Consider the following 67,670-nt stretch of genomic DNA (forward strand, 5'->3'; position numbering starts at 1 on the left):
CCAGCACGGTGCTTACTGCCTGGTTGGCCACTCTCCATAAGGACCGGTTCATAGAGCGACAACCTGGGACAACAGCGCTACCACAAGACTGGAATGGGACGGTCTTGGTGTAATAATTCGGTCTTTTTGGTTTGGAGTAACTTACCGACGGGGCAAGGGTGGTAAGCTTCTATGTCCCTCGTACTGAGTGGCCTCGTCGATGACACCCACTAGACCTGCTCCATAGTCACCGATCCAACCCTCGCGGTTACTCCTTACCAACGAGATTCTTTGTAAAGGCCTCGTAGTGAGTTTGCTAGTCATCTCACCTAAGAAAGTGTGATGAACAACTAGCGTATCTCACGACTTGTGGGTAAAGATGTGCAACCTCTGCAGAGTGTAAAACTGGTATACTAGCCGTGCTCACGGTCATGAGCGGCCCAGATCCTCCTTTTGAGTGGTGTTAGCTCCTTCCGACGAGGGGGTGCCTCTCGGGGTTTTGGTATGGTTGTGGTTTGGTTCTCAGTAGCAACATGATTAATTCTGATTAATTCTATGTAACTGGATTAATGGTAATTCATCAACTCGTAGTAAATAGCTTTAATAAAATTTTGTCAACACTTAAAAGCTAATGCAGTTGAGTCAGCCAACCTTAGAGCCTCATAGTTTGTGTTATACTTGTTGAGTACAAGTTGTGTACTCACTCTTGCCTCTTCTCTACTTTTTCCTTTTGGATACTCTACTGCTGCTCAGTTCCTGTCGACACGAGGGAGTTCGTTCAGCGCTTCCAGGACTACGAGGACTTCTAGGCGTTCGTCTCCCAGTCGACGTCCCTGTGGCGCCCAGCTTCCGAGAGGCTTCGTATTTGTACTTCGCTTCCGCTGTATCAGACATTTTGTCATTAATGTAATAAATAAGATTCGTATTCGCTTTATTATGTCTTATTCGTGATATGTGCTGTGATATAATGTTCATTCTGTTGTATATACGTGTGACTTGATCCTGGCACGTATATGATTGCTCGGTTTATGTTCTTTTATATACTGGGTGTTACAGAGTGGTATCAGAGCTATATCGACTGTAGGACGAAGCCTAGATAGAACTGGTCGAGTTTTAGGACTTCTTCTCTCCAATCCTTGTCTGCTGAAACTATTTTACTATTATACCCCTTGAATTCTATGCTTTTTTCTCGTCTTGCCTTGATTTCTCTCTCTAAAGAATAGTTTTCGTAGATTTTGGCCTGAATCAGTCATCTGACCACCATGAGTATCAGCTAGGTAACCCTTTATAATAATACGATAGTACGTTCTGCGACGCGCTGTGTTAGTCGAGTCGTATGTTAAACTCGGCTAAGTTGTGTAAATTGTCTGCTTGTTATTATGCTACATGTTTGATTTGGATTTTTGAATGATTGCATAGTTTAGTAGTTAAAATTTGTTTAATGAAAATCAGTTTTAAGTTAAAGTTAATTAATTAATAAAACGAGTTAGATCGTTGGGGGTAAAACCGTCCACTTTGTTCCCTCTACCTTATCAAGCCTTAGGTTTCTGTCTTGTGGAGAAGAAGGATGGCGCGAAGAGAAGGTGATATTTGGCTTTCTGTCTTGTGGAGAAGAAGGATGGCGCGAAGAGAAGGTGATATCTAGAGATTCACCGACGAGGACGTCGGTTTCTGTAAGGGGGTAGGGATGTGACACCCCGGCCTACAAATAGTACTGGAGAATTTGAGAATCTCTCAGATGAGACAGAAGAGTTATGCTATAGTTCCTTTTTCCCGGATTTATGTAACACCTATCTGGAGTTTTTCTCTCTTCCTTGACCTTACCTGTGTTTCCTCTTTACCCAGCTCAGATGGCGGCAGAACAAAAAGACCTTGGAGACCATGCAATGGGTGATGGTGTTCATGCAACAGTTTCCGTGAAGCAGCCGATGATGATACAAGATCAGTCTTCGCAAACAACACACCACCCGAAGAATGGTGAGGAAGCTTGCCCGTGTTGCCAGTTCTACGGCGTCCCTTGTCGTCAAGTTCGTGCAACTAAAGATGAAGCCACAGCTAGGAGGAACCAGAGGTTGTTCTCTGGTACAAAGAAAAGATGTCTCATCAAGAGTAGCTAGCAGAGGATTCCCTTTTCCTTGACTCCCCGTCGGTCGATGAGCTACAGACCATCCAGAAGAGAAAGGATTCTAAGTGCTCTAAAGATACACAGGTCGAGAATCAAGCTCTCCATGATTATGTTGATGGGTTGACTATCACTATGAAGGTGATTCAGCCACGCAGTCGCAAGGAGTCCAAAGAGCAGGCAGCAGAAATAATGCAAGATGTGATGTTAAGTTCACAGGGAAGTCAACCAAGTAGCACCATTCACCACCACCGCAAGTGCTACAAGTGCGGACAAAAAGGTCACTATGCCAAAGGTTGTCCACAGAAGCGCCTTTCACCAGCTCCACGGCAGGCGGGACAGCAGGGGCGCCCAGCTCAGCCCAGGACGCCAGCACAGGGCAGAGTGAACCACGTGACGGCCGAGTCAGCGGCCGAGGCTCCTAACGTGGTTATTGGTACGTTCATGGTCAACTCCCATCCAGCTACAGTGCTTTTCGATACTGGTGCTACTCATTCATTCATCACCAAGTCATATGTTGAGCAGCATAGTTTCTTTACCACCCCATTAAAGAAGTATCTGCTAGTCTCTTCACCGGGAGGGGAATTGAGATCCCATATTGTTAGCCCTCGAGTCAGTATAGCCATAAGGGGGGTAATGTTCAGTACTGCTCTGAGGGTGCTAGACACCAAGGGTATCGATGTGATTCTGGGAATGGATACTCTTGCCAAGTGGGGAGTCAGAGTTGATTGTGCTCAGCGGTCAGTTCACTTGTTAGCATCTAATGGCCAAGAAGTGACAGTCAGTGCTACAGAGCCTTCTGGTTTTCTTCATCAGATGGAGGCTAGAACCACGGATGGTATTCATGTGGTGTCTGAATTCCCGGACGTCTTTCCGGAAGACTTGCCAGAAGAAGGAAGAGGAGATGATGAAGACATATCCTAGTCTCTTTGCTAGCTAGCCTAGAATCTCGGGACGAGATTCCTGTAAGGGGATAGGATTTGTAACACCCTAATTCAAATTTTAGTATTTAATAATAAATTTAATTGTCTTTATTCAAATTTCTAAGGATTTTTGTGCTAGTCTTGCATTTAATCCAATTTTTGTTCCTCAAGTAATTAAAATTCTCCTTAGGTTAAAATGTTTGTTGCATCATGCTGGAGCATTGTTTTAATTGTTTGAGTGCTAGAGTGAATTCAAATTCAAATTTGAATTCATTTGGTTTAGTTTGGTTTGAATTAGAAATAGAAAAGGGAAAGGAAAACCTCAGCCCAAACCCAGCACCCAAACCAGCCCAAACCCAGAGATCGGCCTGACCCGCTCCCTCCTTCCCTCAAGCCCGCGGCCCAGCTCCCGAACAGCCCAGCCCGCTCACCCCTCTTTTTCCTTCTCACCCGGCCGGCCCACTTCTCCCTCTACCCAGCCAGCCCAGGCAGTCCAGCACTCGGCCCAGCTCCACCCCGCCTCCCTCCGCGACGGCCCAGTCTCGCGCACGCCGGCCCATGCTCGCGCGTCCCGAGTCGCGCACGGCCCGCTCACCCCGCTCGGCTTGCAGCCCGCGCTCGCCCGCGTCCCCGCCACTGCGTCCCGCTGACAGCCCGGCCCCATTGTCAGACTCGTCTTCTCCCTCGTAACGAACCCCGCGATCCCCGCCGTGACGCTCGCCGGCCTTCCAAACTCAGGCACGCACGCCCAGGTCATCCCGCCGCCCTACAAATAGCACCCCACGGACCCCCCGCATCCTATCCCGCTAGCGCCGCTACCCCTAAACCCTAGCCCAGCGACTCAACCGGCCCACCCTCTCACCCCGCACGGGTGCGCCACCGGCCCAACCCGCTCTCCTCGCTCAGCTCCGCGCGCCCGCAGTCGGCCTGCCCCGAGCACCCCGCGCGCTCCCTGCCACCTGGGCCCAAGGCGTCAGCGCCCGCGCTGCTCGCCCTCGCCCCGTTCCTCGCTCGCTGCCACGCCGGCCCCACCTGGCAGTTCCGTCCCCTTCCCCGCGCCGCGCTCCCCTGTTCTGCGCTCGCCGCGGTTCCTCGCTGCCCGTGGCCCCGCTCCGCCTGTGCGCTCGCCCGAGGCCCACTGGCCGGCCTCCCAGAGCCCCTCCTCCTTCTAGAAGCTCCACTTCGAGCCGGAATCCCGCAGAACCGCGCCGAGATCCGTTTTCCCCGCGCGCGCTAATCCGGCCGCAATTACCGCGGTGATCACGATGCGCACGCGTTCCCAAGATCCCCGGACTCTCCTTAAGTGGCCGTGACCCTCTCCTGCGCCCCACCCCATCCAACAACCACCACCGAGCCCGAGAACATCGCATCCACCCTCGCCACCGCCGCCCAGGGCTCTGCGCCGCCGGGAGTACGTGGCCACGCCACTTCGCCGCACCAGAGCCCCGTCCACGCAGCGCTTCGATTCCGCCGTGACCGTTAGGAGCTTCCCCGATTCGCTGCCCTCGGCTACGACCCCTGCAGCATCCTCCTCCACAAGCTTCGCCCCACCTCCGCCGCCGGTCTCCGTCGCCGAGCACTCTGCACCGGCCTTCTCTTCAATCCAAAGCTCGGTGAGGACCTACTCCGCCCGCTCGTCCTTTTTGGCACGATAGAGTAGGCCGCGGTGCACCCTTTTGGCCCAGACCCCGCGCGCCGGCGACCTAGCGCCGCCGCGCCACGGCGGGCCCCTCTGCGCTGCGCGTTAGGCCCCGCAGGGCATGTCGCGTCTTGCGCGTGTGCGCAGACCCTTTTTCCCACTGAACCCAGCGCCGGCATGGCCCGAACACCTCCCGCCGGCGATGCCGCCGCGCCGAGCCGCCTCCATGCCATGCACCCTGCTCCGTCCCCTGCAGCACTGCGCTTTCCACTCCAGTGGATTACGCATGCCTCTCTCATGCCCCACGACCAAACCAGGGCCCAAACCGAGTCCGGCAGCCCCCAGTTCCCCTTCTCCGGCCGCCCGCCGCCGCGGAGCAGAGCTCCGGCGAGCCGCGCCGCCGCCCCCACGCGCCCGAACCACCCTGGCCACCCGATCTCAGATGGACGGCCACGATTAGATCCATAACCCATTGATTCCTAACCCTCAGATCCAAATCCTACGGCCGAGATCTAAACGTACCCCTTCGCCCGGCCTTTTTGTTAAAGAGTCCCTGGAATATTTGCTATTCAACCCGCGGTCCACAGCCATTCAAAAATAATTATAGTTAGGCCCTCGGTTTTTGCAGAAAACCCCAGGAACTTAGTTTTTCTCGCAGATAAGCCCCTAGAACTTGTTTTTGTTCTAGATTATGCGTTTTAACTCCGTTTTAAGCATTCTTTATATCCACGCGATCGTTGTAACGCGTAGAATAGTTCTAGAGTAGTTTTGTGCGCTGTTTTCATGTATTGTTGTACTATTTCTTAGTTTTTGCTAGTGTTTGCATGTATGTTTACTGTCGTGCCTTGTTTTGGCCATGTGTTCGTGAGTAGACGTTGAGCTATCGGAGGAGCATCAGTACCAGTACCAGGAGCCATCTTCTGAGTAGTTTGAGTAGCAGAAGAACTTTTGAGGAAGGCAAGTATAACATGAACAACACCTATCACTTTAAATACACTTTCATACTGCATTTTAATACTGTATGCCTATAAGGATTTCCTAGCCACTTTATACCCTTTATATATATATATATATATATATATATCCTTTGGGTTGCATTTTGGTTAGTTGTGCTAGGTGCCGCGCTATAACACATAACGGTCCTTTTTAATTAATTTGATTAATGTTATATGTAACTTAATTCTGAGAGTGGCCCTCTGTGTGGCTTGAGTGGCTCACTTCTCATTAAAAGTGGTTTTGTTAGAAACATGGTTTAGGGGGCCAGCACGGTGCTTACTGCCTGGTTGGCCACTCTCCATAAGGACCGGTTCATAGAGCGACAACCTGGGACAACAGCGCTACCACAAGACTGGAATGGGACGGTCTTGGTGTAATAATTAGGTCTTTTTGGTTTGGAGTAACTTACCGACGGGGCAAGGGTGGTAAGCTTCTATGTCCCTCGTACTGAGTGGCCTCATCGATGACGCCCACTAGACCTACTCCATAGTAGCCGATCCAACCCTCGCGGTTACTCCTTACCAATGAGATTCTTTGTAAAGGCCTCGTAGTGAGTTTGCTAGTCATCTCACCTAAGGAAGTGTGATGAACAACTAGCGTATCTCACGACTTGTGGGTAAAGATGTGCAACCTCTGCAGAGTGTAAAACTGGTATACTAGCCGTGCTCACGGTCATGAGCGGCCCAGATCCTCCTTTTGAGTGGTGTTAGCTTCTTCCGACGAGGGGGTGCCTCTCGGGGTTTTGGTATGGTTGTGGTTTGGTTCTCAGTAGCAACATGATTAATTCTGATTAATTCTATGTAACTGGGTTAATGGTAATTCATCAACTCATAGTAAATAGCTTTAATAAAATTTTGTCAACACTTAAAAGCTAATGCAGTTGAGTCAGCCAACCTTAGAGCCTCATAGTTTGTGTTATACTTGTTGAGTACAAGTTGTGTACTCACTCTTGCCTCTTCTCTACTTTTTCCTTTTGGATACTCTACTGCTGCTCAGTTCCTGCCGACACGAGGGAGTTCGTTCAGCGCTTCCAGGACTACGAGGACTTCTAGGCGTCCGTCTCCCAGTCGACATCCCTGTGGCGCCCAGCTTCCGAGAGGCTTCGTATTTGTACTTCGCTTCCGCTGTATCAGACATTTTGTCATTAATGTAATAAATAACATTCGTATTCGCTTTATTATGTCTTATTCGTGATATGTGCTGTGATATACTGTTCATTCTGATGTATATACGTGTGACTTGATCCTGGCACGTATGATTGCTCGGTTTATGTTCTTTTATATACCGGGTGTTACAGCTTCACCCCTCCTCCCTGCGGAAGGGCGACGAGGGTCGTAATCAAAGCCGAGGGTTCCCCTGAACGCCTTCACACGGGCCTAGGCTCGGGGGCTCCTCGCACACCACGGTTCAAACCGCACCCTCGAATAAGTCGACGACCATCAATTGTGAAGCTCCACGTGTCTAACCAAACCCTCCGCTGTTAACGTGCGCTCTCCTCATGGTTAAGCTGAACGCCGGGCCGCTGTACCAGCACTGAGAATGCCGAGGCCGGCTGAAAGAGTGCCGATGCCGGCTGAAAAAGACATTGGACGGCCACCCCAGTAAAGCTACCTAGTGGGACAACGTTTATAGCCCTTGGACGAGCACAAACTCTCCTCCAAGGCCCCGGGGGCTAAACCCGCGGGTGCGCTGACGCGCCCCCGCGAAGGAAACTTGACACATACTCGAGGGTCGTAACTCTCTGTACATCCCTATACCCTCGGTCATCCTCCCCGTGGAGGGGAAAGGGGACTTTATTGCTCAATGCAAATAAAGATTACAAAGGGTTACCGGCGCGAAGCCGTCGAAAGATACAAACACATTGCCACCTACGTGGCAATTTTCCCTATCTTGGGGAGGAGCGAGCGACGAAGAAACGCACCGAGCCCCTGGCTGACGCAACGGCCAGGCTGCTAGGGATGCGAGGAACAGCCCCCAGACCGCACGGGTCCAGCGGGATGCTTTCCTCGCAAGCTTTCTTCTAGCGTCTCCTCCACCAAAGACTATGCAGGGGGTCGAGCTGGCGGACAGCGCCCTCCACACCGTCTCTCCGAGAGCAACCTTGTCGCCGAGGGGGGGGGACGATGCGAAAACAGCCGCCAGACCTGGCGCCAGCGCCATGGTCAGGCGCCTCCATCCCCCTTCTGGCTAGGGGACATCGCAGGAGCAGGACCCCACGGCCCAATGCTCTTCTGCAGATCCCACTTAAGCTGAGGGATGGTGCGCACGCCCACTCCGGTCTTCCCCCACCGCTCGCAAGCATTCTTCTAGCGCCAAAGCCTAAAAAAACCAGCCCACCCCATCTGGGGGCCGGTCACGAAAGGCAAAGGAAAACATTACAAGATTTAGGCAATGCTAGAAGACAGAGCTGGGAGGTTGGAGAGGAAAGGGAACCCCACGACCCCTATTTATTGCTGCGCCGGGCACAAAGCTTCAAGCTTGTCGAAGAGCGGAGGCTGGTATCGCCCGTGACGACACGGCACTCCACGAGTAAAGGATGTCCTCGGTCACCGCGCCGAGACACTACCGAACGAAATAAAGCGGAGCTGAGCCCCTGGACGCTAAGCGGTGCTGCATCGGCTCTGGCCGACTGCCTTCGAACGACGCGCCGCAAAGCAGCCAGGAACGCCGGGGCCAAGGCCCTACGTGCGGGACAGCGCGATGAAAGCACCAGCTGCCAAGCAGCGGGCGCCATCGTCCTTGAAGCAAACAAACAAAGAGGCGTGCGCCTCGAAGTACTCCCCCCGCGCGCGCACTACCCCAACTGGCGTGTTGTCACAGCCGCCGGGCTGGCGCTCAGGCGCGTCTGGCGGGTGTGCGGCATTGTCTGATCACGTCAAGGGGGAAATCGCCGAATCCCCTGACTCGACCAAAGCCTCGGGGGCTACTGTCGGGTACCACGATTAGGGACACCCTAATCGGGGTACTAAGATCGCTTTAAAACGCAAACACATGTTAAGGCAACTGGGCCCACAAAGGCCCACGGCCTCCTTCCAATCTGAAAGAAAGGAAAGGACTCAAAGAAGCCCAGCGTGCGGCCCATTCGCATCACCCTCGAACCCGCGGGACGATCTCCGCCTCGCTCGAGGGTCCCCATCGAGACTTGGCAACCTTCCTCTCTCTCTCGCCTCGCTTGAACCTCGTACTACAAGCACTCCGGGTGCAAGATAATACAGTGCTCTCGCACACCCCCTTTGCTGGACGTACGGCCCCGTGGCCGGAACTAGGATAAACCGTGCGTTATTGTGTTGCCTCTTGCATCATCATCTGGGACGAGGGAACACGCAGCATTTACTAGTTGGGATTCAGGCCCCCGGGTAGGGACACCGACACTAGGCTGAAATGAAAGATTTCCTGCCAAGCAATGATTACACTACAATTTGCAAATAAACCCTCCACAAAAGCTATAATCACACACCTATTCAAATAAAACTATAAAGTTGACCTTGGAACAATTCATAATTACACAAAGGTCCTTAAAGTTTTAAAATAAGCCCTTGCTCAAACAATTTCACACATGAAGCACAGGAAATAAATGTAGTTTTATTATGCAGACACCTAGGGTGTCACACGTGGGCGACCTCCACTCCGTCCCCGCGAGGGGCGGGTCCGCCAACAGCCCCGGTGCGGGCCTCGCCTCACGTGGCGTCGCTGGCGCGTCCTCGTCGCCAGCCTCTTCATATATCGGCGGGGAATCCGCACCTGTTGCCGCCTCGTCCTCACCTGGGAGGTTGACCTCGGCATCCGAGGTGTCCTCCTCCTCATCCTTGGACTCGGGCGTAGCGGGCCACGGCTTCCCCTCCGCGCGTGCGATTTTGCACGCCTTGTCGTGTTTCTCATTCTTTATCCTCTTCCAGTCGGCAGCTGCCTATGCCGCTTCTTTCCGTTTCTTCTCTTCCAGGCGGTTTACCTCGCGCTCCTCCGGGGTCTGAGGCCTCGAGGGGTGGCACCTGCGACCCACCCCCTGCAAAACACGGTCAAATCAGACTCAGTGATAGGGGAAAGGAATAACACAAATCGACAACGGATTGAAATCGAGACTCACCACTGAAATGTACCCCGGCTCGGGGCGCATCTTGATCTCCCAGAGATCGTTTGTGTCGTCAGGGAACTCCGCCACCGCGTTCCTTGCCCTCCGAGTAGCGATGCCTCGAGGGAGCAGCACCATCGACGTCCTTGACCCCGAGGCCGGGACCCCGGGGGTGAGGCTAAAGATCGGCAGGCTCCTCTCCGTGAGAGGAATCACCCTCTGCCGGTGGAAATTCGCGATGACGGCAGCCGCCGTCAACCCCTTCCTCGCCAGGTGCACCAGCGCCTCGGTGAGGACCTCGAGCCTGGCTTGGTGCACAGGGGGCGACACCCCCCAATCCCACTTCGCGGGCCTCTCCCGAAGCACCTTGTTGGTGAACGCCGGGAGCTTGTTGCCGAAGTTGCGCAGGTAGAACCACCCACGAGTCCACCCGGCGTTGTTTGTGGTCATCTTGTTGGGGATGTAGAGATTCTTCCGGCTCGGGCGCAGATGGAGCATCAGGCCTCCGGCGCGCGCGAACCTCTTCGGCTGGCCCCGCACGTTCTCGATGAAGAGCTCGCCGTGGAACAGGTGGATCCACAAATCCCAGTGTGCTTCGATCCCCAGGTATCCCTCACAGACGGCGACGAACACCGCCACCTGCGAGATGGAGTTGGGGCCGAAGTTGTGCAGCTCGGCTCCGTAGTGCTCGCACAACGCCCGCATGAACCTACTGACGGGGACACCGAATCCCCGCTCGTGGAGACGCACGAGGCTCACGACGTAGCCCTCGAGGGGTTTCGGCTCGGTCGCTCTGAGCTGATGTTCATCGGAAGCAGCCGGTCGGCGACCAGCTGACTCAGTGGCGATGGATTTCCCCCACGGCAGCGGCTCCCGGACATCCGACATTTCTTCGAGCTATGGCAAGATGTGGAGAAGCAAGCACTGTGGTGCCTAAGGCGCATTCTCACTCTCTCCTTCTTTCTCCTCTCGCTCTCAGCTGTGGGCTCAGGATGCAGGGGAGGCGGAGAAGGCAAGGGAGATGAACACAAATGGCCAGGTGAGCCCAAACAGTCTCCCCTCTCTCGCTTTTATTTCACCATGATGCGCGGATACTCTTCCATGGCCCGAATCCGCCGCATTCAAAGCGGTAGATTTTGCCGTCGCTGACGGATGGGTCCCATGACCGCGGAGTCTCCCACGTGCGCATTCGGCAATAACTACGGCATGGTAACCGATGAGCGCGGCGCGACTATTGCGCTATTCCATCCGTCAGCTGCCGCCCACGCCGCTTCGTCTACCCGAGGTAGCCGCCTGAAAAGGCGCGCCCGCACTGCACCGCATGAACCGGGCCACGTCACCCACAACCAGTAGAAGACCCGCGCAAACGACTAGCAACTCTGTGCTGTTTGCGAACCGTGATGGAATATTCCTTTCGGGGGCTCTTCACCCTCGAGGGAACCTTATTCCGAGGCCTTACTGATCAGGGGTTCGAAGCCTGGCCCGTCGAGGGTTCGACAGGCGCCACAGATCACCAGAGTCAGGGACTGCATGGACGTGCCGTACAAGCTACCCTCGAACGTGGAGTTCGAGATGTCCTACGCAGTGTTCAAGGCCATTCGAGGGTGCCTAGCAGGGGGGTCCCATCGAGGGAGAGCATCGAGCCCTCGGACCTTATCGAATGGGCCCGAGCCCCGCCTAGCGAACCTTTGCGAGAGCTTTATGTGACGAGCCCACATTCCACGAGCCAACCCTTATCGAACGGGGCACGGACGTCCACTTGAACTACCCGATAACAGCTCACCGAAACAGCCATAGCTCGCGGCCCGGGCATAGGTAGCATGGTGCGCTTCACCCCTCCTCCCTGCGGAAGGGCGACGATGACTGTAACCAAAGTCGAGGGTTCCCTGAATGCCTTTACGTAGGCCGGGGCTCGAGGGGCTCCTCGCACGCCGCGGCTCAGGCCGCACCCTCGAATGGGTCGACGACCATCGATTACGAAGTTCCATGTGTTTGACCACAACCCCCACTATTGACGCACGCCTGCCAGATGGTTAAGCTGGACACTGGGTCGTTGTTCCAGCACGAAGAATGCCGAGGCTAGCTGAAAGGAGTGCCGATGCCGGCTGAAAAATACGCTGGATGGCCACCTCAGTAAATCAACCAAGCAGGGCGACGTTTATAGCCCTTGGACGAGTGCAAACACTCCTCCAAGGCCTCGGGGGCTACACCCGCGGGTGCGCTGACGCGCCCCCACGGAGGAAACTTCACACATTCGAGGACCAAAATCTCCTGCAGGGGTGGCACCCACCCATACACTTTCGGTCGTCCTCTCCGCGAAGGAGAAGGAGACTTCATTGCTCTTTACAAACAAAGATTACAAAGGGCTACCGGCTTAAAGCCATCGAAAAGTACAAATGCATTGCCACTTGCGTGGCAATTTTCCCTATCTTGGGGAGTTGGGAGCGACGATGAAGAGCACCGAGCCCTTGGCCGACGCGACGGCCAGGCTGCTAGGGATTGCGAGGACCAGCCCCCAGACCGCACGGGTCCAGCGGGATGCTCTCCTCGCAAGCTTTCTTCTAGCATCTCCTCCACCGAAGACCCTGCGGGGGGTCAAGCTGGTGGACAGCACCCTCCACACCATCTCCCCGAGAGCGTCGTTGTCGCCAGGGGGGACGATGCGAAGAACAGCCACCAAACCTAGCACCAACGCCATGGTCAGGCGTCTCCATCCCCCTTCAGGCTAAGGGACATCGCAGAAGCAGAGCCCCTTCTGCTAGTCCCACTGAAGCTAAGGGATGGTGCCCACACCCTCTCCGGCTTTCTCGCACCGCTCGCAAGCATTCTTCTAGCATCAAAGCCTAAGAAAAACATTGCAAGACCTAGGCGATGCTAGAAGTAAGTGCTGAGACGTGACGGGGCAAGGTGAAGCTGAGCCTTTGGACGCTGAGCGGCGCAGCATCGGCACTGGCCGACTGCCCTCGAACGGCGCGCCGCAAGGCGACCAGGGGAAGCAGGGCCGAGACCCTGAGCGCGGGACAGCGTGGCAAATGCACCGGCTGCAGAGCAGCAGGCGCCATCATGGCCCCGACCCGCACAGCACCCTGACGTGTCTTGTCCACAAAACAAAACAAAAAATGGGCGCGCGCCTCGGAGTACTCTCTCTTCAGACGCACTACCCTGACCGACGAGTTGTCACACCCGCTGGGCCGGCACCCAGGTGCGCCTGGCGGGAGCGCAGCATCGATCGATCACGTCAAGGGGTAAAATCACCAGAATACCCTTTGTCCGAATCCCTTGACTCGACCAAAGCCTCAGGGGCTACTGTCGGGGACCACGATTAGGGACACCCTAATTGGGGTACTAAAATCACCCTAAAAACGCAAACATATATTAGGCAACAGAGCCCATGAAGGCCCGCGGCCTCCTTCCAATCTGGAAGAAAGGAAAGGACTCAAAGAAGCCCAGCATGCGGCCCATCCGCACCCCCTCTGGACTCAAGGGGTGATCTCCGCCTCGCTCGAGGGCTCCCATCGAGACCCTTGACCGTGCCCCACGTCTCCGTCTCGCTCGAGGGTAGCGAACCTACCCTCGAGGAGGCAAACCATCTCTGCCTCGCTCGAGGGTAGCGAACCTACCCTCGAGCAGAGGGAATCATCTCCACCTCGCTCGAGGCCACCCCTCGACGTAAAGGACAAACGGCCTTTCTGCTCATCCACCCGTCGTACGAAGGCATTAAATGCCAACCACTCCTCCACAGCGCCCAGGACAGACGGCATCAGGCCGCCATTCCCCACAGTGGCTGTGATCGGAGTCCCGTCCGCCAACTCCGGTCACTGCTCCGCCATCCCGGACGTTGTGGCAGCACTGTGGGAACCTGCGACGCGTGACGAGACGTGCTCGGCACAGCTCCCGTTACTATTCTGCCAACTCCTGTTGTTCGGACTCCACCTCACCACACCAACAGCGCCGGACCCGTCCCCTGCTCAGGAAGGGGTCCGGCGTCGCCACGTGTCCCCTGAGGAGGGACGCTCAGCACAAGCAGTCGGAGTCACGGACCCCCCCCCCCCCCCCCCCTCGAGAGGTCCGGGACCTCCACGCGACTCCCGGACCCCTTAGTGCACGCGCTAGCACCCCGCCCAGGGGGGGTCCGGGACCGCCACGTGTCCCACTACCGTTGGCGCACATGTGTATGCAAGACCCTGGCCTACAGGGCCCACGGGACGCCACCACGCTACATCTGGAAGACTGTACACCCTACAGCAATGACCACGCCACCTGCTGGGGCTGGCAGGATGCTGGCGCGATCTCCTCAAGATCAAGGACGATACCCAGGACGACTGCCACGCCCGACGCCATGCCCCATAGTGTACTTCCTACAGTGTTCGACCACTGCACCCCCGCGATTCGGGGGAAAACGACGACTTCCACGATCCCCCGTGCATGTACACCGTCCCTCCTTGTGACTATAAAAGGAGGAGGCGGGTTTCCTTTAAAGGGGGACGTCGGCAACGTCGCGCGATCAGACCCACTAGATAGAACGCAACACTCAGCACCACTGAGCACCCGATATTGGCATTCGCCTCAATCAACTTCTCCTCTAGCAGTGACCTGGGAGCTTCCCTGCCTCTCTCGCCTCGCCTGTACCCCCTACTACAGGCACCTCTGATGCAAGATAATACAGTGCCATCGCACACCCCCTTGCTGGACGTACGGCCCCGCGGCCGGAACCAGGATAAACCCGTGCGTTAATGTGTTGCCTCTTGCATCAACATCTGGGACGAGGAAACACGCAGCATTACCAGTTGGGGTCCGGACCGCCGGGTCAGGACACCGACACCATCGTCCCGCGAGCTCTCGGCTCAGCTAGCTGCTCGGGAGGGGTCCGGAGCCGCCACGTGTCACGCAGTACGTGGGCGCGGGCGGAGATCGCGCCGGTGTCCTGGTGGCTCCAGCGGGCGGCGTGGTCGTTACTGTGGAAGGTACTGTCCTCCAGGCGTGGCGTGGCGGCATCCTGAAGGTCCTACAGACCAGGGTCTTGTCCAGGTCAAGGCCGGAGCCGCTTTCGAGGGTCGTGCCCATGGCGTTCGAGGGCTCCACGGAAGGGAAAGTACGAAGGAGGTATGGGGAGTTGGCAGTATAGTAGCTGGAGCAGTGCCGAGCACGTCTTGCACTGCGTCGCAGGTTCCCACAGCGTTGCCACAACGTCCGGAATGGCAGAGCAGTGACCGGAGTTGGCGGACGAGACTCCTGTCACCGCCACTGTGGGGAATGGCGGCCTGACGCCATCTGACCCGGGCGCTGTGGAGGAGTGGTTGGCATTAATGCCTCCGTACGGCGGACGGATGAGTGGAAGGTCCGTTTGTCCTTTCCGTCGAGGGGTGGTTTCGAGCGAGGCGGAGGCGCGGGGTGTAGTCGAGGGCTTCGACGGGGAGCCCTCGAGCGAGGCAGAGATCACCCCGCGGGTCCGAGGGGGGTGCGGATGGGCCGCACTGCGTACATGGGCCGCGTGCTGGGCTTCTTTGAGTCATTTCCTTTCTTCCAGATTGGAAGGAGGCTGCAGGCCTTTGTGGGCCCGGTTGCCCAGCATGCGTTTGCGTTTTTAGGGCGATTTCAGTCCCCTGATTAGGGTGTCCGACAATGAAGATGTGACATCCATTCGAGATTAAAAAAAATAGTGGGCGCACTTCTATATCAGGCCCTCTCAGTTGGCTCACTTGTACACCTAGGGTTTGTTTAGTTTTCAAAAATTTTTGATAAAAAATATCACATCGGATGTTTAAACATATGCATAGAATATAAAATATGGATAAAATTAAAAACTAATTGTACAGTTCGCGTGTAAATTGCGAGATAAATCTTTTGAGTCTAATTGCGCCATAATTTGACAATGTGGTGCTATAGTAAATATTTACTAATGACGAATTAATTAGGCTTAATAAATTGATCTCGCAGTTTACTGACGGAATCTGTAATTTATTTTGTTATTAATCTAGGTTTGATATTTCAAATATATATCCGTATATTTTAAAAATTTTACACCACAATAGTTTGTAGCGAACTATTCCGCTTGCTTTCCCGTATAGGACAAGCCACTCACTTCAAAAGTACAGTACTCCGAGGACGTCGACGTTCATAGTAGTCATTAATTTGTAGCTCTCTCTAGAGATAGCCGGGTTAATTAACCATGCATGAGCGGTGACGTGCTCCATCCATTAACCAAATGAAGCCAAGCCACGCACACTGCAATAGTGCAATGCATAAACAAATATAATGCGCTAAAAACAAATATAATGGGCCCAATTAGCTGCAGGTGTGTGGCTGAAACCTAATCTGATGTCTGTTTTCTTGACCGTAAGCCCAAAGCCCGGAACCCCCCAAGTCCGACAGAAACCTTGGGCGTTGTCCATCTGCGAGCCAACCCGACCATGTGCTCAGCTCCAATTCCAAGCTCTAGAGGCTAGCTAGAAATGGTAGCTAGGGCTCCATTCCCGAGTCGACGGCTACGTCCGTCCTTTGGCCACCCTCACGGGCCCGTTGCGGCGGAGCCACGCCACGAACCGCGACATCTACCGCCTGCACGCTCGATCCCCCGGCCTCTGACTCTCAGCAGACTCCTGGCGGCGGCCATCATCTGGAGAACGGCGCCGTCGCGGTGGTGCCGCCTGCCGGGGAGCTGGACCTGCGCGGCGTCGTGGACGCCGTGCCGCCGGACGTGCTGTTCGACCTGATCGGGAGCTGCTCGGGGTTGGATGACGTGTTCCGCCTGATGGAGGAGGACTGAATTGCCACGGTGGCCCACGCGTCGCCACGCCACAGCCTTCCGGTCGCGTGTATAAATAAAATCCTTCTTCCCCACGCCGGCGCAGCAATCTAGCTGCTACTAGATCATCATCATCTACCGACCGTGTCAGGTCAGGCGAGCACCGACGACGCGGGCGCGGGCGTGTCTGCTAGAGCGCGCGTCTATGAGTCACGGCATCCACGGCCGGAGGCATCCGTTCTCTGAGGCGGCCATGGAGCACGACGTCGCGCACGGTGGCGGCGGTGGCGCGGGCGAAGCGTTCGACGAGCCGGAGCTGGAGCAGGAGGAGCTCAGCGACTCGGAGTCGGGCGCCGAGTCCATCGATATCTCCGAACTGAAGCGCCGCATGTGGAAGGACCAGATGCTGCTCAACAAGCTGGAGGGCCGCGCGGGCGCGTTCCGGGCCGGGGCGGGGCCGTCGTCCAGCAGGCCGCTCGCGCCGCCGGGTGCGGGCGCGGACGGGCTGCTGGCCGGGGAGGAGGAGAGCCCCGAGGTGCGGTGCCGGCGCAAGGCGATGCTCCGAGCGCAGGACGGCGTCCTCCGCCACATGCTCAAGATGATGGAGGCCTGCAACGCGCGCGGGTTCGTGTACGGCGTCATCGACGAGGCCGGCGAGCCCATGTCCGGCTCCTCCGACAGCCTCCGCGGGTGGTGGAAGGACAACGTGAGCTTCGACCGCGCCGGGCCCATGGCGTTCATCACGGGCCCCGCCGGCGAGAGCCCGCTGGGGATCGCGTCCTGCCTCCACCGCCTCCAGGACATCCAGGACAGCACGCTCGGCTCCGTGCTCTCCGCGCTCATCCAGCACTGCCAGCCCCCGCAGCGGAGCTTCCCGCTGGAGCGCGGCCTGGCGCCGCCCTGGTGGCCCACGGGGCACGAGGCCTGGTGGGGTTCCCAGGGCGAGGTCCAGGCGCACCAGGGCGTGCCGCCCTACCGCAAGCCGCATGACCTCAAGAAGGCCTGGAAGATCAGCCTGCTCAGCGCCGTGATCAAGCACATGAGCCCGCGCTTCGACCAGATGCGCAAGCTCGTGTGGCAGTCCAAGCGCCTGCAGCAGAAGATGAGCGTCAAGGAGACGGAGACCTGGTCCAAGATCATCAAGCAGGAGGAGGTGCTCAGCCGCCGCCTCAAGAGCTCGCTGCACATCACGCCCCTCGACGACGACGACATGGCCGGCCGCGCGCACGATAAGCGCAAGCGCGAGCTGATCAGCACAAGTGACAGCAGTGGTGGGAGCACCAGCAGCAGCGGGGAGCTTGCCGTCGTGCTGCCGCCGGAGCTGGCCGGCCTCCTGGCGGAGGATGAGAGCCTGAGCCCGATCGACGAGCTCGCCAAGCTCTACTGCTACAGCCACGGGCCTGATGCTGCTGATCAGGGCGGCGGCCATCATCTGGAGAACGGCGCCGTCGCGGTGGTGCCGCCTGCCGGGGAACTGGACCTGCGCGGCGTCGTGGACGCCGTGCCGCCGGACGTGCTGTTCGACCTGATCGGGAGCTTCTCGGGGCTGGATGACGTGTTCCGCCTGATGGAGGAGGACTGAATTGCCACGGTGGCCCACGCGTCGCCACGCCACAGCCCACAGGCCAAGGTTGGGCGGGAAGGGATGAGGTGGCGCGTTGCTGAATGCTCATGGATCGATGGCATTAGCTAGTCAAAATATTCTGTCTAGGTGCTTGTTTCATTGTTCAATTTGTTTGTTTGCATTCCATTTCTTCTGAGCTTTATCGCCATGGGGATTGGGGAGTCGAGACTACGAGTCTGTAACGTGTGGCCGGAATATAGAGATTTGGATTGGATGAAGGTAGCGTGAAAAATGACATGATACTTGGGCTGTGTTTAGTTTACGAAAAAGTTTGAGTTTTGATATTGTAGTATATTTTATTATTATTTGATAATTAATGTTCAATTATGGACTAATTAGGCTCGAAAGATTCATCTTGTATGAATCAGTTATACTGTGTAATTTATTATTTTTTCAACTGCATTTAATACTTCATGCATGTGTCCAAAGATTCGATGTGGCGTGTCTATAGCAAATTTTTTGGGAACTAAACATGACCTTTGTAAAGTCGACTAGGGTAAACTCATGATTAACACATTTTATTCAAAATCACTAAACCTCAATCGCCAAAAGTATATATTCGCTCTGTTCGACTGGCTATGGCTGGTGGCTGGTGCTGATTTGCTGTGAGAGAAAAGCACTATTAGCTGGTTGCTGGCTGGTGCTGATTTGATGTGACAGAAAAGTACTATTGTTGGTTGCCAGCAGAACAAAACGATTACCCTCGCGTGCATACATTAGGAGTGGTAGTGGACCATGACCCTAATAATCTCTTCACAGCCCAATATAGCTGCTCTAAATTGTACTATACGATTAGAGCTCGGCCTTTTTGAGACCCAGCCTATAGATTTTCTAGCCCAAATTCTAATATCATTTACCACCCTAGGTGCATACGACCGAAAATTAAGTACTAATACAGTCTTCGACATGGGGGAGGAGCTAGGTAGTAAGCTGTAAGCTGCGGTACAGCCACATATAGAAAAAAAATAAATTCATAATCTCTTATCATTTTTGGATTTTATTTTTATTAACTTCAATGGCTCTGTTTGGATACTCTAACTGAATTAGAAGTTAGAGTTAGTTTTCAACTCAAGACTAGCTCTGAACTAACTCTAACCAAAATAGTGTTTGGAGGTAAGGGTTAGAATTAGATTAAATACACTTTTTCAATCATTGACTCCTTTCTAACTGGATCTAGTGTGGCCATCTCTAAACCCACCATTGAGTGGCTGCTCCACTTGGCCGAGCCCTCCATCCTCGCGGCCACGGGGTCCGGCACCATCCCCGCCGTCTTCTCTTGCTCGGCGTCGTCCACCTCCTCCCTTGTCGTCGCCGCCACGCACCCGATCCTCGGCAAGCGCCCGCGCGAGGACCATGAGCCGTCGCCGTTCTAGGCGACCCTGCAGACACGGCCCGTGGCATGGGGCATGTAGCCGACGCAGGAGGTCGCGGCGCAGGCGTACGCGTCGGAGGCGTGGGCGGCGAAGGTCGGGAGGCACGCCGCGGATCTCCACTGGCGGGATCCGGGCCCACGTGGAGGGACGACGATGCCCGAGCGCCGCGGGCGGCGAGGGCGGAGAGGATTGGGAGGCGAGCCGCGAATCTGGGGAAGCGTGGAGCAGATCAGGCGTGGGCCACTGGCGACGGGGGCGGCGTGGGTCGGGCGGCGCACGGGATTGGGGGGCGCCTGCCACACGGGATGGGTCGGGGTGGGGGTGGGGGTGGGGTGCCTGGTACAATTGGATGCAGGGAGAAAAAAATATGGGGTCCACCACTCTAATCCAAATAAGCATTTTTTTGGAGGGGATAGTTTTTTTTGGTGGGTCCCACTCTAACCCACCATGTTTGGATTTTTTTGGGTTAGAGTGGCAAAAAAACCAACTCTAACTCTAACTCTGGTATCCAAACAGGACCAATATCATACATGAAGCACCACACCCTCCTCCATTTTGCTCTGGCAGACCAAAATAGAGTTATACCGTAATTAGAGGTGAAACTCATACAAAGCTCCCAGACACGCAGTTACCCAGGACAAAAGCGAGAAACCAGCAGCCTGGGCGTTTAGGCTGTAGCACATACATCATACATGATCCTGCGGAGGCTGGTATCTCTCGTCCTCGATGGCTCCTGGCCGCGCGCTCGAGCCACCGCGGCGGCGCACGCGGCCGCCGTCCGAGCCGGCCACGCGGCGGACGTCTTCCTCTGCAACCACCTCATCGTCTCCTACGCCGGGTGCGGCCTCCTCGACGCCGCGCGGAGGGTGTTCGACGAAATGCCGCGCCGGAACCTCGTCTCGTGGTCGGCGCTCGTCTCTTGCTGCACCCGCGCGGGGCGGCCGGATCTGGCGCTGGAGCTCTTCGCGCGGATGGGAGGCGCTGGCGCGCGGCCGAGCGAGCACGTCTACGCCAGCGTGGCGCGCTCCTGCGCCGCCCTGCGCGCGCTCTCCGCGGGCGCGCAGGTGCACGCCCGCGCCGTCAAGAGCGGGCTCCTCGGCGCGTCTTTCGTGGCCAACTCCATCGTGACGATGTACATGAAGTGCGGGTGCTTCGACGAAGGGTACGGCGTCTTCAGGACGCTCGCGGAACCCACCGTCGTGTCATACAACGCCGCCATATCCGGCCTTGCGGCGAGCTCACAGCCGGAGAAGTGCTTGGAGGTGTTCAGGCTTATGAAGCTGCGGGAGCTGCGTCCGGACAGGTTCTCATACTCTGCTGCTCTTGGAATCTGCAGCGGTTTGGGGAATCCCAACATCGGAGCAGCGTTGCATTGTGACACTGTCAAGATCGGCCTGGACGTTACTGTCTTTGTGGGCAATGTCATCCTGGACATGTACTCGAGACATGGCACCATCACAGAAGCTGAGCAGGTGTTCTTGTCCGTGCAAGAGAAGGACGCCGTCACCTGGAACACCTACATCGCCGCACACTCGCGGCGCGGTGGCCATGCGGAAGCTCTCATGCTGTTCAAGGACATGGTGGGCGCGAACGTCCGCCCGGACGACTTCACGTACGCCAGCGTCCTCGCGGCGTGCGCGGAGCTCTCTCTGATCCGCCATGGCGGCCAAGTCCACTGCCGCCTCATCAGAAGCAGAGGAGACGCCGACGTCGCCGTGGGCAACGCGGTCATCAGCATGTACACGCGGTGCGGCCGCATGGCGCTCGCGGTCCGCGCCTTCGATCGGCTGCGAGGCCGGAACCTGCGGTCCTGGAACACGCTGATTTCCGGGTTCGGCAAGCAGGGCCGCGCCGGGGAGGCCATCGAGACCTTCGAGCGGATGAAGGAGGAGGAGGCCGGGGTCGCTCCGGACGCGATCACATTCACCGGCCTCCTGGCCGCCTGCAACCACGCCGGACTGGTGGACCGAGGCATGGAGTACTTGGGCTCCATGAGCGGGGCGTACGGCGTCGCGCCGGGCGCCGAGCACGTCTCGTGCGCCGCCGATCTCCTGGGCAGAGCCGGGAGGTTGGAGGAGGCGGAGGGGCACGTCCTGGCGTCGTCCGCGTGCCGCGACGACCCCGTCGCCCTGGGCAGCCTGCTCGCTGCCAGCAGGGTCCACGGGGACAAGGCGGGCGTCGGCGCGAGGGCCGCGGGGAGGCTGCTGGCGCTTGGCGGGCGGGCGGTGGGCGGGCGGTGGGGCGGGCGGGCGGTGGGGCGGCGTGGCGGGCGGGCGGGCGGGCGGTGGGGCGGCGCCGCCGAGGCCTGGCGGATGCTGAGGCGCGGCGCGGCGTGGAAGAAAGACGCCGGCCGCAGCGTGGTCGATTTCAGATAAGTGATGGTGCCTCTCGACCGGTCGACCCGAGTCGGAGGCAGAGGCCGTTGCGAATTGTGTGGCAATTTCGGCGAAATTCCGGAAAATTTTTCGTTTCCGCTAGTTACCAGGAAAAGAAATTTCGGTATATTTCGGTATTTTTCGTTTTGAATTTGGAAAATTCAAAAAAAAATTGTAAAAAAATGGAAAAAATATGATAAAAAAACTAGGTGTTTTTCTAAGCAAATAGGACTAGAACACACTCAAATCTAAGATAATTTGCTAGGCTAAAATTAACATTTGAAATCGTAATTTGAATGACTCGTCATTTCATGTGCAAAAATTTGTTTTCTCCCCTCGACTTCAACTAGACTTTGGTTTATCATAATGTTGGTGAGGTACCTATTCAATTTCATATGCATACCTACATCGGTTAACATCTAACTTGGGATTAGAGACATCCCTGGAGCCTGACTTCCATCCAAGTTAACATCTAACTTGAAACTTGCGTCTGTTTTGTCCTTTGTGATTGCTATTTTCATATCACCAACTTGCTCTGTGTGCAAGAGTGGATCTGTGGTGCCATTTGTTGTTTGGTGTGAACTTGTATGGTTGGAAATTAGTTGCTGAATGGATGGAACAACTTTGAGGACGGCAACATCTACAAATAAATTATGGAGTATGAAAGCCTTTCTGTCTCTAACTTGCCTCCCCTCAACTGTTTTGCAAGGCATTGCAGGAAGGATGCCAAATTCTTTCACCCATGGTCTATGGTCTTGCTTTCCGTCTCTTCCTTGACCACCATCGTTGCCACCCCAAGTTTCATCTTCAGTTGGAAGAGGTGGGAACACTGATGGTGAATCGGCTACAACAAGAGGAACCATCCATGTGTTTGATCGGAATTCGGAACCCATAAGGAAGATTTCCATACTGAATGAAAAAACTAGGTGTAAAAAATTATGAAAAAATATGATAAAAAACTAGGTGTTTTTCTGAGCTTATTGGTGTCATGCATGATCAAAAACATGGAGATTTAGTCAGTCAAATAAATTTTTTCCCGCAGGTAGTAGAGCAGCTCGGCGCGGCGTCGTGACAACTCGAAAAACTTTGAACACGAAAGTTGTTCGTCATTTAAAACTCTATAACATTAGTTTTGGGCAAAAGTTTATTTAAGCCACGGTTTACAATTTATAACCAATTCACATGAATTGATAACCAATTCAAATCATGTTTGTCCTGAATTTAAAACAACTTTCAATTAGATCAACCAATATCTCTGAAATTTTATAGGCATATTCGCAATAATAAGAATAATAAAAGTCTAGTTGAGGCCTAAGAGAGAAAATGGAAGTTGTCACATGAAATGACAAGACTTTTAATTGGTAGTTTTTGAAATAATTAAATAACTTTCAAACCATTGCTCAAATGAAAAAGTTCGTGAAACAAAAGTTGTAGATCTCGAAAAAATGAACAAAGTTGGTAATCAAAAGTTTTTCATTTGACCTCGGAAACAGTAGGAAAATCACAACTGACATCATTTTCCGGTCGAAAATCACCGAATTTCGATTGAAATCACCGAAATTTCGGTCGGAATTCATCGGAATTTTGTTTTTTGAATTTGAATTCTCTTTTCGTTCAGAATTAGCGAAATTTCGACCGAAATTTTATTTCCGACAGTTGGCGGGATTCGGAAAAAAAACGAAAAGGTAAACCCTGGTGGCACCCGGGGGGCTACCGACGGCGTGGATGGGAATCCGAGACGTCGTGTAACAGACTAAGGCCCGCGTGTTGTAAAGTTTTTGAAAAGACATCTTTTTATGTTTGAAGTACTAAACATAAATTAATTATAAAATAAATTATAGAATTCGTCTGTAAATCGCGAGACGAATGTAATGAGCCTAATTAATCCGCCATTAGTGGTTGTTTACTGTAACATTACTGTAGCAATTAAGTGTTTGATTATGACCTAATTAGGTTCATTAGATTCGTCTCGCGATTTACAGGCAGCAGTCGCAATGCGTTTTTTATTTCGTCTAAATTTAAATCTCCATGCAGGTGTCAGAAAAAATTAGAATTTTAATTTTTGGAACTAAACGGGGCCTAAGGCGACCTCCAACGGCGCCCTGGACAGCGCCTCCCACCCTACGTAGGGGGGCTTTAGGGGGAGCGAGCGGTCCAACAGCTCCCCCCATAGCTCCCCCTACGTAGTGGGAGAGTTGAAACTCCCCCCATGTATGGGGGGAGTTGAAACTCCCCTTATATCTCTAATCACACCGTTTCTTCGTGATATTAATCCCGTTTGAACCCCGTAACACGATGATAATGCGTATTATGACACTACAAATATTGTATGATTTTTTTTAAATTCAAAAACGTTAAATAAATAGTTAGTTAATGAGTGATAGTATATATGAGAAATAGATATGGGGGAATGGTTGGAGAGAAGGAGTTATAGGGAGAGGAATTTTTTGGAGGGAGATAGTAAAATATAGTAAATACTCCCTCCTTCCCCGTTTATAAGGCATGGTGGAACATGACACGGTCTTCTAAACAACACTTTGACCATTTATTTATCATATATTATATCACTTTTGATTATAAACTTATAATCATTGTAAAATATATTTGATTATGAATCCAATCATATGAAATTTGTATTATAAAAATAAAAATTTAATAGTCAAATTATTGGTCAAAGATGACAAGGTTTGAATCTTGATATACGTGTATGCCTTATAAACAGGGAAGGAGGGAGTAGTACGTTTGGGGGGAGTTGGATGGGGGGAATAGTTGGAGAAAGCTTAAGAGGGCAAGGCGCTAGGCGCCGTTGGCACGCAAAGGCAGACGGGCACGGGGGCGTATTCGATCCCCTCCGGGTCTGCACTCTGCACCCCTCTCCTTCTCTTCTCGATTCCACTAACCCGCACCCCGCCCCATCTGGGCGTATCGCCGTTCTCGGCACTCGCCCGCCCCCCTTCCTGGCGGCTTTGCCCGCCTCTGTACTCCCTGCAGCCTGCCGACGCGGCGAGCGCTCGCTCAAGGCCACGGGGGCTACCTGGATCGTCTGCTCTCCTCCGGGCCCATCCGAGATCCGCGCTCCGTTTCCCGGTAAGCCTGCCCGCGGTCAACCCCGTACTCCCCCGCCTGATTCGTGGGGAACCATTCTGCCCCCGCGCAGCTCGTCCGTTACTTTAGGTCGTAATTTCTTCTGGGATTGATGAATTAGCCCCGGTGTGCATAGGTTTCGTCGGTTTGGATTTTTGTCAACAGTTGAGGCCGTGAGGGCTGAATTGGTATTGGCAGAACACGTTACGCGTGCCGTGCTCTGTCAATCTGGAGCCCTTATCGTTTATACGATCGTACCAATTTTGGAACCCCGTTTTTTTTTAATTTTGGGGGCTAGATTCATGGTCCTGTATGAGGTTTTTGGGATTAGAGTCGAACCATAGGAGTAGAATTAGACCATAAAATGAGCTACGTATGTTAGTGATCCTTTTTCTTATTTCAGTGATGCCAAAGCGAACATTCGATATGGTCATAGACTCATTCTTCTTGGACATTGCTATGTAGGGATTTGCCCCTCATTGTCTCAGTAATGATCTATAGTGAAGTGGCACAATGAGTGTCAGATCTTGAAACACATTGCATAAGAATTGTGTTCTCTCAGGAATTTTGTATTGTAGAATGTGTTCATGTATTTGCTCACTTGGTCGGAATTCCTGTTTGTAGTGCTGTAAATTTTTATGGCGTATGAATCGCATTTCTAAATTTGTGCTCTGCCACTATGGATCTCAGATTTGTGGTGAGGCCCATAGAACTACTGTTTTTCAAACCCAGATTCAGCGCCTGTTGATGGATGAGAGATGAAAAACTTCATCAAGTATTAAATTTGAAGAAGAAGAAGAAGAACAGATGGGCTCCATTCTAAGTGCGACTACTGCTAAGTCTATGGATCGGCATGAGTCATCTGGGACAGATCCTAATAAGAGGGTGAAGGTATCTACTTATGTGTATGAGACGAACCTGAGGATCATTCCAACGCTTCCCGATGAGCTCTCATTCCAAATTCTAGCAAGGTTACCACGGATTCATTACCTCAACTTGAAGATGGTTTGCAGAGCTTGGAAGGCAGCAATCACCAGCCATGAACTTTCCCAGCTGAGGAGAGAGCTTGGTGTAAATGAAGAATGGTTGTATGTACTGACCAAAGTCGAGGCAAATAAGCTCGATTGGTATGCCCTTGATCCATTGTTTCAGAAATGGCAGAGGTTGCCACCCATGCCTTCTTTCGTCAATGAGGAAGAATCCAGTAGGACTGGATATTCTGGGTTCCGGATGTGGAATGTTGTAGGCTCGAGCATTAGGATTGCTGATTTTGTGAGGGGCTGGCTCTGGCGCAGGAATGGTTTGGACCAGATGCCCTTTTGTGGTTGCTCAGTGGGTGTTGCTGATGGTTACTTGTATGTTGTTGGGGGCTTTTCCAAAGCTGTTGCCCTGAACTGTGTATGGAGATATGACCCTTTTCTCAACTTGTGGGAGGAAGTAAGCCCAATGATGACTGGGCGGGCTTTCTGCAAGGCAACATACTTGAATGGCAAGTTGTATGTAGTTGGTGGAGTCAGTAGGGGTCGGAATGGCTTGCTTCCTCTGCGTTCAGCTGAGGTGTTTGATCCGAAAACTGGACTTTGGAGCGAGCTACCAGAAATGCCTTTTGCGAAAGCACAGGTACTCCCCACAGCTTTCTTGGCTGATGTGCTGAAGCCTATTGCCACAGGAATGGCACCATACAAGGGTAAACTGTATGTTCCTCAGAGCTTGTACTCATGGCCATTCTTTTTCGACATTGGAGGCGAGATCTATGACCCGGTACTGAATTCTTGGTCAACGATGCCGGATGGTCTCGGCGACGGATGGCCAGCAAGGCAGGCAGGCACAAAGCTCGGTGTTGTTATCGATGACAAACTTTATACCTTGGAGCCTTCCAGCTCTTTGGATAGTGGCCGAATAAAAAGATACAACTCTGAAGAAGACACATGGGTAACTATCGCCCCACAGGTTCCAGTTAACGATTTCACTGATGCAGAGGCTCCATATTTACTTGCTGGCCTCCATGGAAGGCTCCATGTTATAACCAAGGCGGCGAACAATACTCTTCAGGTTATGCATGCTGTGGTGCAGAATAACACAGGCAGCGGGGCATCTGAAGAAAACGTGTTATGGAACACAGTGGCTTCCAGGAACTTTGGGACGGCTGAGCTTGTCAGCTGCCAGGTTCTTGATGTTTAGAACGAGGTTGCTGTTCACACCTGTAGATCATATGTTTGGCCAAGGTTTCATACTATGGGTTATCGTTTTAGCCAACAAACATATAGTTTTTTTTTTCTCGTTGTTGTGTGCATGTGTGGTGCGTGGAGAAGGCCTTTAATTTGACATGGGAGTCATGGAGAGAGATCGATTACATGTATTCAGACTTGTGTAAGTTGACTCAACTGCTGGAAAGATGTGTATATATAGGCATACAATCGACATGGTTATGTACAGTGATCAATTATAAGCTTCTTTGGGGCATGTTTCTTCTGACCCTGAAGTTATGGGATGTAGAGTACGTACTTCATTGGGGTGGTGGGCGTTCTTCCCTATGTTTTTTTTTTCAGTGGACAACATCTGTATTCCCAGGCGACCTTCGGTTTTCATGTATCATGGTGCAGGCTGCAGAGACCGTAAAATCAAAAAGGGAAAGGCCTGCACGGCACGGCTCCCCGACGCGACGGCTGGGAGGGTCTGATTCCCCATTTCATGTTCATTTATATATATAAAAAAAATCCGTAGCAACACACCGGCATTCTTTTGGTTCGAAAGAAATCTCTGATCTGATTTCGTGTCTTTCCTTTGATGCTTTTTCTTCCAGAATAAAAGCGATGCTTCTGCTTCCGGCCCCTGGTCTTCTGCCCTTCTAGGGCAAGTCACCTCCCTTGCTATCGCCCCGCTTCGAGGGTAAGCTTGCGCGCGCATAGCTGGCCTCGTCATGGGTTTGTATAATAGCTTCTCTTTCTGGAACTAGTAGCGTCCCGTGTTAGGTGTTTGTTAGTAAGGAATGGATAAGCTAACCCTCAATTGGGTATAGTTTGTTCTACGTGACGCTACGACGTTTGTTCAGCTTCTGCTGAAGTAGAAGCTGCCAGAAGTAGCTCGCCGTGGTGATGAGCGGGCTTTGAGGCGCGTGCCCGCTCCTCTGCAGGCCCTAGAGCGAGCGAGCGGAGCAGCAGGGGCGGCGTGGGCTTGGCACGCGAGCCGGAGCCAGGAAACTGACGAGACGGTGGACGGGGAATATGATCTCGGTTGCTTGCGGCGCGCGCGCGGAGAGCTCTGGACGGGCACGATCAGGGTTAACCGAACCGTCGGTTACCGGTCAAACCGGTCCGGCCCGGTTCCGGTTGGTCCGGTATGAAACCGGTCCAAATTTAAAATTTAAATTTAAATTCAAAAAAATGAAAATTTTCTAAAAAATTCCTAAAAATACTTCAAGTTGCGACGAATCTAATGGTGTTAAATTTTCTCAAAAATTCGTTCGTTTAATATACTTTTCGGGCATTTAAAGTTAAAACAAAAAAGAAAACGAAAAAATGAGACGGCCCATTAAGGCCCACTTGGTAAACCGGTCAAACCGGCCGGTAAACCAGTCGGTATACCGGTTGCACATGCGATTTTAAATTTGGATTTGAATACAAACCGGTCAAACCGGCCGGTAAACCGGTCTAACCGGTCGGTATACCGGTACGAACTGGTTGAACTGGGAAGTTTGGATTTAAATTTGAATTTGTCCGGTTCCGACCGGTAACCGGCCAAACCGGACCGGTATACCGGAATCGAAGACTGGCGGTTACCGGTTAGCGGTCGGATTTTAAAACCCGGGCACGATCAGAACGCGCCGTCTTCGCTGGGAGCCAAACGAATTTCTGCTACCCCACGCGTGACGCACCGGAACCCGTGACGCCTTGTCTGATTTGTCCTGCTCCTGACTTGTCAAGGCGTGCACGTACTGGTACGGCGTGCGCAATCAGCTGCAAAGGGAACGTCAACGAGGCCGGCGGCCATGCATGAACGCGCGGTGTTTTTTTTTTTTTGAGAATCACATAGTACAACAAAAACGAGACTGAGCACCGGCAGATCTGAAGATTTTCAAAGTCACCACTGGCGTCTCGTCATCGACGGGAACGTCGCTTACCACTTAATCGTGTAACACCGGTAAATTCTAAAAAAATCCCAAGAAAAAATGCGAGCACCAGGATTTGAACCTGGTGGATAACGTCCCACTGGACCGTCCTACCACTGGACTACAAGCCCATTCGCGAACGCGCGGTATTCGACTCCAGAATAATACCGTACGGGACACCGCATCACGCAGCATCATTTCGAGAAGGGACGATCGCGTCCACAACTTATATTACACTCGCTCAAGCCATGGTTGGAGGCGCGTAGAATATGTTGCTACTTCAAGGCGGCACGGCATGGGGGGCGGCAAGTGCGCGCTGAAAGGGGAAGAAGACATTTTTTGCCCGCCCCGCTTGCGTTGGCCGGCATGGGAATGTGGAAGCTTGCGGGGGTCAGACTGGGAGTGTGCTGGAACCGCTAAGCTGCCCGTCCTGTGATGGTCCCAGGCCGGCCCGCCCTGAAGATTGTTTAGCTGATTGTACCTTCCGTTGTCTGCTTTATTTGCTGGCTCCTCTGGATTGCTCAACAGAGGCCAAGCCATTTTATTTTCAGCTTGCTCGCTGCCGCTGCCGCCGTCGCCGGAGCCAACAACAAAAGCTCAGTCACTGTGAAACTGAATTAAGTATAGTAAATCCCCATTTCATTCTTCTCTGACATTATTTCACGTAATTAACTTACATCGAGCAAACAAATGCAACACGATGATCCGCATCAAGCGAGCAACAAACGCTCGAGCGTCAAGAAACAAACAAACAAAGAAGAAGAAGATTACAAATCCTACCGAGCCGTACTACCATTTGGTGGCATCCAGACTGCTAGCTTCCAACAAAACTAGCCCTCTGTGCGTTTGCGCAAGCCGGCAATGGTGGCGCATGCAACAGACGTGGGCACGGCTGGATCAAGAAGCAGCGGCGGCGGCGGCAGGTCCACCGGCCTCGCTCGACGCGGCCGCCTTGTTCGGGTGCACCTTCTTCTTGACGAGCCCGAAGAGCCCCCCTCCCCTGCCGCCGCCCGACAACGAGGCCTTCTTCTTCTCCCCGGGCCCGGCGCCCCGCTGCCGCTGCTTGGTCGTCTCCTCCTCCTCCTCGGCCGCCTCCATGCGCCGGAGCTTCTCCGTGTACGCGTTCTTGAGCACGTACGCCTCCACCAAGTCGGCCCCCATCAGCATCGACGCCATCTCTGACCCCCCCCCCCCCCTGCTAGGTCTAGGTGAGCTTGTTGAGCAGAGTGACCGCGCTTTTATAGGCTCGAGGAGAGCAGAGCAGAGCAGGGGCGTGTAGACTTGGCACGCCGCAAGCTGAGGCGAGGAAGCTGCCAAGGGCGTCGAAGAATCTAGGTTGCTTTGCTTGGGGCGCGCGGACGCTTTACTTACTCGCCCTCGGCACACGCCGGAAACGAGCCCGCCGCGCTGCGAGCCTCCACCAACGGAATTCCCGCGATGTCACGCGCGACGCACCGGCACCCCGACCCGGCCGCACACGAAGTCTCTCCCGCGCCTAGGACGTCGCCGTCGCGCCTGCGCGACGGGGGGTCGGGGGCTCGGGTTGGCTTGACCTTGACGGTTTACTCGTCTGCGGTGGTGGGTTTCGTTCGTGGAGCTCGCGAGTTTCCGGGGGGAAATTCCGGCCGGCCGGCGGTGTCGGGTCGGGTAGGAGGCGAAAACTGAAGCGTGGTGGATGCTGCTCGATCGACGATCGGCGACCTGCCGTTTGCTCTGGTCCACGGGCACGGTGGAAAATGATGACGCTCGTTTTTTTTTCAAAAAGAGAAAACTTAAAGATGACTCTCGGCGACCGCCTCAGGAGCTGCAGCCGGCCGGACGGGGACCGGTCCGTTAGGGAAGGCGCGTCTGGTACTGGTACAAGCGTCAAACGTCACTATTGTTTTGTCACTGAATTGCTAGTACGTACTAGATAGGTTCTGGCTACGATGAAGCCCACCGCTAAACTCCACCAAACGAGTAGTAAAATATACAGCTCATGTAAGAAGCATTACTCATTTAAAAGTTGGATGTACCACTGAGTTGTTTCGGTGATCCATGCCATATATCGGGTCGGGGAGTCCTTGTCTGACTTCTCCTCCTACCGCCGCGCGCGACTTCCTGCCTGTGCCTAACATTGTCGCTTATGTCAACGTCTAATGTGTGCCATGCCATCACATCAGCTGCAAAGGTCAACGGAGCCCTCAGCACCCGAATTGAGGTCACGCGTGACGAACGCAGCCGTGGTGTATGCTATAGTATTTACTGCAAGGCGACACGGCGGGCAAGATGGCTTCGGTTTGCTGAAAGGGAAACAAACACTTTTTTTTTCATGCCCCGCTTGCGTACATGGAACGAACAGGAAGCTTTGCTGGTCCTGTGCTGGTCCCAGGCCGGCCTGAAGATTGTTGTGTTAGCTGATGCCATCCGTCGTTTGCTTTGCTGCCTCCTCTGTATTCCTAGTCAGCGGAGTGGAGTGGAGACCATTTCAGTGTGCTCGACCGCCAGAGCAAAAATAAGCTCAATCACCGTGGACCTGAAGTAAGTTTAGAAGAGTTGCCTACCATATTAACGCAGAGAGTTTAATCGTTGCATGCCGGCAGGTGGAAACAGTGTCGTGTTTAGAAAAGTAGCTGAAGTTGACTCTGGCGTCGCCAATGAAGAAGGGGAAATTGGTCTGTGGCACATCCCCAAATGGTGAATTTGTGTACAGCACACTCCACTCTTTGAAATTGTGCACAGCACACTCTATTTTTTTAATTTTGTCTCCAACACACCGCACCACATAAAAAGTCTTCTTTGCCCTTGCAAAAACCGGGCCCACCCGTCAGCTCTCTCCCTCTCCCCCTTCCTCCTTCCCCTCTACAAGCCGCGCCCGCGCCGTCCTCGTCACCCTCTCTCCCTCCTCTACGGCGCCTCCCCCTTCCGCGCGGGGCCATGGCGGCCACCTCGCCGCGCCGCGGACCTCGAGCTGCGGCGGCGCGCATGCGAGCCGCGGCGGCGCACGCGAGGAGTGGCCGCGGACCGCGAGCTTCGGCGGCGTGCGCGGAGCGGCCGCAGACCGTGAGCTCCGGCGGCTTGGGGAGGTAGTCGTCTCAGCCCTCCTCTGCTCCGGCATTCGGCGCCCCTCCTCCTCCCACGCCCGCGCCGTCCATGGCGAGGCGGACTTGGCGCCCTTCCTCCTCCCGAGTCGCCGTGCCGCCCCCGCTCCCTCCGCCGGAGAGGGCGTGGAGGCAGCGAGGCGGGCCGCCGTGCCGCCCCCTCTCCCTCCGTCGGCCCTCGTCCCTCCACCTCCTATCCCAGCGGCCGTGGCACCGGCGTCCGCGCGGGCGTGGGCGGCACGCAGTGTGGACGGAGCAGACGGGCGGCGGAGCCCCTGCTTCGGCTCGAGCTCGTCTCGCCGCGGCCCTGCCCAGCTGCTGCTCCAGCTCGTCGCGGCGGCGGCAGCACCTCTTCTCCCCTCTCCCTCGGGGCGGGACGGCACAAGCTCGAGCAGGGGCGGCGGCTGTGGAGGCCCGCGGCGGGGCGGCCTTCGCGCGGCCTGGCGTGCGGATCGAGCTCGGGCCCGTAGCCATGGCACCGGCGGGTTCCCCGTGGAGCTCCCTCCGCTGGCGAGCAGGGGCAGCCGCGGTGGCGTGGCGAGCAGGGGCTGCCGTGGTGGCGCGGCGAGCGGGGCGGACGCAGCGAGGCGGCCACGGCGTGGCGGGGCGGACGCACCGCGGCGAGGCAGCCGCGTCGTGGTGGGGCAGCCGCGGCCGAGCGGACGCGGCAAGGACAGGGCAAGCACGGAGGTGAACGCCATGGCGCGGCGGGGAGGAAGGGGGAGAGGGAGAGAGCCACTACAGGAATCGCAAGGTTCACCGTCGGCCGATTTAAGACCGTCGGGGCCGACGGTAATAATTAAATTATAGGCGTCGGTGGTCCTTCCCCGACGGTTATAATTTTATAACCGTCGGTTTCTGTTAAAGGCGTCGGCAGGCCGACGTTTTTAATTAAAACCGTCGGCTACGAGGGTCGGCCGACGGTAATAATTAAAACTGTCGGGTAGAGCCGACGGTTTTATCGCGGGACCCACCAGGCCGGAGTCGCTTTCCCCAATCTCTCCACACCGCGCCGAGGGTCGCTTTCATTCCAATCTTCTCCACACCGCGCCAGGCCCGCCGACCGCGCCCAGTCTTCGCCCGCGCCCGCGCCGCCGCCACCGCCGACCGCCCGCGCCCGCGCCGCCGCCTCCCCGTCCCTCTTCTCCACCGTGCGCGCGTGCCCGGCCCTCTTCTCCGCCGCCTCCATGGCCAGCGTCCGTGCTGGCCCGCGTCGCTAGGGTTGACGGCGCGCGAGGGTGAGCTTGGCGGCGGCGCGAGGCTGCTCGGCCTCGGCGAGCACGCCGTCCACCGGCATTGTTGACTCTCGGCCTCGTCCACCGCGCGCGCGTCCCCGGCCCTCTTCTCCGCCTCTCCCTGCCGGTCGTCACGCCCAGAGGCAGGAGGGGCGCCGCCCATCCCCGGCTCGGTGACCGCTCCGTCCACCGCCCCCGTCGCCTCTGACCAACAGGCCCGGCCGTCGCGCCACCGCTGCCGCCTCTGCTGTTCGGGCACCGCCACCGTACCAAGGTATTTTCTTCTTCTTCTTCTCTGTATAGGTTACCTAATAATGTGAAAAGGGATTTAAACAATATGCATCACCAACACATGTTTGTTGTAGTTTTGATTTGTTGTAGTTTTGAAAATGGGTTGCTCGATTTGTTGTATAGGTTCTCGATTTGTTGTAGTTTTGAAAATGGGTGACGACCGTAAGGCGATGTATGATGGATGGAGTCGAACTGGCGAGCATACTATGGAATGGGCTCGTATCGCAAATGCTTTCATGACCCAAGCCTTTGCCAGTGGTTGTACTGTTGCGAAGTGCCCGTGTAAGAATTGCAAGAATCGTCTACGTCAGTATAGACATGAAATACAGGTTCACCTTTGCAAGGACGGATTTATGCCTGAGTACCTGGTGTGGCACGAGCATGGGGAGCTGGAGCATGCCAGTGAGTCAGACGGAAACGATGATGAAGATCGGATGGATGAGATGATAGCGGATGTTGGTAGGGAGTACGAAAAGGAGTCACCGCCGGAGGAGGTACAGAAGTTTTTCAGGCTTCTTGCCGCCTCAGATGAAAAAGTGCATGAAGGTACCAATGTGACCGTTCTGCAGGCGGTGACACGCCTTATGGCGATGAAGTCCAAGTACAATTTCGCGAACAATTGCTACAATGGTATCTTGAAGCTGATCATTGATCTCCTTCCCTCAAATCATAAGATGCCGAAAGACCTATACCAATCTAAGAAGATTTTGGCCGGTCTGGGCATGAATTATGAGAAGATTGATGCGTGCGAAAATAATTGCATGCTATTTTGGAAGGAACACGAGAACGATACTCATTGTATGCATTGCAATGCGTCCAGATATGTGGAGGTCGTGAGTGATGATGGAGAGAAAGTAACTACAAAAGTATCGGTCAAACAACTTCGGTACATGCCTATCACGCCAAGGCTTAAACGGTTGTATCTGTCCCAAGAAACAGCAAAGCAGATGAGGTGGCATTCCGAAGGTAAACGTGAGAGCGAGGACAAAGATATTATGGTGCATCCTTCAGATGGCGCAGCTTGGCAAGCTCTGGACCGTTTTGATCCGGAGTTTGCAAAAGACTCCAGAAATGTTCGTCTTGGGTTGTCAACAGATGGTTTCACTCCTTTCAGCACCAGCAATAGCCCTTATTCTTGTTGGCCTGTTTTTATCATGCCCTACAATCTGCCTCCCAACATGTGCATGAAAGAAGGATATATATTCCTCGCGGCCATCATTCCTGGTCATAAACATCCGGGGAAGAAAATCAATGTGTTTATGCAGCCATTGATTGAAGAGTTGAAAGAGCTGTGGCAAGGGGTAAAGGCATATGACAGCCATAAAAAATGTGAATTTACCTTACGTGCCGCGTATCTATACTCAATCCATGATTTGTTGGCATATGGCATTTGGGCTGGCTGGTGTGTCCACGGAAAATTGTGCTGCCCCATATGTATGGCAGACACGGATGCGATCTGGCTGAAGTATGGAAAAAAAGTCAGTTTCTTTGATTGCCATCGACGATTCCTTCCTTCTAACCATCCAGAGAGGAGAGATATTCAATCATTCCGAAAAGGCAGGAAGGTTACAAAAGGACCATCTCGTCGATTGACAAGCGAACAAAAAATGGCATGGCATGAAAAGTTGAAAGAGTCTGTAGAAGGTGGCTTCGAAGGGTATGGTAAAGAACACAACTGGACTCATATTTCATTTCTTTGGGAGCTACCATACGCAAAGGCGCTGCTTCTACCGCACAACATTGATTTGATGCACCAAGAGCGTAATGTCGCTGAAAGCATCATAAGCATGTGTTTTGATTTTACCGGTCAAACCAAAGATAATTTGAATGCTAGGAAAGACTTAGCTGATCTTTGTGATCGTCCTGGGCTTGAGGTTAGAACAAATACAAGTGGAAATGAAAGTAGGCCACGAGCTCCATACTGTGTGAAGCCAGAAGAAAGAAAGCAAATATTTAGTTGGTTGAAAACATTGAAGTTTCCAGACCGCTATGCAGCTAACATCAAACGATGCGTCAATCTCAACACCGGTAAACTCAATGGGTTGAAGAGTCATGATTACCATATTATGATGGAAAGACTTGTACCGGTAATGTTCCGTGGCTACTTTAAGCCTGATTTGTGGAAGATGCTTGCTGAACTTAGCTACTTCTACAGGCAGATATGTGCTAAGGAAGTGTCGAAGAAGATGATGCGGCAGTGGGAGAAAGAAATCGTGGTGCTTGTATGTAAGATGGAAAAAGTCTTTCCGCCTGGCTTTATGAATGTGATGCAACATTTGCTGGTGCATTTACCATATGAAGCGTTGGTAGCAGGACCTGCACAATTCAGGTGGATGTATAGTCAGGAAAGAGAATTGAAAAAACTTAGAGCTACAGTACGTAACAAGGCAAGAGTAGAGGGATGTATTGCAGAGGCATTTGCAGCTAAAGAGATAACAAACTTCTGTAGCAAGTATTTCTCACGTTCCAACAATTTGAATGCATCTACGACACGATATCATAATGTAGAAGAGCAACCTACGACAGAGCTTCAGATTTTTCATTGGAAGGGTAAAGGTGTTGGGGCTGCCACTTCTCATTATATTTCGGAGGAAGAGAGGAACTACACCATGCTTTACCTGTACTTCAACATGGAGGAATTGTTACCATATTTCAAAATGTTTGACGAGCTCTATTGGACATCTTCTCGAAGACCCACACAAAGTCAATTGGATAAGCTACGCCGTCAAGGCATAAATGGTGGCCCAAACTTCGTGAACTGGTTTCGTGGACATGTAATTTATCTATCCATTCTTTGTTCTTCAATTATAGTTCACATGCTTATCACATAGTTAATAACTTTGTCTATTTCCGTATATGTAGTGTATGGCCGATGCCAACATCTCTGCTGACTTGCGCCAGATGTCACATGGTCAATTGAAAGGAAGGGAGTTTAACCGATATGACATCAATGGATATCGTTTTCGAACAGCAAGTTTAGAAGTCAACCGTCCACTTGCAGCCACCTCAAACAGTGGAGTCTTATTAACGGCCGCAGAGGGTAGTGGAGAAGTGAATAATTACTACGGTGTTCTTCAAAAAATAATTGAGTACACATTTGGCGGTCCGAAAGAGCTGAAGCTTGTGTTTTTTGACTGTCAATGGTTTGATCCAAAATCCGGCACGCGAGTGGATGATTTTGGAATGGTGGATGTTAACCACAACTCGCGGTATACAGCCCATAACAACAATGTTGTACTTGCGCATCAAGTGGAACAGGTGTACTATTTAAGTTATCCTCATCCGAGTTTGAAAAATTGGTGGGTTGTATATAAAGTTAACCGTGAAGTGCACCCTCAGCGTTTTGATGAGTACGTAGAGAATCATGAAGATGATGATGATGTTGGTGTCTATCAAGAAGAAGTCGACGATGAGTATGTAGAGAATCATGAAAATTTTAGGATATCTTCTGGGACAGGACTCGCAGAAATAGCTAGTGGTACCCTAGAGTTAATGTCAGAAGAACAAGAAGTAGGCCCTTCAAGAAAACGTACTCGACAGTCACAAAGGATCATTGAAAAACAGCAAAGGATTATCGAAGAACAAGAGATATTTGAGGAAGAGAGTGAAGGAGAAGAGATTGAAGAAGATGTAGTGCAAGAAGAAATGGAAGAACTAGAGAGACGTGAACAACGTGTGGCGGAAGCAGATTCTGATGCTGATGATTTTTTATTAATATTTGATTATATTAGTGTACGCATTCATTGTTTATTGTTTTACATTGTTTAACAACTTTATTGTTTTACATTTATTGTTTATTGTTTTATATTATCGTATACTGATCGTTATTTTGAAATTTGTGCAGATGTGGAAGCAGCTAAAGGGGAAGGTTAGGCGCGGTGGTACTTCGTCCTCTACGTCTCAGCCCAGTAGTGGTTCAGACCGCCCGGACCCTTTTCTGGTACTTGTTTATTTTTGTCAATCTAACATTTATTTGCTATCTAATATTTGTTTGCTATCTAATATTTGTCAAATGTTTATTGCATTTGCAGGGCACTACCCCGAACGCACAGCGTCAGAGGCAGTTAAGGTGTCTTGTGGATGAGCAGGCACCAGAGAGCGAGGTTGTTGGGAGACCGTTCGAGGAGGAGACTGAGGCTGCCAGGCAGCCGGCGGAGCAGGGAGTAGGCTCAGGAGCTGACTTGATAGAGGAGGTCTTTGGGCGGTCCTCCTCTGAGGGCGGCTCTGAGGGCGGCGGTATGGAGGGCGATGACGAGGGCGATGACGAGGGTGATGATCTCGATCGAGATGCAAGGTTGGCAAGAGCGGCAGAGATAGCTGAGCAAATGCAGAGGGTGGAAGGGAAATGCCCCTACAGGTACACTTTTGCATTAGTTCATAAACTATCTTTTACAATAGTTTTTTGTCAAATAACTAATATGAATTTTACAGGTTACGGAGGCACCTTTTTTGTTATCCAGAGAGAAGCTTGGATAACCGGGTTGTTATAAGGCCGAAGGGTACTAGGGGCTGGGTCGAGCCTGGGTGGGATGGCAAGGGGCATCGACGAATTGTTAACACAGAGTTGGGAAATGCCATCCGATATTGCTTCCCAAGGATGGTTCTTGTGGGCGGCCAGAGAATAGCTGCGCATAGTTGGGATCACTATGCGCAGAAAGAGTATGGCAATTCGGGTACTTGTCAGGACAGAGTTTGGGAGATGTTTTGGGTAAGTTTGATTTGGTTTATAAATTATATTACATCTTGCTTTGGTGGACATTAATTGATTCGTTTGTGCAGAACTACTTTCGCTTGGAGGATGGCGCGAGTGAACCATATGCGAGGTTCGTTTTCCATAATGCAGCGAGAAGACGTACAAAGGACTCCTTCTCTGAAGCACGGATCAAAGCTGTGACCGTGTACTTCAAGACCAAGTTGTGGAAGCCTATGACCAACAAGCGAGCAAAGAAAATACACCTCAGTAAGGAGGAGTACTTGCAGAGCTACGTGGATTGGGTCTGTGTGGACCAGGAAGCTTGGGAATGGCTTTGCGAGTACTGGGCGTCGCAGGAGTACAAAGACATTTCGGATAGAAACCGCAGAAATCGGTTGAGCAAGCCTGGGTTGCACCGCTATGGACCAGAGGGACATGTGCGGAAGGAGCAAAGATTGGTATGAATTACTACAATCATTTTTCTATTACATCAAAAACTTGTATTACCTAAACTGTTGGATTTTGGTATTGCAGGAAGCTGAAACCGGTGTCCGTCCTACTTTTTTCGAGGTTTACCTCAAGGCGCGCAAAGGCACAGACCCAGATCGCCCGGAGCAATTGATTGACGAGGGAGCAATGGAGAAAATGGTAAGTATCTTCAGTGTTGGTTATATCTTCCATGAAGTCATATTACATCTATTCGTGACCTCAATGTATGGTAGGCAAAATATGCTGAGTATTTCAAAAGGAGCCATAGCGATGATGTGGATTTTTTAAAGGAGCCGTTGGATGTGGCTGTGGCGTACGACGCCGGCGGAGGTCTACCGCATGGGAGGTATGTAAACATATTGATGGTTTATAAGTTAATGATTATCGATTCATAACACTTGTGTTTTTTTTTGTAGAATTGGGTTGGGCGATGGGTATGTGGATCGTGAGGCTTATTCTAGACGACGGAGCTCCAGTGCCAGTTCTAGTCGGTCACAGTCTACTGCGGAGACAAATGAATTAAAAGAGCAATTGAGACGTACCCAAGAGCAGATGCAACAGATGCAGCAACAGATGCAGTATTTGATGATGGCACAGGTAATATCTTACGTTGTAACATGAGGCGATCATCTGTTTTCTTAAGATCTCATCAATAATTTACGTATGCAGTTCTTGGCTGGGGGTAGCACCGGATCTCAGTTCGGTATGCCACAGCAATCACAAGGTTCCGAGAGTGGCCAAGCATATATTCCACCACCTCAGGGATTCATGGCGATGTTGGGCGCATCTCGGTCTGGAGGCCAAGCTTCTACAGGTGTTCTCCCACAAATGCCGCCGTTCGGTCCGTGGTGGCAGACTCCGCCAGCACCATTTCCTCCACCAGCAGCGGTATGACAATAGCTAGCCGCTTTCTTCACTTCTGTGATTAGTACCTCAGCTCAACGTTTCGATCTTCTCATTAATTTTACCTCAACTACTAGTACTGAGCTGTGATCCAAGATATATGGTTCCGTCTCAACTAGCTCAGCAATTGTTACCCATACTAGTCACCCAGAACAGAAATAACACTACCCTTGGAGCTTTAATTAGTGATTTACCCTGGAACTAATGCAAAGTTGCAGAGGGCCTGATAAACTAGCCCCCAACATATTTACATTACCAAGATGATTGACTCAGTAGCCACTGTTTTGCTATCGATAAATCCATTCCCGTTTTGCCTTGATAAAATCTTTGCCTGCCAAATGCAACAGGATATGTACATTTTCCTATCTACTATAGGAAATTTGCTTACCCCAAGGCTTAAACGGTTGTATTTGCTTCTCGTAGGGTTCCCGTCAAGGAACGCCTGATGGCGACATATTTCTCAATTTGAGCGGTGGAGGTGCGAGTGGCGGAGGTGCGAGTGGCGGAGGTTCGAACCACGACATGGCGATGGATTGATCACCTTGCGGGGAAACTTGAATTTGTCACCTTAGAAGACTTTGAACATGTTTATGTGAGATATTATGCTTGTGTTTATGTGGATTTTGGACATGTATTACTGTTGAGGAGGTTATGCTTGTGTTTATTGCTGTTGACTGTATGGATCGGAGGTTATGCTTGTGTTTATTGCTGTTGATCGGAGGTTATGCTTGTGTCTATTGTTCTGTATGGATCGGAGGCTGTGTCTATTGTTCTGTATGGATCGGAGGGTGTGTGTTCTGTATGGATCGGAGGCTTCCCAGCCGGGAGGGAGAGAAAGAAAACAGGGGCGGTAAAAAAAATAATTTAAAACTGTCGATTCACGAATATGGGGCCGACGGCTTTAAAGTTTAAAGGCGTCGGTGGTCGGCCAAGCCGACGCCTTTAAAAATTTAAAGGCGTCGGTGACTTTGGCTGGGCCGACGGGTTTAAAGGTTAAAGGCGTCGGTGGTGGGCCAGGCCGACGGTTGTAACGTGTTAAAGGCGTCGGTTGTCAGCCGACAGCTATACGGGGCGGTCCCCGCGTTAAAGGCGTCGGCTCGTGCCCCCGACGGCTTTAATTCATAAAACCGTCGGTACCGACAGCTTTACTGGGTTAAAGGCGTCGAAATAGTTCCGACGGATAAAACCGTCGGTCCACCGACGCTTTTAAGTTAAAAACGTCGGCTACTGTTCAGAACCGACGCCTTTACGGCCGACGGTGAATCCACCGTTTACTGTAGTGAGCTGACGGGTGGGCCCGGTTTTTGCAAGGGCAAAGAAGACTTTTTATGTGGTGCGGTGTGTTGGAGACAAAAATCAAAGAATGAAGTGTGTTGTTCACAATTTTAAAGAGTGGAGTGTGCTGTTCACAAATTCACCATTTGGAGATGTGCCACAGACCAATTTCCCATGAAGAAGAATGGCGAAAAGATGGACCTGAATTTTGGATGGAATTTATACAGTTTTTCCTTTTGCCATCTCACGTACTAGTAATAACTGACATCGCGTAACAAATGAAACAACATGATGATCCACATCTAGCGAGCAACAAAACGCTCCATCGTCATCAAGAAACAAACAAAGAAAGAAAGAAAGAACAAGGCTACAAATCATAGCAGGCCGTACTACCACCATTCGGTGGCATCCAGCCAGACTTCCAACCAAACTACATACTAGCACTTGGTGTGTTTGCGCAAGCGACCGGTCGGCCGGCAACGGTGGGTCGGCGGCGCAGCAGACGTGCGCGCGGCTGGATCAGGAAGACGAAGCTGCGGCTCCACCGGCCTCGCTCTACGCGGCCGCCTTGTTGGGGTGCACCTTCTTCTTGACGAGCCCGAACAGCCCTCCTCCCCTGCCGCCGCCCGACGACGAGGCCTTCTTCCTCCCGGCAGAGGCCCCGGCGCCCCGCCGCTTGGCCGTCCCCTCCTCCTCCTCGGCCGCCGCCGCCGCCATGCGCCGGAGCTTCTCCGTGTACGCGTTCTTGAGCACGTACGCCTCCACCAAGTCGCCTCCCATCATCGACGCCATCCCTGATCCTCTGCTGCTTGCTCTGGCCGTGAGCTCGTTGAGCAGAGCTGGGGCGTATGCCCGCACCTTTATAGCATCGAGGAGAGCAGGGGGCAGGGGCGCCGTAGACTTGGCACGCAAGCTGAGGCGAGGAAACTGCCAAGGGCGTCGAAGAATCTAGGTTGCTTTGCTTGGGGCGCGCGGAAGCTCGCCCTGGTCGTCGTCGCCACGCCGAAAACGAGCCGCGCTGCAAGCGTGCGCCGGAAACGGGCCGAACGGAGTTTCCGCGATGTCACGCGTGACGCGACACCGGCAAACCCGGCCCGGAAGTCTGTCCCGCGCCTACGAGGCTACGACGTCGCCGTCGCGCTCCGTCCTCCGCCCGCGGCCGCGGGGAGACGCAGAGGCGCGGCGGCTCGTGATCGCGCCGTGGGCATGCCGGCACGGGTTGGTACGGTTTCGTTCGGGGAGCTCGCTCGCAAATTTCCGGGATAGTTCTGCCGGGCGGCGGCCGAAGGTCGCGGTTCAGAGGGGAGGTGGAAACTGAAACGTGGTGGAAAAACCGACGTGTCGACGTTCAGCTCAGGTCCACGGGCACGGTGGGGAAAAACCGAAAAAGGATGGCGCCCGGCGACAGCCCGCTGGAGCTGCAGCCCTGCCTGTCCTTGTTTTTATAGTAGCTATTCTGAATTCTCTCATTTCTTGAATTTATTTAGTATTTAGTAGTCTGATATAAAATAAATAAAAAGAAAGACTCTTTTTCAAAAAAAATCTTTGATATACATTAAAATGCTATTTTCGTCCCGAATTATTATATTATCTCTTCTCCTTCATTATTATGAAATTCTATTATCATTAAAATATTGATTGACAGACAAATTAATAAAAAAATGAAACGGTCGACCGTGGTGGGCCCGTTCGCTAGGAAAGGTGCGTCCGGTACAAGACTCAAACGTGCCCGTGACATCCAGTTCCTCGCGCGTCCCGGTTCCATATGTGTGGTTTTTCATTTTTCGCGGACATGACTGAGCACGTATTTTATTAAGAAAAAACTATTTTGCAGACATAACTTGATGCAAACCAAATAGGGGTTGACCTACACAAACGCACAAAGAACTTAAAAAAAGAGAAAAAATAAAAAAGACCAACAAAACCAACAGCCAACAAGTTGACAGAATGACGACGACAGAAGAGAAGGAAACCCGCTCGACCCGCCAAGCCAACCAAATGACCTAACACATGAGTACCTACACGAAGAACAACATCACCGAGGTCACTAAGATCACGACACAACATGAGGGTGGCTAAGTATCCACCAGAAACAGTAGCACCACAACGGCAAAGTATCCACCGGAGACGACCAACAAGCAGCGCAACCATAGCGGCAAAGCATCCGTTAGAGTAGGAGTAGCAAGGGCGGCAAAGTATCTGCCAGAACGAGCAAAGCAGGGGCGGCAAAGCATCCGCCAACACAATGACGGCAAAGTATCCGCCAAAGTAGTCGCCGCTCCAGCAAACCAAGGTGATGATGTGACAAGGGAACACAAGTAGGCAACGCACATGAGGACGATCACCCCCGGCAAGTCACAAAGGAATCAGGCCGCCGCGGAGGCATGGAGAAATCCCAAGATGACGCCCTCAAGAGGGACATGACGCACCAGGCGCCATCGTCGTCAGTCCGAGACACCGGACATGGTTTTCACCAGGTGGCGGCGGCTCGAGGCGGACACATAGACGGCGGCGGAGGTCAGGCGGCAGCGGGAGGCCAGCAGAGGAGGCATGGAGGTCTCCCATAACAACGCCCTCAAGAAGGGCATGACGCACTAGTCGCCAACGTCGCCGGTCTGGAGCCCCGGACATGGTTTTCACCAGGGAGCCCAACTCCATGCCAAGGCCGGCTAAGAGCCACGCGGATCCAAGGGAGGGAGGGTGAGCCACGACGCCAGCCGGCGCCCCCAAGGGGCGGCGACAGACCGAGGCGAACCCGTTGGCAACAGCGAGCGACGCCAGCCCCGGTCAGCAGAGGCCGGAAGAGGGCAGACCCACCTTCGGCCACCGTCCCAGACGAGGACCACCACCGGCGGTCGGTGACGAGCAGCCCCACGGCCACCGGCGCCAACAGACGACGGGGAAGGGCAGCCGGAGCAGCCACAGCCCGCGCGGCCCGTCGGCGAGCCCTCCCCGCCAGCGAGCCCACCACCGACCGAAAGAGGGCAGACCCACCTCCGACCACCGCCCCCGACGAGGACCACCACCAGCGGTCGGTGACGAGTAGCCCCACGCCCACTGGCGCCAGCACATATGATGGAGAAGGGCAGCCGCAGCCCCCGCGGCCCACCGGCGAGCCCTCCCCGCCAGCGAGCCCACGGCGCCGACGAGGGACCAATCCTCGCCGAGGGAGGGAGGCCACGAGCAAATCCGGCCATGGGGGGCCAAGATCCGGCAAAGGGGACGCCGGATCCGGACCCAGAGGCCGCCGGCGACGAGGGGTGGGGTAGGAGCGGATGAAAGTTGGGGGAGAGAGGGAGAAGGGAGGGAGGAGGCGAGCGAAGCCGGCTTCGGCTCCGCCGCGGGCTGCCGCCGCAGCCCGGCCGGTCGCCGGCGGTGGCCACCGGGAGCAGCTGGGGTGGGGACGGGGGCCTACGGCGCGGCGTCGGAGGACGGGCCCAGGGAGGACGAGGGGGGATGTGCATTTTTTTTGTGTGTGTGTTTTCATCACGGGAGGAAAAGGAACCAATTACATTAGTGCTGCTTACATACACGCACATTGCATTTATATATTTTTTCAGAGTTGATGGGTGGTGGGGGGTTCTTGTTATTCTGATTTCCCAGGATTATTAACTCATACTTAGGCGAGACTTTTGACGCCCAACGGTTAACGGTAGAAACAAGCTTTCCGTAGCCATCGTCCTGGGTGCACCCATCATCTGTGCTGGCTATAAATGTACTTTGAGTGGCTCTTCTCTAGGAGCTTGATGATACGCTCCTCCAGATCCTCATCCTCACCGCACCTCCGGATAGTGTTCCTTTCGCCATTCGAGACGATGACGACCTCCTCTTTGTAGGTTGCAAGCAGATTGGCCACGACCACGTTCATCTTGTACTTGTTCAGAGCCACTTCTGCTTTCTGAATGAGAATCTCTGTATCTGTCTCAAGCTGCACGCCGTTCATTTCAAAAAAAAAGGAGGTTACACAAAGGGTTGCAATATTGCGTAAAACTACCTAACAGCCGTTCGGCGTCAGATATTGTCTCTCCCATAGTATCACCATGCTGCTGCAGGCAAAACTGACCTTGAAAGATATGCAAAAGGCCATGGGGGCCCATTGGTTTCGAAGAACTGAAAGCATTTTGGGGACCTGACTTAGCTTCATATCCAGTGGGCCTCCGGCTGACTGAATCTTATGTTTGGCCTGCACAATAAGCGAATTCCCTATGAATCATGCGAGGTACTAGTACTTTGCAGTAAAGCATGATAAAAGAATTCTGGATGAGACGTTAAACGCAACCAGGCAACACATCTCCTACTGTAAAACATACCATGCTATCCCATGGAACATAAAAGTCAGAGACGGCGGCAGCGAGATAGAACATCCCGTGGAGACTCACAGAGCTCATAGATGTAGCCACCATCTTCAGTAACTGCAATAAAGTGTTGTGCAATGCTGTTCAGATTACCTTACCCATGTGACTCAAAGAAATAAATCAAAATTGCAGTACCTGAAGATATTCAAATATCGTGGTGAATGGGAGTTTCAGCAGAGCTCCTCCTTCAATAGCCTGCAAGAAATTCACCTATTAGCCAATGTCTGTACATCAGTGAGCCACTATCAAAAGTTGTAACGAGCACATGTTGTACCTTGCCATACTCCCCAATTGCCTTCTTTACCTCCGTCGTGTGGGACTCAACCACTGATAAAAACAAACATAATAGATTCTAGCACAGTAAGGAATGGTCTTCATATGTTCTTTTAATGTGCACTAGAAGCAGTAAATTACCAACCTTGAACCTTAGATTCTGTAGTTACATCAAAGAAATTGAGAAATGAATCATCAGGCAGGAACCTACAGAAAGGTTGGCAGCTCCCACTGCAGTCACAAAGAACAGCATAAAGTATTTCAGAAATTGCCCTCAACCTCAAGTTATATGGAGAACAATCTTCTTTGCAGTATGTAGATACTTAACAGTTGACAAAACTGAAAGATAAAAATTGTGGGCTAGCTATAGCCTTGTGGATTACCGTCGATGCACGAAGATGACGGCATAACCAGCCTTTAAGAAATACCTATATCACCAAAAAAGAAAAAGGAAATCAGTACTCGGGAGTACTTACTATTCATCAAAAGTTGTACTGGAAAGAGACTATTCATACTTTCAGTGTATTTATGAGACAGCCATCACAACTAACAAGGGATCACATGGCAAACCATATGTTCAAGCCAATATAACATTCTGTACAAGTACATCAGAAACTATGAGGCATGTAAAGCATAATCTCTTAAGTTTCAAAGGAGACACAAAGATTTGTTTACTGAAAACACATAACATTAACAACTGTAAACATTCCCTATTTTAGATGTATATAAAAAGGTGCAGTAAAGACTGCCACTGGAAATTTAGGGATAATTTGCACTGGAAAGGTGCAGCAAAGACTGCCACTGGCTATAGGAAATAAAAGACAAATCCATCATCCCAAATGGGGCTTGAAATCAGTGTTCAAAATTTCAGCTGAAATTTCTCAAATTTCGTATCTTTTTTTTGGTCATGACGAAATTACTGCCCGAAATTTTGGGGTGCTAATTGAAAGGTGCACTTTTTAGTCCAAAATTTGGTGTTTTCGCCGTGGACAAAAAGAAATCAAAAAACGAAATTCTAATCCCTACTTTAAATTGCAATAATTTTGAAACACTCTCTCAAGCGGGCCATATTGCAGTGTACATGCTTTCGGGACCAGCTCATAATCAGAAGCTAGTTACTACACGCATCATTGTAGCACACTTTACAATCTATAAGGAGAAACAAATCTTCCGTGGCGAGGAAAACTTATGATCACGGCTGACCGGAGCGTCCGTGTGATTTGGAACAGAGTGCACTGTGGGAAAGCCACTCGCCATCATCGCGAGCAGCTGAAGCTGGCAAGAAAGCTTACTCGGTGGACGCGGCGCCGCGGTGGCCGGAGCTGAAGTTGTCGATGTAGCGCACGCACCGCTGCTCCAGCGGCACCGTCGTCCCGCCCGACGTGACGCACACGATCCGCCGCCGCCCGCCGCCCTCTGCGCGCGCATTGCGAAACAGGCTCGCACGGGTTAGATAGAGCTAGCGCGCGCCGCGCGGCCAAAGGCTCGTCGCCACGCCGACGCGCCTCAGGTGTTCGACGAAAAGACCCGCGCACGTCGCGTGCGCGGGGGCCTTGCCAAGAGGCAGCGCGCGGTTACCTGAGGAGGGATGGGAAGAGTTGCGCGCGAGGAACTCCTGCAGCCTGGCGGCGACGGCGCCGGCATCCCCCAGCGGCGGCGCGGTGGCGAAGAAGGATTCCGGGTCCTCCGCCGCGACCATGGCTGCGGGGGCTTGGAGGCCGGCGGTTTGAGGGAGGGAGCGGCGAGAAGGGCAGTGGAGTATTTAAAGGAGCGCGAAACTACCCACCACCCCACGGTTGGCGGTTGTTCTCTTCTATCCGGCTGTTCGCCAAGTCCTCCAACTCCAACCTCCATGGCTCCATCAGTCCATCAGCATCTCCAAAGCTAAAATTCGTGTACGAGTCCGGCTAGTCGTACTGGTATACCCCGCCGAATTTCAGTCAGGGACGGCGCTCAATTAGTTTTTGTTCACAATATAAACCGGATGGTTTTCCTTCATAAGTTTTTTTTTTTCAAAATACACTTTATATACACAGGCCGGAATGCTCACATACATGCACGTTTGCTTATAAAAATATGAGGAGGGCTCAAATCTGAGTGGATATATTCCTTCCTTAGTTGAGCCCCACTCAATTTGCAATTTGATAATGTTTTCACGGCCAGAGAAATGTTTATTAGTACCGGTCCTAGGGGCTGCTTTATACCGGTTGATTCAACCGGTACTGGCTGGCCGGCCATTCAGTACCGGTCGCATCAACCGGTACTAAATATGCGACCCATAGAAGAAAAAATACAAATGGTTGCGAGGATTGGAACACACAACATCAAGTCTCCCGTATAGCTTCCTTTACCATCCCATCTCTGCATCACATGTGCCTATGTGCGAGATATTTTTTTTTGAAGTAACCCATGGAGGCCTATTTATTACCGGGTCAAAACACCGACTGATACTAAATGTCACCCTTTAGTACCGGTTGGTGTCATTGACCAGTACTAAATGGCCGCGCTATTTTAGTACCGGACCATAACACCACCCGCTACTAAATGACTTTCGAGGACAAAAAAATGTCTGCCTGGTACTAATTTCGCACGTTAGTACCGGACGAAAATGTGTCCGGTACTAATGTGTTGGACGAAAGGCCATTTTTCTTGTAGTGTTTGTTGGTGTACAAATCACATCTCCGTCTAAATAAGCAAATCAGTTGCATATCGAGATGGTAGATTTATTGGCATCTATCTTTCATAGCATGTTTCTGGTAGAAATAAGCCCTCTTTTATCATATATATATATATATCATTGGATTCTTAGAAAAAATACATAACAGATAGGATCGAGAAAGAGGAAAAGCACAAGGATCACACGAACGATGTGGATATACAAGGAGCGCTCAACTACCAGATGTAGGTTTGTTAAAAAAAAGAACTTCAGAAGTAAATCGCACGAATCAAACAATTACATGTGCATATATAAACAGTTTATGCGGAGAAATGAAAAGTTTGATATTGCCTAAATATTTTTCTATTAGTAGCAATGGAAGGTGAAACGAGATGGCTCTACACTTCCACGCTAAAAACGTTCCATCCCGCCTGTGTTCCGGTCTTTTAGTATCATGAGTTTGACTCATTCCCATCCACGCTAAACGCGGCGGGAACAAATACCATGGGACGACGAAACCATGTGAAAAACACACGAGCCGCGCCGTTGGGGATGCTTATCATTTCGTACGTGGCTGGCGTGTGGCCATTGCCCATTGCCGTGGGCTTGGTGATGAGCGCGGCCGCGGCGCCGCTCATCTCCGGAAGCCTGGAAGGCTGGAACCCAACCACCTGGGCCCCCTCTGTTGCTCGGCTGCTAGTAATAGCAGAGAGGAGGGGATAGGCTAGCTAGCTAATCGCGCGACGGCGCGAGGGCCCCTTCCTTGCTCTCTGCCTGCTGTGCCGTGATCCATCATCCAGTAGATCGGGCCGGTACCACTACCACCGCGCACACGGCCGCTGCACACATGCCCGGCCGCGCCGCCCGGAGATGGCCGGCGCGCGGTGGCCTAATTCCTCCCTGGGCGTGGGCCGCCGGACCTAACCTAATTAAGCTACGCGTGCACTTTTGTTACATGAAGCGCCTGCGTTTCTGGTTGAGCAACGACCGTGAATGGGCGGGCCATGCATGATACCGAGTGTAGCTAGGAAGAACAGCACGTCGTCCTCCATCACTCCTGCCTTTACTACTTATTATTAGCTGCTGGTGGCCTGGCGTCATTACGTGCATCAACAGCTGGGATCAATCTTGCATCAACCGATTCATAATGTCTCTCCTACTGTCGTCGGGTCAGGCGGCGCGGCCATTCCGATCCGGTCCGTAGTACATCCCGGCTATGCAATTAGGCCAGTTTTAATGGGAGTTTTATGCAGAGTTTAATTTCATGACATTAAATACCACCACTTTTGCTGACATAGCAAGGAGGGAGAATTGTGGAGTTTCATGTGATGTGAGAAGAGTTTCATCGCCATAAAACCGATCTAATACAGTTACCTAGTTCTCAGTCTAGATAACTGTGCTCATAAAACTCCCACTGAGACTGCCCTTACTAATACAGTAATCCTTTTACATTGGGGTACGGTGCACTCATCAGCTAGCTCCGATCCGTCCGTGCAGTGGCCCATCTGCACGCTCAGGAGTCAGGACCGGTTTGACGCCTTGACCGAAGAACAAACTAACCATACGCATGCGCACGGGGGCATGCCTGTGGCCAGCGGACCCAGAGATGTCTAGGTAGAAGTAGAACTAGGCCCGATCATTTCTCGGGCTGGTTCCGGGCTGAAAGAAATCCAATACCTTTTTTCACCCTATATACTCGGCCCAACCCAACCATTGGATTGGATTTTTTTGGCCCGAGCCCGACCCGACACGTGATCGGGTTGGGTTCGGGTTGCGTAGGGGCAAGCTTGATTTTTTATGTACAAAATACGGGTCGGGTTGGGTCGGATTTTGGGTCAAAAATTTCAACTCGTGTCCATTCCTTTTTTTGTCGGGTCAAAGATTTTGGCCCGAGCCCAGCCCACGCATTAATCGGGTAGGGTTGGGTTTTTTTTTGAGCGGGTCTGGTAGACCGTGATCAAAGAATGCACAAATTCTGGCAATACATGTTTTTGGCACCGTTCATATATCCGCGACAAGACATGTATGCTTTGTAGCTAGTGTTTACATAGAATGTCTTATTTTTCGCAAGCTTTGTTTCTACTACATTTATATGGTTTATTACATATGTCCGTCTGCGGCAGTTATTCTTCGTTTATATACCACTGAGTAACAATGTTTTGCGAGAAACATGTCTCAAATGAAGTATATGGGACAAATAAATAAGCTCCATTTTGACTACTCCCTCTGTCCTAAAAACAAATTATTTTAGGATTCAAAATTTGTCTCAAAATAAGTCATTTTATCCTATTTAAAAAGTGCATGTCCATAAAAAATCAATTAGTGCCAAATATGGTTAATAAATAGAGATAGATATGATCATTTTATTTTCTTATTAATTTGTCATAAAATTGCAATGCTTTTTTTAGGAGGGAGTACGTATGTAAATCTACTATCACTGGCCATGTTTGGTTTACCCTACCACACCTAGCGCTAGAAAGGAATCTTACAAGTATGGAGTATTAAACGAAATTTATTTGCAAAATCTTTTTACAGATGGATACAACTTTGCGCGATGAATGTAATGAGTCTAACTAATCCATGATTTGCTACAATAATACTACAGTAATCATCCTCTAATTATACGATCAAAGGCCTCATTAGATTCGTCTCGCGGAGTAGCGTGAAGTTGTGAAATTAATTTTGTAAACTGCTTTTATTTAATATTTCTAATGGTCAAAGTTTGCTATAGTAACTCTACTGAATCAAAATGGCCACTATTAAGGACGCAGCAGGCAGCACCAACATCAGCTGACGTTCGGGGCTTTTGGGATCAGCAAAGATTGGCGCGTCAGCGCCTGCCTTGCGGAGCACTATACAAAAGACAGTAGAAAAGAAAAGCAACCCGGTGGTGGGTGGGGGCATGGCCGGCGGGCGTCGCCGCGCCGGTGCTCCGCGGCCCGGCCGCCGGCCCGCCCGTCATCTACGAGCAGCGGGCGCGCGGTGGGCAGTACGATTCCAGCCCACGCTCTGCCTCGCCCAACAGCCCTTTCTTTCTGGGCCATGTTTGGTTAGCCTCTTGAAATATTTTTCATAAAAAAACAAATGTATGTATAGAATACTAAATAAAGTTTATTTGTGAAAATTTTTCACGGATGGATGTAACTTTTCGAAACGAATCTAATGAGCCAAGTTTCATCATGATTGGCTACAGTGATGCTACAGTAACCACCTCTAATCATTCTCTGATCATGCGGTCAAAAACGTTATTAGCTACAGCACATGCTATAATATTATAATTGTGAAAATTGTAATTAAACTTCATTTAATACCTCTAATTAGTGGTAAAAGGCCCTAACCCCTGCTGGGCTTGACGACGCACGCCGGTCTTCTTCAAACACACACGATAGCTTGCAATTAAAAAAAAAAGAAAGTGATGTCCAACGAAAAAAAAACAAAAAGAGGATCCGAATTGGATCGGGGCATTGAACCCGACGTGAATCGAACACGCAACCTTCTGATCTGGAGTCAGACGCGCTACCATTGCGCCACGGATCCGGCGTTGATGGTCGTACTTAAGATATAAACTTGTTATCTGGAGCACCTTTAAACATGTAATCCAATCCGACATGCCTAGCAACGGTTGGTCGCAGGAGGATTTGTTTGTTGCCCACTTGGCGGATACAGACAGTGGGTCCCCATCGCAACGTTGGGTTCATGGAGCCGCAGCCGAAAAGCTCACACAAATGACAAACCTACGAAACTAAGGGGGTCATTTCCAGGGCTCCGCGAGCGGCTCCATCGCTGGCTCCGGCAGGAGCCCTGCCAAATGGGTGCGCTGACGTCGGGCTCCAGGGGAGCGCTCCAGAGAGCTGGAGCTCTTTTCCTAGCTGCTTCGACGGAGCCGGTGGAGCCAGAAAATATGACTTCATCAGCTCCGGCTCCGGCTCCGGCTCCACCGGTTGGAGGAGCCCTGCCAAAGACCCCTAAACATCAAGCAAGGCACGGAGAGAGAGAGGAGGTCCAAAAGAAAAACGGGAACTAGAGGCTTCAAAGCTCTCCCACGCCGGGCCCCACCGCCTCACCTCCGCCCAATCACCAGAGCCCATGTCAGATGGCCTCATCCTCCGTGCCCTCCCAGGTGGCTCTCTCTCCTCCCCTTCCCGCTTGCCCCCCTCCTGCTCGGCTCTTTCCTCCCACCACCACCACTCCGCCCCTCCATTTCTCCAAGCCACCCGCACTCGGCGCGTCCCGCCAAAACCCCGAGCCCACGAACCCTAGCCAGCGCCCCCACCCCCCGGCGCGCCATGTCCGTCGCGCCCGCGGCGGCGGCCGCCCTCGTCGCCTCCACCTCGCTCTCCGTCCCCGCCCACCTCCGCCTCCGCCGCTTCCGCCTCCACCCGCGGCCCCCGCCTCCCCGGCTCCCGTGCTTCCGACGGCGATCGCGGGCCGCCCCCGTGCGCGCCGTCCTCGAGGACCGCGCGCCCCCGCCGGCCGAGGAGGACGCCGCCAAGCGCGGCGGGCTCAGCGGGAACGGGAGCGGCGTCGGGTACGACGATGCCGCCGTCCAGGCCTACCTCGGGAGCAACGGGAACGGCAACGGGAGCGTCGGCGCGGGCGGGAACGGCGCGGCGGTGAAGGAGAAGGAGGCCGCGGCGCCGACGACCGCGAGTAGCGCGGCCCTGGTCCCCGTCGTCCCGGCGGTGGAGGACGAGAAGCGGAGGAAGGAGAGGGTGGAGGAGATCGGGAGGGAGGACGCCTGGTTCAAGCAGAGCGGCGGGGAGCAGTTGCCTCAGGTGCGTTCTGTTTGCTTGTCGTCCGTATATCGCTGCATGTTGCTTTGACTGAAGTCAGTGGCGCAGCTTGACTTGGGTGACATCAATTCAATGCAATGTGGGGACAAGTGCATTCGTGGTACTCTAGTTGGAACGGAGTTCAAATTTAGGTAGGAGTATAGTACCAGCATCACATATCTTCACAGGCTAATACTGAGCTAGTAGCATCATCCAAGGCTCTCTGGAGCAAAATCGATCGGGCCTGGTTGAAAATGCAACAGGCTGGCTGGTTGGTTCACTGTGTCAGGTTGGGTAGATGATACATGGCCCCAACTTTACGTCTTTACCCTTTGGCTTCTGAGGTTATACGAGGTTCCCACCTCCCAGCATGATTCCCACAATACCAATTTGGTAACCATGATATGTAATGATATTCAGTTGCCAATATCTGAAGAACATAGCTGCCGTTTCTTTGTCATTCACCGTCCTCCTTCTCCCTTTCCCTTTAAAGTTGAATAACTAAATATTGCAGGTGTCTGTTGCTCCTGGTGGTCGCTGGAATCGGTTTAAAACTTATTCAACGATTCAAAGAACATTGGAAATATGGGGCTTCGTTTTTACATTTATATTCAAGGCTTGGCTCAACAACCAGAAGTTCACCTACAGAGGTTAGTAATTCCCTTTAGAAGTTTTTTTTTTGAAGGTCCCGGGTTCGAGCCCCAGCTTTTGCACATTTGTGTGGGTAAGGCTTGGGGCTTAAAAACAACCCTTCCCCAGACCCCGCACAGTGCGGGAAGCCTACGGCACTGGGTACGCCCTTTAAGGAACTCACCCGTACATGTTTGCTTTCGTACCTGTCAAAAGAAGTAATAAGCTGTTCCCATCTATTTTATGATTTATGTTATCACATCTTTGTTACAAACATTTGTGAATACAATTGAAAAAAAATTCCTTCATCCTATACAACAGTGTGTATTGCGTGCTAGTCAACACATTGGATGCATATCACTTACACAATGATGTTCATAAATGTTTTGCAATTTTTTTGGTGTTTTTGTGCATAATACATTCTGTGATATCGAAGAGTTAACTAGATGTTTGCTTCGAAATTGTATACCTTGATTAAACATCTAAAACAACTTCTGCAGGGGGGATCACGGAAGAGAAAAAGAAAATGAGGAGGAAAGTTCTTGCCAAGTGGCTAAAAGAGAGTATTTTGAGATTAGGCCCCACATTCATCAAAATAGGGCAGCAATTCTCCACCAGAGTGGATATTCTTCCACAGGAATATGTGGATCAGTTATCTGAGTTACAGGTCTGTGTGTCGAAACTTTTTTTAATTGTAGATATGCCTGGTGTCAGAAAGTAATTTTACCACCCTCTATCATACACAAGCCTAAATGTTTGCTAAAGTTAGTTCTTACCAAGTGGCTAAAGGAGAGTGTTTTGAGATTAGGCCCCCCATTCATCAAAATTAGGCAGCAGTTCTCCACCAGTGTGTATATTCCTTCACAGCAATATGTGGATCAGTTATCTGAGTTACAGGTCTGTGTGTTGGAACTTATTTTGATTGTAGACATGCCTAGTGCTTAGAGGAATTGCTAGAAAGTAATTTGAACACCCTCTATGTACATAAGCTTAAATATGCACTAAAATTAGCTCAGTTTTCTAGATCTACCTAGTGGATAACCAAACTTGCTAGCCTCATACTGTGCTAATGTGAAGGAAGAAAATAGCTGTCAGATGTGCTATGAAATTATGTTGTTCTCTTTTCTAGTTTTTAGCTAATGCACATCCCTATATTAATACCCTTATTATGATGAAATCATGGAATTATTGTCTCTCATGCAGGATCAAGTTCCTCCATTTCCTTCAGAGACAGCTGTAAAAATTGTCGAAGAAGAGCTGGGGGCATCTGTCAATGAGATATTTGATAGATTTGATTTTGAACCAATAGCTGCTGCTAGCCTCGGTAATAAACTTGTGATGTTAATAAACACGTTGACACAATAATCATCTATCCTCTTTTGGCAGGCCAGGTTCATCGGGCACGTCTGAATGGCCAAGAGGTTGTCATCAAAGTGCAAAGACCTGGTCTGAAGGAGCTGTTTGATATTGATCTGAAGAATTTAAGGGTAAGTTATTTATAGTGTTAGTACTCCTAGGAGATACCGTGCCTTTATTTTTCAGATAATGGAAAAAAACATCCTGCATCATACATGGTTTTATATGTGCTATTGTCTTTTATTATAATATAAGAAAAGACATTATGTTTGTTACCTAATCTGAGTTCATTTTTTACCATTTGCTAAAAAAAATACTAATTGGTTCTAGGTAATAGCTGAATACCTTCAGAAAGTGGATCCAAAGTCAGATGGTGCCAAGAGAGACTGGGTTGCTATTTATGATGAATGTGCATCTGTTTTATATCAGGTAACTTAGTTTTATGAGCATGTGTTGTTGTGCTGTACTTGACTATGTTATTAACTTATTGTTGATCATGTAATCAGCTCATGTTTTTTTATCAGGAAATTGACTATACGAAGGAAGCATTTAACGCTGAAAAGTTTGCTGAGAACTTCAAAAAATTGGATTATGTGAAGGTTCCTGAAGTTCACTGGAAGTACACTACACCTCAGGTTTCTTCTATACAGAAACTTATAAAACAGATGTAACTAGCAACTTGGAATAGACAGTTAAGTTTATTTTATATTGATTGCAGGTTCTAACAATGGAGTATGTCCCAGGAATTAAAATTAACAGAATACAGCAGTTAGACAAATTAGGAGTCGATCGGAAAAGGTATGTATTGTATACCAGTCAGCCATGGCCTCAATTTTCTGTCCCAACTGACATTGGCTGCTTCTGGCTAACGTGAATCACTTCCAGATTAGGCCGTTATGCTGTTGAGTCCTACCTTGAGCAAATCTTGTCCCATGGATTTTTCCATGCTGACCCGGTTAGTTGTTCTGTACATCCTCCACAAACACTGCTGTGGTCATTATTGTTACTCTCACCTTCACAACATCCTTCACTTCATTGCTATTCATGCATTGGCCTGTTAAAAGTTGTATCATTGAATTTATGAGGTCCCTTTTGTCGGGGATAGATCCCTCGGTACCCACAAGGCAGAAAGAACACGGACTCCTACTAGGATTCCTCTGTAATCCTACTAGAACTCATATCTTGTAATCCTACTAGTACTTCTACCTTGTAACTCACTAGTAATCCCAAGGGCAGGGGTACATGGATCGGCAGAAAAACCTCAAGCCTAGACTAGCATAACATCAATCTCACCCAATACAAACCACTAAACACAAACAGGATGTAAGGTATTACGCTATTCAACGGCTTGAACCTGTCTAAATCTTGTGTTGTGTGCACCATTGATTTCCTGATCTTGGCGACACCTTGCCTACAAATCGACTACCTCGGGGTATCCCTCAGTAGGTTAACGGTAAAACACCGACACCTTTGTCATGGTGCACGTTAGCCTTGGCAGATTTATGGCTCACCTTTCTGTGCGTATGTGCTTCAGCCATAGACAAAATCCAACATGCTATTATATATTGCAAATTTCGTGAGACTGAATCATCCCTACTGTCTTCTTGCTCAATTTTAGTATCTCAAATAGAGCAGCTGTTATGCTCTGGCTTAAGAGCTAATGGTGGTTTCTTTACAGCATCCAGGAAATATTGCTGTTGATGATGTCAATGGTGGGAGGCTTATCTTCTATGACTTTGGAATGATGGGAAGGTAGCATACAATTTTCTTTATCCTTTTGCATAAGCTTCATTTCTTGAGAAAATTTGTGTCACTTCCCTTGATCTAGTTGCGGTATGGATAATCTAATCTTCACTCTTCTTACTTGCAGTATCAGTCCAAATATCCGGGAAGGACTACTAGAAGTATTCTATGGAGTTTATGAAAAGGATCCTGACAAAGTAAGTCTCCGGGCATAATAGCATCCGAAGGATAATTTAGACCCTGTGAAGTTCTGGTAGTGTTGAATCCTGTATATCTGCAGGTTCTTCAAGCAATGGTTCAAATGGGTGTCCTTGTTCCTACCGGAGATATGACTGCTGTCAGAAGAACAGCTCAATTTTTCCTTAATAGGTAGTTATATTTCACTGAGAAGATTTTTCTCCCTTAAATAGGCATGAGAGCTGCGTTCCATTTCATTAAGAAGAAAGAGTAACCAAATATGATGCTGTCCCTGAGAAGATGTTACCTTGTAGTTATTTGCAAATAGAATCTTTTGAACTGTATGACCCTGAAGTTTGACATTACTTTGTTGTGCTTATTATTTATAGCTTTCAAGAGCGCCTCGCAGCACAAAGAAAGGAGAGAGAGATGACAACTGCAGAATTAGGATTTAAAAAGCAATTAACTAAGGAGGAGAAGTTCGAAAAGAAGAAGCAGAGACTTGCTGCAATCGGTAATGCTTTGTAACGTACCAATGGACTTATGGACTTGATCGATGGAAACATGTTGAGTTGTATTCTGTTAATTTCGTTATTTTGACTCAAACTAAATTTTGCAGGAGAGGATCTTTTGGCAATTGCTGCTGATCAACCATTTCGGTTCCCTGCCACATTTACATTTGTGGTCAGAGCATTCTCAGGTTTGAATGTCTAATAGCCTACATGTTTTCTGAGAAAATGATTATCATACTGTCATTGTTCCTCATGCTATCTCCATTCTTTGCAGTTCTAGATGGCATTGGGAAAGGCCTTGATCCTAGATTTGATATTACAGAGATTGCTAAGCCGTGAGTACTTAATTCATTACTAGCATTTCATACTTTTATTTTTTTAACAAAGAAATACGTGAAGCTTGCACATCTTTCACTTATTTTGTACTCTTAAAAGGCTAAATTTTTTTTCAGCTTGACCTTTTTTCTGGAGCTGACTTGAGACATCTATTAAATTTGCTAGATATGCCCGGGAATTGCTAAGATTTAATGAAGCTGGTGTTGAAGTAGTTGTAAAGGCAAGTTTCAAAATTTGGTCAATGCTGTTGTTAACCTATCTATATGGTGGCCTTTCTTTGGAGTATTGATATTGAGAGTTTTAAGTGCTCTTGATTTTCATCATATATCAGGATGCAAAGAAGAGATGGGAAAGGCAATCCCGTGCATTTTATAATTTGTTCCGCCAACCTGACAGAGTTGAAAAGCTTGCACAAATCATTGAGCGTTTGGTAAGTACAAACACTATTTCGTGTTGTATTTGTGTTGTTTGCACATGGCCTTCGAGGAAATAGTGTCATTGAACTCGATGGATTGCTGTTTTACAGGAGCAAGGTGATCTCAAGCTTCGTGTCAGAACACTGGAATCAGAAAGAGCATTTCAAAGAGTTGCCGCTGTTCAGAAGACTATTGGATATGTGAGTTAAAAACTATTAACTTTTTTGTTTTGTTACATCATGCTGAACTATGAAAGGAAGGACATACTTCTGATGGATAGCGCTGAGTTCATGCAATTCAGTTAGCTCCCGCATTGAATGTACTTGTAAATGTTAAAACAAAGTTGACATAGGGTGCCTGCAAATTCAAAGAAAGAAATTCGATCATGTGGAACACCCGTTGCGTCATGAAATTAGTTTCTTTATTGACTATTTTTTTCTGAAGTTCCATATGGTCATAACATGTCCTGAAGCACTGTTCTTTGTCATCCAGGGAATTGCTGCAGGTAGTTTGGCGAACCTTGCAACAATGTTGTACTTCAATTCGATCCGGGTGAGTTTTCCAACAAACTGGAGCATACATTTCACCAAATTTCTAGCATGCATTTGTTTTACCACACCTTCAATCAACCATTGCAGGGACCAGCAACAATTGCATACTCTCTTTGCGCATTCTTCGGGCTACAAGTTCTTGTCAGCCTTATCAAGGTGAAGAAGTTGGATCGGCAGGAGAGACTGATAACCGGCACTGCCTGAGTTCTGAGTCGCCCGTCCATCAGCGAGGACTGATCCGTCATTTTTCAGTGTTGCCCGATGTCTTCACCATCCCATTTTTTGTTTCTCTTCTGCCCAATTTTACTCCCACGCAATGTAGCATAGCCACGGCCACCGGTGTCTAATATATTTGTATGTAGATGCGGTGTATAACAGAAACATGTACATAGTGTATAATAGACATTTTTACATGTATCGTTCGCTTCTATGGTGCATCAGAAACAAAGATTTTGTTTCATATAATGATTCAGGGTGGATGACAGGTTTGATGGTTTCAGTTTGATGCCCTCATCCTCTGTATGAGATTTTGTACGCTTGATGGTCTTTTTCTCTCTCGCTTTCTCTTGAGGATGTAGGTCCATGGTAGATGTGGCCACGCTAAATTAATGGCATTGCTTGTTAACGTTCATCACGTCAATGGTGGTTAGCAGTAAATTATGCAGCAGCATCTTTAGTCCCAAACTACTAAACCACATCGTTAACAACCCAGCGTACCCAGTCATGTGAACCCTACCCCCTCCATTTCATATAAATCATTTTGAATTTTCTAGATACATACTTTAGATATATAGTAAAAATGTGCATATCTAGAAAAGAGAAAATGATTGATAATTTGAGATGAAAATTGCAATAAATAAAACTCCATAGAAGGCAAAAGGGTTGTGATCTGGCCTTAGTAGACCGTTGCAGCTTATAAAACCATTCTATTGAAGCTTTGCCGCGTGTAACCAACATCGCAGGAATAGGGGTGGTAAAAGGTCCAAGATTTTGAACTAGAAAATTTAAGGGCCGGGCCCTAAAAAGGCCGGAATCTAATCTTATATAATTTTGAAATAAATAATTTAAAAGGCTTGTTGGGCTGTGAAGAGACCACTAGGCCCATGACCCATTACCACCCCTACGCAGGAACCATGTCGCTGCGCCTGGGCCAGTGTAAAGCTGCCAAAGAAAAAAAACGCAAATGGTACTGTTGGAGTATATTGAGCCCATGTGTATAGAGGCTCATCTAGAGGCCCATGTATAGGATCTATATATACCCACCCATCTAGGGTTAGAGGAATACACTAATTACTAATTATTCCCGTCATTATGGTATCATTAGCTTAGGTTTAGGTTTAGGTTTTCACCTCCTCTGTTTCCAGCCGCCGGCTCCTCTCTGGTGCCCGCCGCCGCCGGCCTCCTCCTCCTCCCTTTCCCTCTCCTCTTTCCCTCCCCTCCCTTCCTCCTCCTCTGCTCAGGCTGCAGGCGCTGTGGACGCGTCGCCCCTGCTTCCCCATGGTGCTACAGTCGCCGCTGCCGCCTGGACCCAGCACTCTGCTCCGGCCGCAGGCGCTCCAGCCGCCGCCGCAGGCGCTCCAGCCGCCGCCGCCTGGCCCGGCACCTCCCCTGCTCGCGCGCCGCCGGTCGCGTGGCCCAGAGTCACCGCCGCCGCCCTGGCTGCGCTCGCCCCCCTGCCCGATCCGGCCGCTGCTGGCGCCGGCCCGGAGGTGGAGGGAGCAGTGGGGGACGCGGAGCCGCAGATCCAGGCGCCGCCGGGGCCGCCTGGACCACAGGCACCCCTGCCAGGGCCGCCCGAGCTGCAGCCGCCGCCCCAGCCTGGGCCGCACGCGCCCCTGCTGCTGCCTGAGGCGCCTGGGGCTACTGCTGCAGCAGCTGCCGCTGCACAGGCCGCCCACCGCGCCGCCGTCGCCGCCGGGAAGCTGCCCGCCATCGACGCCACGCCAGAACCCGCGTGACCTGACCTCGGGATGTCGCCCGCGGACGCGCCGATCTCCGCCGCCGCCTTCCGCGGGCATCAGGCTGACGCCGCTCTCGCCGCGGCCCTCCTCGCCGCCAAGTCCGAGGCTTCGGCGGCCCAGGAACGGGTCCGCGTGGCTGCCCTCGCCTGGGAGCGCGAATGTGCAACGGCCGACGCCCTTGCCCTCCGGGTCGCTGAGGCGGAGCACTTTCTCCGCATCTCCTCTGGCCAGTTGCCTGTCGACCCCGAGCCCGGCAGCTCCTCCTCCCGCCGTGCCCCGCCAGCTGGATCTGGAGCCCGGTACGACCCGACCGACCCCATGGTCGCCCCGCTCCACCTACAGGCCGCCGGCGTCCAGAACATCAGGGCCCTGGCCTCCGTCCTCCTCGATCCCGCGTCCTCCTCCTACGGTCGCTGGCGGGACCAGGTCCTCCTCACCCTCCGCCGCTACGCCCTCGACGACCACGTCCTCGTCGACCCGCCGATCGAGGCGCGAGACGTGACGTGGTTGCGCCTCGACAGCGTCGCCCTGTCCTGGATCTTCGGGACCATCTCCCTAGATCTGCAGGACCTCGTCAGGACCCACGGCGGCACCACGCGGCAGGCTTGGGTGGCGCTCGAGGGGCAGTTCCTCGGCAACGCCGAGTACCGTGCCCTCCAGCTCGACGCCACCTTCCGCACCTTCGTGCAGGGGGACCTCTCCGTCGGTGAGTACTGCCGGTGGATGAAGAGCATGGCCGATGCTCTTCACGACCTCGGGGATCCGGTGTCCGATCGGGTCTTGGTGCTCAATGTCCTACGGGGACTGAGCAGCACCTACGACCACCTGAAGGGCTGGATCGCTCGCCAGAGGCCCTTCCCCACCTTCCTGCAGGTCCGGGACGACCTCGCCCTCGAGAAGATCACCAGGGGTCTTGCACCCGGATCGTCCTCGCCCACCCCCGCCGCGCTCGTTACTACTCCACCGGCCTCCTCCGCTGCTCCTGCCACCTCCCTCCTTGGTGCTGCTACCGCCGGGCAGACCGGAGGAGGGGTGGTGGTGGTGGCACTGGTGGCTCTGCTTCTAGGAGCACCGGTACCGGTGGGGGCCGTCGGGGCGCGCCGACACCGGCTCCGACTCCCGCTCCTGCCCCTGCCGCTGGAGGTACGCCCTGGCCATCCTTCAGCAACCCATGGTCAGGGCGCATCTCGATGTGGCCGTTCCAGGGTCCTGGAGGGGGGCCTCGTCCTCAGCTCCAGCCGGCGGCCATGTTCACTGGCGCTGCTCCACTCTTCGCGCCGTCCTGGACCCCGCCCGCTCAGCCCAGCCAGCAGCCGACCTGGCCTTGGGGGTGGGACCAGGCCGCTCTGGCGCAGTCCTTCAGCACCATGGGACTGACGCCGCCGACCAGCACCGAGTGGATCGCCGACTCGGGCGCTTCGTTCCACACCACTCTCGATGCTGGTATCCTCTCTTCTATCCGACCCCCACACCCATCTTGTCCTTCTTCTATCATGGTTGGTGATGGGTCTTGTCTTTCTGTCACCGCCGTGGGTTCTGCTCCTCGTCTTCCCAATGTTCTTGTTGCTCCTCAAATGGTTCACAACCTTCTTTCTATTCGCCAGATTACTGCTGACAACTCCTGTTCTATCGAATTTGACTCCTCTGGTCTTACTGTGAAGGATTCGGCTTCCCGGCGTCCGCTCCTCCGATGTGACAGCCCGGGGCCCCTTTACACTCTTTGGCTTCCTGCTTCCGCTGCCTCGCCTTCGGCTTCTTCGTCTTCTGCTTTTGTCGTGACGCCTTCTCCCACCACCTGGCACCGCCGGCTTGGTCACCCCGGCCGCGACGTTTTGGCTCAGCTCCGCCGTAGTACCGATGTTCCATGTACTAGGGCTCCTGCTACGCACCTCTGTCATGCGTGCCAGTTAGGTCGTCATGTTAGACTTCCGTTTTCTTTTTCTTCTTCGCATGCTGCGCATGCTTTTGATCTCATTCACTGTGACCTGTGAACATTTCCTGTACTCAGCATGTCTGGCTATAGATATTATCTGGTCATTGTTGATGATTTTTCTCATTACTCTTGGACTTTCCCTTTGCGCGCCAAGTCTGAGACCTTCCCTACCCTCCTCCACTTCTTTGTCTGGGTGTCCACTCAGTTCGGCCTCACCGTTAAGGCCGTCCAGTGTGACAACGGGCAGGAGTTCGATAACTCCACCTCCCGGTCTTTCTTCCTGTCTCGGGGTGTTCAGCTGCGTATGTCTTGTCCGTATACCTCTCCTCAGAATGGCAAGGCTGAGCGGATGATTCGCACGACGAACGACGTCGTGCGCACCCTTCTGATCCAGGCTTCTCTCCCCCCCCCCCGCGCTTCTGGGCTGAGAGCCTCCACACCGCCACCTACCTGCTCAACCGTCTTCCGTCCACTACATCTCCTGCTCCCACTCCACACCATGCTCTTTTCGGTACCCCTCCTCGCTACGACCACCTTCGGGTCTTCGGGTGTGCCTGTTACCCTAACACCTCTGCCACCGCTTCTCACAAGCTGGCGCCCCGCTCGACTCGTTGTGTGTTCCTCGGGTACTCCCCTGACCACAAGGGGTACCGATGCTTTGACCTCACCTCTCGCCGCGTTCTGATCTCCCGACACGTCGTCTTCGACGAGTCGGATTTCCCCTACTCCACCTCCTCCACACCTTCTTCTGATCCCGAGCTGGCGTCTCTGTTTCCGACTGACCCGGTGGTTCAGCCACCGTTACCTGTCTGTCATTTTCCTGCAGGTTTTCCCGGCGCACCGGCACCACTTCCGGTGATCCCTGCTGCGCCGAGCGCGGCCCCGGTGCCCGCGGTCGCGCCACGCGCGGCCCCCGGACCTCCGGTCGTGCCGCGCACGGACCCGGTGTCTTCTGCTGCGCCACGCGCGGCCCCGGTGCATTCCCCTGCACCTGAGCGGTACGCTCAGCCGGTGCAGGTATACCGGCGTCGTCCGGCGCCGAACCCGGCGCCGCAACGGTACGCTGAGCCGGTGCAGGTGTACCGGCGTCGTTCCGCGTCGACACCGGCGCCGCCTCCTGCTCCGGAGGCTCCTGCGACGCCGACACTGGAGCCGGCGCCGCCGCCGCCACCTCCGGCTCCCTCTCAAGCAGAGCCGGAGGTGTACCACCCGCCGGTCATCCATCGGGATCCTCGACATATCCATCCCATGGTGACTCGGCGGATGGCGTCCCAGGCCACGACTCTCTCCGCCACGGAGGGAGAGCCGCGGGTCTCTCCGGTACCCTCCTCTGTCCGCGACGCCTTGGCGGATCCTCACTGGCGTCGCGCGATGGAAGAGGAGTACGCGGCTCTTCTTGCCAACCAGACGTGGGACCTCGTGCCGCGTCTGTCTGGTTGCAATGTGGTGACTGGCAAGTGGATCTGGACGCATAAGCGTCGGGCTGACGGCACACTGGAGCGCTACAAGGCTCGCTGGGTTCTCCGGGGGTTCACTCAGCGGCCTGGTGTGGACTATGATGAGACTTTCAGCTCGGTCGTGAAGCCCGCTACGGTGCGCACGGTCCTCTCTCTTGCGCTCTCGCGCACTTGGCCTGTGCACCAGCTGGACGTGAAGAATGCATTTCTTCGCGGCACCTTGTCAGAGACTGTTTACTGCTCTCAGCCTGCGGGATTTGTGGACTCGAGTCGTCCGGATATGGTCTGCTGGCTCAACAAGTCTCTCTATGGACTGAAGCAGGCTCCACGGGCTTGGTACTCTCGGTTCGCCACGTTCTTGCTAACACTGGGGTTCACCGAGGCCAAGTCTGACACGTCTCTCTTCATCTACCGTCGTGGGGATGAGACGCCATATCTGCTGCTATATGTCGATGACATTGTGCTCACAGCTTCCAGTCAGCAGTTGCTTCAGAGTGTCATCTCCTCTCTGCAGCAGGAGTTCGCTATGAAGGATCTTGGTCAGCTCCACCACTTCTTGGGCGTCACTGTTGAGCCTCGCCCGTCTGGTCTCCTTCTGCACCAGCGGCAGTACGCCCTCGATATTCTGGAGCGGGCTGGGATGACTGATTGCAAGCCCTGCTCCACTCCAGTCGACACTCAGACGAAGCTGTCTGCTGATCTGGGTGATCCGGTGGCTGACCCTACAGCCAACCGGAGTCTGGCCGGCGCTTTGCATTACCTCACCTTCACCAGGCCGGACCTCACCTACGCTGTTCAGCAGGTCTGTCTCCACATGCATGATCCCCGGGAGTCACACCTTGCTGCGCTGAAGCGTCTCCTCCGGTACGTCCGTGGTACTGTGGACCTCGGCCTGGTACTTCACCGCTCGTCCTCTGCTGAGCTGGTGGTCTACACCGACGCTGACTGGGCTGGCTGCCCGGACACTCGTCGCTCCACCTCCGGCTACGCCGTCTTCCTGGGCAGCAACCTGATCTACTGGTCGTCCAAGCGGCAGCCGGTTGTCTCCCGCTCCAGTACCGAGGCGGAGTACCGGGCTGTCGCTAACGGCGTGGTGGAGGCGTCCTAGCTGCGACAGCTCTTGGCGGAGCTCCACAGCCCGCTCGCCAAGAGCACGCTTGTGCTCTACTTGTACTCTCATCTTGTCCAGTCTTGAACACCGCTGCGTCGGTTGTTCAGACTGTGGGGGGTGTTAGCTTTCTTGTTGTCCAGTCTTGAACACCGCTGCGCCGGTAGTTCAGTCTGCGGGGGGGGGGGGGGGGGGGGGGGGGGGGTGTTGGAGTATATTGAGCCCATGTGTATAGAGGACCATCTAGAGGCCCATGTATAGGATCTATATATACCCACCCATCTAGGGTTGGAGGAATACACTAATTATTCCCGTCATTAGGTACTACCCACTTTACTAGGTATGACAAAAACGTAATGCCGTTCTGCATATCATGTAGCACAATTGGACAACCGCTGCTACATCCACCGCTACAGCAATAATGCTTCAGAAATGCACCATCGAATATACGAATTTCATCTTAACGACACAACAACAGCCTACCCCCAACTTCTGAGGCTAGTGAGGAATCCAAAAAAAATATCATCCCTTCAAGTTGTCACTAACAATTCCAAAAGCTACCTTTCATATACACAAGCAGCAATTAGACTGAATCTGCCAATTAAGTTTCGAATTCTTCTTTCGGAGTCGTGGAGTGACTGGTTCCCCGTAAGGCTGTCACCTTGGGCCGGACAGCTCCACAGCCCGCAGGTTATATGTTGAATCAACGATCCAGTCGTTGCGGAGCGGCGCCGACTCAGCCTCCTGCCTCACCACCTCCACCTTCTGCCACTCGTCCCATCGCTCCGCCAGGCCGTCGCCTTCCAGCATCCTCACCACCTCTGACATCTTGGGTCGGTCCAATGGGGAACCCTGTGTGCAGAGGAGCGCCACCTGGATCAGGTTCTCCACCTCGGTCTCCTGGTAGGCGTTCTGCAGGTCTGGGTCCACCAACATCTCGACCTTCTTCTCCTTGAGCAGTCCTTTCACCTGCAAGATGCCAATTGGAATTATTCATTATTGCCAGCTTGTTCTTGCCATGAGCAGTCCATTCATTCCAGAGTTCTGGTGGTTGAACATGTTTTTATAATGCATCAGGCATATGGTAGGGCAACTAATTGTGCATTAGCATATTCTAGGAATTATTGACGCTCCCTTTAGGTTGAACTAGCCAGGCTGTCACTTGCCAATGCACGCTCTCTAATTAACAAGGGAATGGGTTAAGAGGCGATTCATGATTATGCGGTAAGCTACTTAAGCTTTGATACCAATCATTAAGAAAAGAAACTATTAACTATAGCCCATGGAGTGTGAAGCAGTATGGAAGAGAAAAGACATGAGCTGTAGTGTGGTAATGCTGTATGATCACTAATGAGAAAAAAAAAAGTAATTTACCCAGTCAAGCAGCATAACATCATCATCATTTGCAAGACGAGCAAGATCGAATGCCCTCTGTCCAGTAATAAGCTCCAGAAGCATGATCCCATAGCCAAAAACATCAGTCTTCTCAGAGGACTTCCCCGTGGAAAGGTACTCGGGAGCAATATGTCCAATTGTTCCACGAACAGCAGTAGTTACATGGGTATCCTTGTAGTCCATAAGCTTGGCAAGCCCAAAATCACCCACAACTGCCTCGAAGTCCTCGTCCAAAAGAATATTCGCAGCTTTGACATCACGATGGATGATTTTTGGATCACAGTGGTCGTGCAAGTAAGAGAGTCCTCTTGCAGATCCCAGTGCAATCCGTCTCCTTGTCTCCCAGTCAAGAGGTGGTTCAGATGGTTGGCGCTCTATGAAACAAGTAATTCAGTACCATCAATGAGAACACGAAGTATAATATGGTTGTAAGTGGCAGCCATATTTAGAATAATTGTATAACAGAAAAGAACAAAATACCTCGTAAACGTGATGCCACACTCCCATTAGCCATGTATGGGTAGACTAGCAATCGCTCAGTAGGTGTCATGCAGAAACCGCGAAGCCGGAGAAGGTTTCTGTGCACTGCCATGCTAATCATCTCAACCTCTGTTTGGAACTGAAGCTCACCACCAGGTGTACGCTCCTCCTTTAATCTTTTGACTGCTACCAATGAACCATCAGCGAGCCTTCCCTTGTACACTTTTCCAAAACCACCTCTTCCTAAAATGTTCTTATTGCTGAAATTATCAGTTGCAACTTGAAGCTCCCGCAATGAAAACTTTTTGAGCTGACCAAGATGAACTTCTGGATCCTCCTCAGCTGAAGAAAAAAAGAACTAGCGAATGAACAAGCAGGCAATATGGATTAACAGAAAGTAAAGTCCACCATATGATACAGACCAGGCACATCAAAGAAATGCTCTTCCGGTTTACGACGGCGCCACATTGCAAACGCAATTGCAGGAACAGCAAATACCAATGCAGCGCCAGCAGCAACACCTCCAGCAATTGCTCCAGTGCTAGAGGCACCTAAT

At 52.0% G+C, this 67,670-nt stretch overlaps 9 protein-coding genes and 1 non-coding gene across 11 annotated transcripts in view; 5 read left to right on the forward strand and 5 right to left on the reverse strand.

The window, feature by feature from the left end:
• Positions 1 to 16,160: 16,160 nt before the first annotated feature.
• LOC120656941 (ETHYLENE INSENSITIVE 3-like 5 protein) lies at positions 16,161 to 18,194 on the forward strand. The gene has a single exon (XM_039935187.1). It carries the CDS (start codon positions 16,679 to 16,681, stop codon positions 18,053 to 18,055), a length of 1,377 nt encoding a protein of 458 aa, XP_039791121.1. The 5' UTR covers positions 16,161 to 16,678; the 3' UTR covers positions 18,056 to 18,194.
• A 1,968-nt stretch (positions 18,195 to 20,162) lies between these two features.
• LOC120655047 (pentatricopeptide repeat-containing protein At5g27110-like) lies at positions 20,163 to 22,917 on the forward strand. The gene is made up of 2 exons (XM_039932773.1): positions 20,163 to 21,722; positions 22,888 to 22,917. The coding sequence occupies exons 1-2, from the start codon at positions 20,163 to 20,165 to the stop codon at positions 22,915 to 22,917; spliced, it is 1,590 nt and encodes a 529-aa protein (XP_039788707.1).
• A 1,739-nt stretch (positions 22,918 to 24,656) lies between these two features.
• On the forward strand, positions 24,657 to 27,415 carry LOC120706134 (F-box/kelch-repeat protein At1g22040-like). The gene is made up of 2 exons (XM_039990709.1): positions 24,657 to 24,932; positions 25,620 to 27,415. Exon 2 carries the CDS (start codon positions 25,737 to 25,739, stop codon positions 27,108 to 27,110), a length of 1,374 nt encoding a protein of 457 aa, XP_039846643.1. The 5' UTR covers positions 24,657 to 24,932; positions 25,620 to 25,736; the 3' UTR covers positions 27,111 to 27,415.
• A 2,239-nt stretch (positions 27,416 to 29,654) lies between these two features.
• On the reverse strand, positions 29,655 to 30,379 carry LOC120656953. The gene has a single exon (XM_039935196.1). The coding sequence runs from the start codon at positions 30,211 to 30,213 to the stop codon at positions 29,935 to 29,937; it is 279 nt and encodes a 92-aa protein (XP_039791130.1). The 5' UTR covers positions 30,214 to 30,379; the 3' UTR covers positions 29,655 to 29,934.
• Positions 30,380 to 33,632: 3,253 nt separating this feature from the next.
• On the forward strand, positions 33,633 to 38,119 carry LOC120655057. The gene is made up of 5 exons (XM_039932784.1): positions 33,633 to 36,417; positions 36,506 to 37,375; positions 37,488 to 37,583; positions 37,675 to 38,000; positions 38,104 to 38,119. The coding sequence occupies exons 1-5, from the start codon at positions 33,742 to 33,744 to the stop codon at positions 38,117 to 38,119; spliced, it is 3,984 nt and encodes a 1,327-aa protein (XP_039788718.1). The 5' UTR covers positions 33,633 to 33,741.
• Positions 38,120 to 41,188: 3,069 nt separating this feature from the next.
• On the reverse strand, positions 41,189 to 41,844 carry LOC120706156. Its single transcript, XM_039990734.1, has one exon. It carries the CDS (start codon positions 41,793 to 41,795, stop codon positions 41,559 to 41,561), a length of 237 nt encoding a protein of 78 aa, XP_039846668.1. The 5' UTR covers positions 41,796 to 41,844; the 3' UTR covers positions 41,189 to 41,558.
• A 2,618-nt stretch (positions 41,845 to 44,462) lies between these two features.
• LOC120706162 (phosphopantothenate--cysteine ligase 1-like) lies at positions 44,463 to 47,351 on the reverse strand. The gene is made up of 9 exons (XM_039990745.1): positions 47,210 to 47,351; positions 46,924 to 47,047; positions 46,015 to 46,059; positions 45,777 to 45,862; positions 45,633 to 45,685; positions 45,494 to 45,553; positions 45,314 to 45,415; positions 45,067 to 45,186; positions 44,463 to 44,931 (listed from the first exon to the last, which is right to left on the reverse strand). Exons 1-9 carry the CDS (start codon positions 47,328 to 47,330, stop codon positions 44,698 to 44,700), a joined length of 945 nt encoding a protein of 314 aa, XP_039846679.1. The 5' UTR covers positions 47,331 to 47,351; the 3' UTR covers positions 44,463 to 44,697.
• Positions 47,352 to 51,752: 4,401 nt separating this feature from the next.
• Positions 51,753 to 51,824, reverse strand: TRNAW-CCA. Its single transcript has one exon. It is a non-coding gene; the product is annotated as a tRNA-Trp (tRNA).
• Positions 51,825 to 52,422: 598 nt separating this feature from the next.
• On the forward strand, positions 52,423 to 59,279 carry LOC120706172 (protein ACTIVITY OF BC1 COMPLEX KINASE 8, chloroplastic-like). Of its 2 annotated transcripts, XM_039990757.1 has the most exons (20): positions 52,423 to 53,062; positions 53,574 to 53,709; positions 54,190 to 54,356; positions 54,893 to 55,013; positions 55,076 to 55,176; positions 55,376 to 55,474; positions 55,570 to 55,680; positions 55,764 to 55,843; positions 55,931 to 56,000; positions 56,724 to 56,797; positions 56,916 to 56,985; positions 57,069 to 57,157; positions 57,355 to 57,479; positions 57,585 to 57,665; positions 57,752 to 57,812; positions 57,979 to 58,033; positions 58,145 to 58,243; positions 58,340 to 58,429; positions 58,722 to 58,781; positions 58,868 to 59,279. In XM_039990757.1, exons 1-20 carry the CDS (start codon positions 52,574 to 52,576, stop codon positions 58,982 to 58,984), a joined length of 2,295 nt encoding a protein of 764 aa, XP_039846691.1. In that variant the 5' UTR covers positions 52,423 to 52,573; the 3' UTR covers positions 58,985 to 59,279. The 2 variants fall into 2 exon arrangements, 1 of the variants encoding a protein (XP_039846691.1); XR_005688218.1 differs by lacking the exons at positions 58,340 to 58,429; positions 58,722 to 58,781; positions 58,868 to 59,279 and having other exon boundaries at positions 52,483 to 53,062; positions 57,930 to 58,033; positions 58,145 to 58,218.
• Positions 59,280 to 65,623: 6,344 nt separating this feature from the next.
• LOC120706183 (LRR receptor kinase SERK2-like) overlaps positions 65,624 to 67,670 on the reverse strand; it is a 6,442-nt gene continuing 4,395 nt past the window's right edge. The window contains exons 8-11 of the mRNA XM_039990769.1: positions 67,537 to 67,665; positions 67,115 to 67,456; positions 66,614 to 67,008; positions 65,624 to 66,208 (exon numbers count right to left, since the gene is read on the reverse strand). Of these exons, the coding sequence (XP_039846703.1) occupies positions 65,897 to 66,208; positions 66,614 to 67,008; positions 67,115 to 67,456; positions 67,537 to 67,665 (1,178 nt within the window). The 3' untranslated portion in view covers positions 65,624 to 65,896. The remainder of the gene's footprint in view (positions 66,209 to 66,613; positions 67,009 to 67,114; positions 67,457 to 67,536; positions 67,666 to 67,670) is intronic.

The sequence above is a fragment of the Panicum virgatum genome, chromosome 1K, assembly GCF_016808335.1.
Source record: "Panicum virgatum strain AP13 chromosome 1K, P.virgatum_v5, whole genome shotgun sequence".
In the NCBI taxonomy this organism is placed as follows: domain Eukaryota; kingdom Viridiplantae; phylum Streptophyta; class Magnoliopsida; order Poales; family Poaceae; genus Panicum; species Panicum virgatum.

Excerpts from the sequence above, each read along its gene's own strand:
- LOC120656953 (XM_039935196.1), bottom strand. The coding sequence starts at position 30,213 with ATGGCGTCGATGCTGATGGGGGCCGACTTGGTGGAGGCGTACGTGCTC.
- LOC120706162 (XM_039990745.1), bottom strand. The coding sequence starts at position 47,330 with ATGGTCGCGGCGGAGGACCCGGAATCCTTCTTCGCCACCGCGCCGCCG. Across the intron at positions 45,686-45,776 it reads TACAGAATCTAAGGTTCAAG|TGGTTGAGTCCCACACGACG; the intron begins GTTGGTAATTTA and ends TGTTTTTATCAG. Across the intron at positions 45,187-45,313 it reads ATGTTCCATGGGATAGCATG|GCCAAACATAAGATTCAGTC; the intron begins GTATGTTTTACA and ends CTTATTGTGCAG.
- LOC120706134 (XM_039990709.1), top strand. The coding sequence starts at position 25,737 with ATGGGCTCCATTCTAAGTGCGACTACTGCTAAGTCTATGGATCGGCAT.
- LOC120656941 (XM_039935187.1), top strand. The coding sequence starts at position 16,679 with ATGAGTCACGGCATCCACGGCCGGAGGCATCCGTTCTCTGAGGCGGCC.
- LOC120706172 (XM_039990757.1), top strand. The coding sequence starts at position 52,574 with ATGTCCGTCGCGCCCGCGGCGGCGGCCGCCCTCGTCGCCTCCACCTCG. Across the intron at positions 54,357-54,892 it reads ATCAGTTATCTGAGTTACAG|GATCAAGTTCCTCCATTTCC; the intron begins GTCTGTGTGTCG and ends TCTCTCATGCAG. Across the intron at positions 55,177-55,375 it reads TTGATCTGAAGAATTTAAGG|GTAATAGCTGAATACCTTCA; the intron begins GTAAGTTATTTA and ends AATTGGTTCTAG.
- LOC120706156 (XM_039990734.1), bottom strand. The coding sequence starts at position 41,795 with ATGGCGTCGATGATGGGAGGCGACTTGGTGGAGGCGTACGTGCTCAAG.
- LOC120655057 (XM_039932784.1), top strand. The coding sequence starts at position 33,742 with ATGGGTTGCTCGATTTGTTGTATAGGTTCTCGATTTGTTGTAGTTTTG. Across the intron at positions 36,418-36,505 it reads TGAACTGGTTTCGTGGACAT|TGTATGGCCGATGCCAACAT; the intron begins GTAATTTATCTA and ends CCGTATATGTAG. Across the intron at positions 37,584-37,674 it reads ACCGCCCGGACCCTTTTCTG|GGCACTACCCCGAACGCACA; the intron begins GTACTTGTTTAT and ends TTGCATTTGCAG.
- LOC120655047 (XM_039932773.1), top strand. The coding sequence starts at position 20,163 with ATGATCCTGCGGAGGCTGGTATCTCTCGTCCTCGATGGCTCCTGGCCG. Across the intron at positions 21,723-22,887 it reads GGCGGTGGGGCGGGCGGGCG|GTAGTAGAGCAGCTCGGCGC; the intron begins GTGGGGCGGCGT and ends TTTTTCCCGCAG.